General features: G+C 41.9%; 5 protein-coding genes across 6 annotated transcripts; 3 read left to right on the top strand and 2 right to left on the bottom strand.

The window, feature by feature from the left end:
* The first annotated feature begins 11695 nt into the window (after window positions 1-11695).
* On the top strand, window positions 11696-25027 carry kpna6 (karyopherin alpha 6 (importin alpha 7)). Its single transcript, XM_062409456.1, has 14 exons — window positions 11696-11829; window positions 14233-14366; window positions 14478-14570; window positions 14732-14831; window positions 15253-15347; window positions 16142-16273; window positions 16357-16445; window positions 16546-16645; window positions 17798-17961; window positions 18052-18130; window positions 18254-18379; window positions 18794-18921; window positions 19355-19539; window positions 20103-25027. Exons 1-14 carry the CDS (start codon window positions 11826-11828, stop codon window positions 20288-20290), a joined length of 1617 nt encoding a protein of 538 aa, XP_062265440.1. The 5' UTR covers window positions 11696-11825; the 3' UTR covers window positions 20291-25027.
* Window positions 25028-25984: 957 nt separating this feature from the next.
* On the top strand, window positions 25985-31709 carry txlna (taxilin alpha). 2 transcript variants are annotated; one of them, XM_062410074.1, is made up of 11 exons: window positions 25985-26051; window positions 27040-27243; window positions 27569-27817; window positions 27923-28014; window positions 28535-28705; window positions 29401-29595; window positions 29735-29854; window positions 29963-30037; window positions 30141-30233; window positions 30324-30419; window positions 30852-31709. In XM_062410074.1, the coding sequence occupies exons 2-11, from the start codon at window positions 27042-27044 to the stop codon at window positions 31179-31181; spliced, it is 1623 nt and encodes a 540-aa protein (XP_062266058.1). In that variant the 5' UTR covers window positions 25985-26051; window positions 27040-27041; the 3' UTR covers window positions 31182-31709. The 2 variants fall into 2 exon arrangements, with proteins under 2 accessions (XP_062266058.1, XP_062266057.1); XM_062410073.1 differs by having other exon boundaries at window positions 26002-26101.
* Window positions 31710-34002: 2293 nt separating this feature from the next.
* On the top strand, window positions 34003-39125 carry eif3i (eukaryotic translation initiation factor 3, subunit I). The gene is made up of 11 exons (XM_062410023.1): window positions 34003-34147; window positions 34532-34624; window positions 35207-35294; window positions 35447-35512; window positions 35645-35794; window positions 36385-36512; window positions 36772-36882; window positions 37264-37353; window positions 37458-37531; window positions 38509-38601; window positions 38696-39125. Exons 1-11 carry the CDS (start codon window positions 34145-34147, stop codon window positions 38775-38777), a joined length of 978 nt encoding a protein of 325 aa, XP_062266007.1. The 5' UTR covers window positions 34003-34144; the 3' UTR covers window positions 38778-39125.
* Window positions 39126-40328: 1203 nt separating this feature from the next.
* Window positions 40329-45590, bottom strand: hdac1 (histone deacetylase 1). The gene is made up of 12 exons (XM_062410555.1): window positions 45463-45590; window positions 44526-44638; window positions 43700-43817; window positions 43439-43513; window positions 43212-43350; window positions 42753-42894; window positions 42565-42657; window positions 42236-42344; window positions 41771-42151; window positions 41523-41678; window positions 41391-41436; window positions 40329-41245 (listed from the first exon to the last, which is right to left on the bottom strand). The coding sequence occupies exons 1-12, from the start codon at window positions 45509-45511 to the stop codon at window positions 41218-41220; spliced, it is 1449 nt and encodes a 482-aa protein (XP_062266539.1). The 5' UTR covers window positions 45512-45590; the 3' UTR covers window positions 40329-41217.
* Window positions 45591-50461: 4871 nt separating this feature from the next.
* On the bottom strand, window positions 50462-53186 carry marcksl1b (MARCKS-like 1b). The gene is made up of 2 exons (XM_062410401.1): window positions 52874-53186; window positions 50462-51892 (listed from the first exon to the last, which is right to left on the bottom strand). The coding sequence occupies exons 1-2, from the start codon at window positions 52961-52963 to the stop codon at window positions 51335-51337; spliced, it is 648 nt and encodes a 215-aa protein (XP_062266385.1). The 5' UTR covers window positions 52964-53186; the 3' UTR covers window positions 50462-51334.
* Window positions 53187-71024: the final 17838 nt, after the last annotated feature.

Here is a 71024-nt window from a genome sequence, read left to right as displayed (position 1 = left end):
GTGCATCTTTATTTTAATCTCATCTCCGTAACTCTTCGTTAAAAATATACAATATGAAGATGACATCTGTGGAGAGAGTTGTTTTCAGTGTTCTGACAGTGCCAGGTAAAGATGGGGGAGTCCATTGCAAAGAAATGTTTGAAAATGGAAAATGTTATCGATCTTTGCCATTTTTTTCAAGTTGTTTTTTATTAATTTCCTCTCCCTCTCAAGAATGACTTTCTTATGTCTCTTATTTGCAGTTTTAAGTCATTTATTGGTGAACTTTCCAACTGGGGATAAATATGGTATGAAACACGAGCCCGTGTGATGAAAAGCAGGAAAAGCTTATGATTGGGCTTGTTGATGTCATTGCTAACATGCAACAGATGCATACCTGGAAAAAACAAATAATGGAAAGACAACAAGATTTGAGAGCTCAGACAACAGGCTCCCATGCTCATTAGATGTTACAATATGTAACAGCTCAGTGCAATTAGAAATAGGCTGGTTAAGACCACTCAAGCTTTGAATTGATTCATTTATCCTAATTGCTGAATTGAAATAAAAAATGCAATTTGCGACTTGAATCAATTCTTGTCTGGATCAGTTTTTGATGATTCAGTAACTCTGCCGTCATGGTTTTAACATGTAACGGATAATCGCTGTCTTAATTTGCCGCTGCTCTGATTTGCGACTCACATTGCAATTTTTTCCTCATAGCAACAGCAACTGAGGCTCATTGGTACTGAAGCAATTTAAGCTGTCATCCATTCCAAACTGCAGAAGTAGAATCCCTGAAGGCTCTATGGCGCCACACTACATAGGGTCAAAAAAATGGAAATGAGAAATATTGTCAGGAAGAAAACAAAGCAATGTTCTTTTTCTTCACACACACACAGACACACACACACACACAGGAATGTGACGTCAAACTAGTCTGTGTCTGCAGATAACCTTAGTGGCCCATTAGGTGGTCTGTGGTTAGTCCCAGTGTTGCAGGTTTGTGACCACTATGTCAATGCTTTACCAGTTCTTCAGACCTCGATGCAAAATTCTTGCTGCCACTGCTTCAGGATCACTGCAGATGCACTTCATGAATCCTGCGTCATTATACCGTGCTGTATTACCCTGCTGCATGTCCTCCCTCTTCACTCCCCCGCTGAACTGCACTCACTTTACACATAAGCAATAAACCCCATCACTAATCAGAAGTTAATAGGACCTGAACAGTACTGAATTTTGCACGCATGCAGTTCACACACAACACCAAATGCATAACGATACCTAAATGTGATTGTTTTTTTGTTTGTGTGAAGATCGATAGTGACGGCCTACACACACACACACAATCACACTCCAGTGTTTTTATAAAGACGAGTTCTACATGTGAGTTAGCAGAAAGGAGCAGAGGAGCACAGCCTCTGGTTGACTGGCACAGAGTACTGTGCTCTGGTGCAGTGGTGCTGTCAGCAGGGCTACAATGGAGAGGCCATAATTCGAACAATATCACTATTGATATAATTTATTTTATTTCATTTTCATTGGGGGGGGGGGGGCACTGCTCTGTAACAGCTTTTTACAATCTGTGTGGCCTAATCCTACTTCACTCCTCATCTCAAAGGTCACATCAGCGTCGGCCTATTCCGTCTGATAACTTCAACCTGAATTCATTTTGCTAATACTATATAAAACCACCTTGGAATAACAGCTCATTTCCTGCTCTCGGTTGAATCTGTATCAAGGGAAGTATATGCCATTTGAATTACTTTAGCATTATTTGACCTTGCAGACATAGTCGGAACACATGCATATATACACACTCACACACCGTTTTGGGTCCATGCTTCGGCGTACCATATGGCTGTAAATGATCAAAGATCCTAAACTTGACTTTGAGATTTCTCTAGAGGGAAACAGCTCCCGCGTTGGGGAGGAATTCACATTAAAAAAAAGTCTCCAGCTGAATCTAATTGCTCCCCAGCTCCTCTCATTTCTTTAAGATGGAGCTCCTGCCATGCTGCGTGTGTGTGTGTGTGTGTGTGTGTGTGAGAAAGTGAAAAAAGGAAAAGTGGGAGTGGGGGGCTGAGGAATATTGGGCCTATGGTATGGTGGATATTACATCCCTTAATAAAAGGTGGATGCCACAGGCACACATGGGGCTTGGCAGAAAAAAAATGGAAAGAGAGGAAAGTATTCTTCACTTTTAAGATGACTTTGTCTGCTGTCTGGAAGACGGACCTGCCTGGAAAAACAATTAAATAAAAGATGGTGACAACATCAGACACCGGACTGAAACCTTTGATGGCAGAAATGATTGAATTAATTGATTGTGGAACAAACCAGTGCAAAGATAAGACAGTCGGTTTTAAATGCTGTTATTTATCCCACCAAGGGGCAAATAAAAGAGGATTTTTATCTTTAGAATCTATAACAGCGACTGACAAGTCTAGATAATGAATTCAATAATCTTGCAGATGAAATAGTGCTGCGGCCCTGACTCACTGCCGACTTTGGACTGAATGTGGTGATGTCCTCTTTTCCATTGACACAGCCATTATTGTAAACCAGAGCACAAGGACTTAAGTGACAAAGTGTTTTCATTTGGGGAGACACATTTGATTTTAGTGGAACACACAGAGCCACTTCAATGCTGGTGTTTGATACGTTTTTTCAAATCAAATGACAACAACGTAACAACTGAAGAAAGGCCTGCGTTGTTGTTCTTTGCAGAGAGCCAGGCAAGATGTAAAGTTACAGGAAATGTTTAAAGGAACTTTAGGTATTAACTTAAGGAAGGTTGTATTTCTGCAAAAAGCCAGAATGGAACAGAGCATCTTTGATCATTAGCACGTGTGGTTATAATTGTCTCTGTGAAGACTAAAAAATAAAAAAAACATCAGACAGTCACTCCACATAGATGAATATTCCATACGACAATTCACATGTTTATCATTTCTGGTTGATTCGGGTTAAAGGCTGCTCTAGTCATTTGACAGAAAAATGCACAGGGAGCCTTTATGTTCGGATTCCATGTGTCGCGTATGTAAACACCAGACCGTGTTAAATCACATGTGCATGTAACTGCACAAATTAGCTGCTATCAGATCAAATTTTCATGTTAGCCTGAGATGCACTTTGAATTGAAAGCTAATTAGCGAATATTAGCATATTACACACACACACACGCACACACACACTCAGATGTTGATTATGGTTACCGTGCCTTGTAAACATCAGCTTGCTACAATTGGCTGCAAATCTGCAGTTCTGATTTGGCTGGCAACACTGCTCACAGAGCACAGAATCAGAAGGAGCTCAGAGGCCTTCAAAGTCTTAAAATGTTGCAGCACATATGATTAAGGCTCTCATTTTATCTTGAGTCTTGATAAATTCATCATCACAGTGACCATCACCTCACAGAGGAATATGTGCTTGTCATTGGTCAACACATTGCTGCTGCACTTTATAATGACTCAGTCTGAGCCTCGCCGCAGTCTTGTTTTATGTGTTTATTCCCAAAAGGTGAAGCCAAAGTATCTTGAGAACCACCTATTGGCTGCCTGTTGTATAGGTCATCATTCCTGGCTATCCAAGTTAATATATTGCACATGGACCGAAATAAAAAGTAAAGAAAATGTTGCCCTGTTATGTAGTCCACACGCATCTAGGTATAAGTATACATTTTTTGGTTTGAATCATTTTTTATTTTATTTTTATGAGTTGAAATATCATGATTAACGGCTAAGACTGACTCACGATTGGCTGAGCATGTGCGTCGGAAAGGCTGAATTTAATATCGATATATAGCCAGACATTCTTTGCTAACTTTTATTGAAAAAAACATATTTTATACATTTGTGTAACAGTGCCAATTGTTTATATAATATATGTAACATAGTCATATATATATTTGTAATATGTCCTGTTCTGTGTATATAGATATATCCTGACATGTCAAGTCTCCAGATAAATATTTGGAATGGCTGAGACTTTGGAATTCACGGAAAATGAACACAGGGGTAGAAAAAACATTGTATATGTATGGAGGCCAAGGCATGTCAGATCTTTACACAGATACAACATATCAAGAATGTATATTTAGAGCCCGAGCACCTACGGTGGGAGGCCATATTGTATTTCGAAGGGTTTGAATTTCCCTTTTGATCTTTTTAAGGTCCTAGACATGCTGAAATTCTTACCAAAGTATGCAAGAAATTCAAAACCTCAAAAAGTAATTGTATTCTGGAGTAATTTAAAATGGGCGTGGCAAAATGGCTTAACAGCGCCATCTAAGGAAAAGCTTCTCAGTTAGCTTTCACCGATCTTCACAAAGATCGTAGCCGAGGTGTATCATGACTAGTCAAAAGGTTTAGTGGCTATTTTGGCCGTTTTCTAAACTTTTCTTGGACGTACTTGTCCCAGGGTATTCATCAGATCAACTTCATATGGACATGAGTGTCATCACAACAAGATGGAGACATAAACTACCCCGAAATTTCGAGTTTTTATCACACGGTGTGATCGTGGCATGGCGTAAAAGTTGATCACACGCCATCAAAACAAGATGTTCTGTATCTTAGACATATTTGGTGCAATCGACTCCAAACTAGACATGTAAGTCAAGATTCCCTTGCCTGATGACATCTACACAGAAATTATGAATTAAAATCACAGCGTCCCCTGGTGGCAACAGGAAATGTCTTGTTTTTGGGATATCCTACACTTGGAAGTATTCCTGATCATCAGTGACTGCAACTGTATCAAACTGTGTCAAAAGTGTGTCAAAAGTGTGTCAAGACATTGATAATGGCATAAGATTATGTTCATAAATTTGCTGTTAAACACGAAAATGCTGTAACTTCAGTGTTCATGCTTCAGTCTCCCTCAAAATACATTTGTGTAAATACAGCACCCCCATGAAGATATTCACATGCTTTTAAGGAATGTGCGTGACAAAATAACTGACTAGCGCCCCCTAAAGTGAAGCCCAGGCACTAACATTGGCCGACATGTACAGAAATCGATAGGGACATTTGTCTTTTCATGACAAACAAATGAGGCTTTCATTAGATCAACGTCAACTTCTGTGAATGTCATCTCAACAAGATGGAGATATAAACCACCTCGGTATATATGATTTCATCACACGGTGTGACCGTGGCGTGGCGTGACATTTTGATGATTCGCCAAAAAGAGGGATTTATTATAACTCCTCTGTGCATTGCTCCCCTTTTCATGATAGCATAATTCACACAATACTAAACTCCATTGTTATATTTGCAGTGTTTACAAATCCTGACAAACAGCATGTGTGAAGAGATATTTACTGACCTTTAACTCATCTGCGTTTCCTGATAACTGATATGTAAAGTCTGGGCCTGGGTTTCAAATCTACTAAAAACTGCTCCCACTCACCAATTCTGCCGACACTGTGTAATCATTACCTAATTAGGTTTTGATAAACAATTGCAAATATCTGAAATACGCTACATGAACGTTGTGCTTGCTGCATTTAAAACCCATTGTCGAGAATGTAATGAGGCAGAACCGCATTTTACAAATGCTCGCCTGAGACACACAAACAGACGCATGCTGCAGATAAAAGGAAAAGAAAACACACACCAGTGAGGATCCTGTGTGTCGAGCCTGCCAAGAGCTCGCCCATAATTAGGCGGTGATGTAGTGGCTTTTGTTCTCTCTGATTAATTATCAGTAGCTTTTAAGACTGTATAGAAACAGCCAATTAACTTCATCCAGGTTTCTCATTCAATTACTCGGGTGTTACATGCGAAAGGTCAGCAGGTTGGGCTCGGTTCTGTAGGAGTCAAGAGTACAGAAAAGGAGAGGCACTTTTCAGGCCTGTGAAAGGACGCAGAGACAATTTGTTAATCCACTTAACACGCTGTGATGTTGCCCCCCCATTTTCCACTCACTCTGCCCGGACATCACTAATAGAGCGTTTGAAAAACAAGCCAGGGCAACGTGGTGATGTGCGGCGCGCAGGAATTTATTCGGTTAAGTGACACGCCGTCAAAGAAAATTCCGCCCTTTTTATTTTGAAGGTAACTTAAAAGCCATTTGTCCGCCTTGAACTAAATTGTCGTCCGCAGCCATCAATTCCACATGTCCGGCTCTTCTGAAAAGATCCTTTAAAGCTGCAGTGAAAAACAGAAGGAGCAAGCGAACAGACTTTTAATTTGATTCAGTTAATTTTGTGTCCTGTCAGAAACTATTACGCCGCAAAATCCTCAGACCGGGTGGACGCGAGACTCTTTGCTTTCAGCTGCGGAGTTAATTAGATGAGATTTACAGGAGGAAGGTGATTGTGGCAGACCAAGATGATCAGACCGCTGTCAGGGTCAGCCAGGGTGTTATTTACGGAGAAAAGTGCGTGCATTCAGACGCCTGGGAGTGTGTGTGTGTCTGTGTGTGTGTGTGGCCGCATCGCGCTCCAGGCCCTTCATTACCTCCTCTTCCCAATCACAGGGTGGATTTATGGTCCCCGCAGAGATGCTGTGAAAGCCCCATAGTGAGGTAGTTAGGTGCTCCAGCACACCCACAGCCAGACACATCACCTTTATGGTCAGTGCTGTCCTATTCTCACACCCGAGCCAGCCAGAGTGGGACTGGAAATGCTCGAGATCCAGCAGCTTTAATTAAAGTCTCCCAGCCGGAGTTGGAGATGAATAATTTGAGGGCTATTTATATTTCTGAGTTACATTTTCTGCGGAGGAAGCATGACATGGAGTCCTGCTGCGAGAGCTGGTTCTTCAAGGATTTCACACGGCACTGGAGTCTAATGTTAATCTGAAGGAGCTGAATGTGCTGTATTGCAAATAGAAAAGAAATAGACACGGTGCCTCCCTTGGTAGTCAAGGACTTTAAAGCACTCTGCTGCTGCTGCTGCTGCTGCTGCTGTGTGTTATTTTTAGAGGGTCCCAAAATAAAGATACAGACGGCCTGCAGTGTGGCGACCAGTATATCCGCTATATAAAGGCACTTTGAGTTAATTGGCCTTATTGAGCCACATCGATTGGGTTGAAATTGGCTTGTAAGGTCTACAGAGTCGCGAGGAAGTCCTCCCAAACCACGTGTTCATCAATTACAGTGTGTGTACAATAATTGTACCTTATTGATCTCTGCTTCATCTACTCTGTTGGCATCCCTAAGTGTTTTCTGATGCAAGACTTTCTCTTACTCCCCCCCCCTCCCTCTGCTTCTACCTCTCTCTCAAATGCTGGTCGCTGCCACCTCAGCCCACACTGTGCCATCGCTGTGACGTTTGGCTGGTGAGACATCCAGCCACTAAATATGGAGGTTAGAGGTGCATGGGAAGATTCACACAAAAGAAGGATTCAGCTCAAGCAACAAAATCAATGCCATCAAAACAAAAATCGGCAACATCAGTAGTTACCGCGTCAAATAACTACTTCCAAAAACACTTACATCGGAAAATCGAATCAAACTATAATATATAAACATTCATTAAACGATTGGATTGTCACTGCTATAAATGGTTGTACTTATGTTTGGTTATGTATAACAATTATATTGGGAGATGATTTCACTTGAAAAATCGTGGTCTGTAAAATAACTAGTTATTGTAAAGGTCTAATTTGAATACTATTTATCTACTTTTTAGAATACGGGAATACTCAAGTATTCATATCAGCTAGTGCTCTGTTATTGCTGACCTGTTTTCTCCTCCACTATATTGTTGTTCCATTTAACCTGCATATTATGAAACTGAACTGTATTTTCTACACAGAACTGTGTAGAAAATACTTGAAATGTAAAGATGTACTGATTTAAATTCTGCCTGTGACGACATTGTAATTTACATAAAACATTCCATTACATTAAATCAAAGGTCGTGAAGCAGGCTAATGCGGAGAATAATGCAAGAAAACTATTTCAGACAATGTAAGTAGATTACTTTTACTTTTAGTCATTTAAATTGTTTATGTGCAGTAATGCATTCGGTACGTTTGAGACAAACTGGTTTGTACAAAGTGTTTGTAAAAATGACAAGAGAATAGTTTTATAGAATTTTCCAGATGGCAACAACAATCAGAGTTGGGGCAAGACGGCTCGTGACAAAATGGGGACATAAAGGCATTTTTACTATTTCACTGGGAACGAAAGGTAGTGGAAGCAGATGGGGAGAAAATGAAAATGAGAATTTCATTCAGAAGAGAGCCAAGGCCTAACAGTCCCCTTATGAAACCGCATTTAAATTCACCATATCCCGATTTTTTATTTGGATCGACACTAAATTGCACACACTCATAAATATCATTCCCCTAAACATGTCGGATTGTTTTTGAGTTATACTCTGAGTTAAAAAGATCCCCTGTGTCACAATGTTAATGAGAGAAAAACTTCCTGGATCCGCTCCCTGACCAGAAACTGAACTTGAAATGTAATAGGTTCTTTCCTGACATGTCCTTCCACTAAATTTCTTGGTAATCTGTGCAGTTGTTTTTGTGTGATGCCGCTTAGAAACAAACTAATAGACAGAGAGACAAGCGAGCAGTCAGAAATGAAAACCCCACCTCCATGCCAGAGGTAAAAATACAGCTTGTTTTGTCTAGTCCATACGTTTCGTCAGAGGTTTCTTTGAAATGGCCTTGCTTGTCAAATTGCCATTTTCAGAAATTAGCAGACACAGCCATTTCTCAAGATTACGAAGTCAGAGAGGTACTTTTCACCATGATTGAAGCCTTGTAACCACCAGGTAATACCCTGAGTGGTCTGTAGAGCAAGGGGGATTATCAAACCGGGATATAGAGTTAGGTTTAAAGTGAGATTCCACTCATCTCAAATGAAAATTGGCTGCCATCTATGCTCCTTGACAACGTCACTTTTTGTCTCTTGCTTCCACAATCCACAGACTCCTCTTTTATCCCGTGAGGTGAAAATAACACATTAGTATTCAAATGGTTCCCACAAATCTCCCTTACACACCGAGGGATGATCGAATGATCCTCGACGAATATTCTAAAATCACCTACTCAGCATCTCACATATCGGCCCTGCCACCTGGTAGATGTCAGGAAGGGAAAAGGGAGACAGTGAGACGGAGAGAGAAAAGAAGGAGGTGGGGGGGAGTCATCAGATAAAAAAAGTAGGGATGGACAGTGCTGAATGGATTTTTAACACTATATTATGAAGACATATCTCCTCTTTTCCATTCACGCCCCACATGCACTGACACACATGCTCTCTCCGCACACTATCCTCCCCACAGCGTTATCTGCCTCACTCTTTATAACTCGCACACAAAGCGTTCAGTGCGGAGCCGTGCAGATGTTCTCTCTCCCACAGGCGGCCCAAACCCATCCTCACATTTCAACAAACTGCCGCTATTAACATACTTTGCTGTAATTGAATTAAGGAGCAGTTTAAACTGGGTATATAATCAAATCCAAACTGCATTTGACACTTCATCACTGAGTTTTTACTCTGCAAACGCGCTCAGTGGTTATGCATCTTTGTCTTCATGTGCAAAAGTCGACTACTGCGTTTTCTACCTGCAGAGAGCTGAGCACCACTCAATGTTTAATCAGAAATACACAGGATAGTCAGGGGCATGATACAAACGGGGCAGGCACTTGCCAATGCCAAGCTGGATAAAATATTTTCTTCCTACGAATGATATGATCAACAGTCACGAAAAGCACCCAGCCTAGAAATGTGTAGATCCTCAGACAGAGATCTTTTAATTGCTTTGATATGCAGTCCCCACACACAGCCTCTGTGGACGAAAACACAATCAACAAACGCTGTATCTTCTTTTCAGACTCAACTAAACAACTAATTTTGATGAAATTGCACTTAATCAACATCTAGTTTTTTTGCTCTCGCCGTGCTGCAGGAGCATCGTTAATTTGCCTGTTGAAAACAAAGTGTGGTCGCTCTGTATTGCTGGCTCAGCACAGACAGGCACCGGCCACTAATGAGGTCATCATGAGGGGTCTTCCTGTTTGTTAATTTGGATCCCCTTTCTCTTTGCATTACAGCAGCTTGGATTTAGTTGAAAAAAAGGAGGACATGCAGTGCAGGGAAGCTGATGGCGCGTGTCAATTACTCGAACATTTTATATGTGCGAAAGTACAAATAAATAGCATAAAATGTAAAGTATAAGTACCACATTAACTTTCATCTTGAGAACAAGTAAATAAGTGGCTGCTTTTAAACCTTCGAAGCTTCGCCTGCGGTTCACTTCCGAGCTGTGGGAGCAAGGTGGCAGCTGAATCATTTGCTTCCTGTAACTGCTGCTGCAGGAGATGGGGTCTAATGTTACCCGTCCACTCTGATTGAATCAATTAATCAATTCCTGTGTAATTATTCATTACTTTTACAAAAATAAATCTGTTACAATTTGCATTGGGGAGTAGAAAGTACAGATATTAGCTGATATGTGTAGCGGAGTAAATGGGAAAAGTACCACAATAAATCTACTTAAGTTAAGTACAGATGCAAGTAAAATGGAATTAAGTCCAGTTATGAAGTAAATGCACTTTGTTTCTTCCCACCACTCGAGACCACAGCAGAAGAAGTGACCATTCCCGGTGCACTGTTTAAAACCCCCCTTTCGGTTATGAGCCCTGCTCTGCTCTAAGATTCCATAGTAGAGGCCGCCTTTACTCTGTGGCATTGACTAATGGATAGCCTCTGCTGCTCTGCAAAGTGGAGGCTGCGTGCATGATGTGCCTCAGCAGGCCTGGAAATGAGAAAGGTGAAGGACTCACAATGGAGGCCGTGTGAAACCAGACACGACGAGTCCCAGCTACAGCCCCGCGGACTGGATCTGAGAGCACTGGAATGCTCGTGTTGACTGTCGCACAGAATCTTCTCCCTGTGTTTGTGTTACTTGATACCTTTTAGGGAGGCAGCATCTTCTGATCCCTCAGTGCACCAGCACACCTGCCACTGCATGTTGCCCGAGTGAAGCTCGACCCAGAGCCTCTGGGTGCGCGGTGAGGGCACGACGGAAACATGGACGACATTTATTCTTGTCTGCAGAGAAATTATAATCATGGCGAAGTATCTCAGTCGTGTCACGGTTGACTTGACCTCCGCTCTGTCTAATAAGGCAAAGAGCTGCCCTGACAGCAGCCGATGCCCCATCACTCCCTCTTTGTTTGTACAACATTGCCCCCTATAGTTAGTTTCTGGTATATCTCCCCAGGTCCCTCTTGATAGGTGCTTTGAAGGGGAGTCCAAGTCAGAGGACCATGCTGCATCGCAATATATATATATATATATATATATATATATATAGTAGTACATATATACATATATATATATATATATGTACTACGGTGGCCCTGAGAGCTCAACGAACAGCAACTTAAGAAAACACATGCAAGTTGACTCCACTTTATGCTCCACTTAAGCATATTGACCACAGATGCACCTCACCTGTATAACCCATGGTACCCTGATCCATTCGAGGTAAACCACTGGGGTATCCTCAGACACGTGTCCTCCTGCACTCCTGTGGTACCTGTCATTGTATTCTTTCGGTGAATGACCTTCAATCAATGTATCTATGTGAGGACTAAATAGATCCAGGCCTAACCTGATCATTCGTGGACATACAGTTGCTCATGTGAGGGAGATCGTAGGCTTCACTGAAGATTGGTGCGCGTGGGGATAATGTTTCGTGGGGCTGCTGCGCCCTCTTTCGGTATGAAGTGGTCGTTATATTCGGGGTTTCCGTCTCCGGCAGACATATTGCTTACTGGAGCAAATTCTGGAAAAGCTTGAAGAGTGGAAAGGATTTAAAATTGATTCAAATTTCGACGACTCGACCTAAGCGAACTACATAGGATACGATGGGTAAGAAGTTCCGACGCCTCGAGGATACAGACACACGCTGTTGTGAGAAAGGAGCCGTGTCGTCGGGAGGAGAGATTATGAAATCCTCCTCTCACTGTTGTTTAGCTAGGTAGCTAACGCGTTAGCTGGGCAGGTCGTTGCTACGTAGTAGTAGCATCAGGGGTCTCTGGTTCACGTTCGTGTCCTTTTTGTATAACTGTCACCATGGCAGTGTTTGTATCAGGTGAAATTTGAGGTATATTGTCATAATTCAAACCCGAGAGAACCAGGGCTATTTGTTAGCTAACTTGAGGGAAACTTGGCTAGCAGCTAGCGTCAGCACGACGCTACATCACACTATATTCACTGTGAGACATACGGGGAGACACCCGATAGCTTAGGTTTAAAGTTGTTTTCTTCTATGTCATCACATTAGTTTGCTTAACACCAGCCGTATATTCAGCTGCCACTTCAAACGTCTTGAAGTGGCAACTTCTCAACATAGGTGTGGACGGTGGTACCGTTAGCTTGCTAGTTAGCTAGTGCTAATGCTCCGCCAGTTATTTCCAACGTTGCGAGGCTGTTGGCCCTTCAATGACCTACACGATAAAAAAATATACATTTAAACCAACACTTATAAGATTATATTGTTATAATTGTATGGACTGGACACAGATTTAAGTGCGCATCGCGGCTAGTGCTAACGTTAGGTTAGCTGTCGTAGCTCTGTCATTTAGCCACCTCCACACCCGTAGAAGTACAGCTCAAAGTTAACAAAAGCAAGCCTATATTCTTTATTATTTTTTTAACCGTCAAGTGGAAATAACCCGAGCCAGTGAATTCCTCACCAAAGGATGAGTTAAAACTTCGCTCGCTTTTATGCGTGTGCAATAGCAGAAGCATCTGACAGCCCTATAGAAGCCTGCGTGTAGATGTGACACCAGGGGTGCCGGTGTTTTCCAGACCATTCCCTCACATGATTAAGCTCGTAATTGTTTTCTTAAGTGTCAAAATCCCTCCTGCTTGAATGCACATGTCAAATGGCTATATGTCATATTATAAATTAGAGGTGAACCACAAACCTCTGATCATTCTGACTTATTTTTGTATCAGGAGTCATGTTCCTCCTCCTTCAGCCTCCTCCAGTTCCTTTTTAATACCGGTGAAGTGTGTTAGAGTTGAACGACTGTTTGTGCTCATCTTGTCATCAGATCACTAAATCAAAGCTTTAGGTTGGTTCAACAGACTCAAAGACATTTGCGTTCCGATTTAATTCGCACATGCAGGCATAGCTTTTGTGTTTTCTGCCGCCACTCTACAGCAAGGGGCTTTTATGCCATTCATGATGTTGAAGCCAACATCCGTTAAACGTCCCTGTGAGTAGATACTGTTGCTCCCTTAAACAGACAGGACTCCGTCTATTGTTGGCAACTATTATTATCCCTGGTGCTGTGTTTCATTTTAGCCGTCCTTTACACCCAGCAGCCAGACTCAACACATCCGTGCAACATCAACACTGCAACATCTCTGCTGTAAAGGAGCAAACATTATTAAGTTCAAATATCCCCTGGTCAGTGCCGTAAGGGTCTCGTCGGAAGTGCCAGTGTAGACACGTGCCTTCAGCAGGGCTATTTCTATGCCCAAAGAGCAAAGAGTCAGTGCAGCAGCTAGTCTAGCTAACACTTTACAGTAACAGGAGTATCCAACTGCAACCTGTGCTCCCGTGCCATCCACGCCTTGTGGCTTTACCATCTGGACACATTACACACATGCACAAGCTTTATTATAAGGTTGATTTAGCTAAGGCCCTCAAGCCGTAACATGCCCTCAATTTGTGCCACTTGTTCTGATATTTAACCTCGGAAACCAACGCTGATGCAATTGTGGGCTCTTGGCACAGATGGTTGGCATCGTTCTGTGCTGGTGGCAGTTTTTTTAAATGATGCTCCGACCTCCCTTTCTCTCTCTCGTAGCCCCCGGGTGACTCAGGGATCTGCCCAGTGCCCTGTTCTGGTGGCATGACTGCACAAATACTGAGAATGGGCATTTTGTCCTGTGTGGGCACCACTTTATGCTAACTCTGCAATTTAACTCCACTGAATAAATACATTTGTTCTCTCTGCCAGCTGACTGGTTGATGAATAGCTTAGCAGTGTGTGTTTGTGCGCATGTGTGTATTTTTAGGCTGTGTTGTGTGGTTTCTGTGAGCTTGCTTATACAAGGCCATTTTATATATAGACCTGTGTACCTGCTGTATCATCATCATGACTTATTATTAGAGATGTCAGAGAAAACTAATGACAAGTTCACCAGCTCTTCCTAACTTCTGGTTTTTCTTAACTTCAGCCTGAAGGACATTCTTAACAACTTAGTTTACTTCTTGTGTCTTAATTATGATGTTTTACCTGTGTCTGTGCCCATCAGAGCCGTCAGCTAGTCCGGCCAAGGATACCTACAGGATGAACCGCTACAAGAACAAAGCACTGAACCCAGAGGAGATGAGGCGCCGGAGAGAGGAAGAGGGCATCCAACTCAGAAAACAGAAACGAGAACAACAGGTAGAACATAAAAACCTGTACATACCATTTATCTCTGTTTGAATTTATCAGAATGAAATTTATATACATATAAATAGTCTGGGCTGACCGTGTCTTTGTCGGTTCTAACAGATTTTCAAGAGGAGGAACGTGGACCTTCTCAATGAAGAGGAGGCCATGTTTGAGAGTCCACTGGTGGACTCCTACCCCGGCTCTCCAGTAACAGTGAGTGTCTATTGTCCTAATACCACTCTCATTGACTCACGACCTAAACAAAGAGAGGCCCATGCAGGACCAGTCAATGGTTTATTTTACATTGGATTTCAGCTTTGCCAATGAGTCTGCAGTGAGTGGGTTCAAGTGCTGAGTGTGTGTGTGTGTTCCAGGAAGGAGTAATTTCCAGAGAAATGGTTGAGATGCTTTTCTCAGAGGACCAGGAGCTTCAGCTCGCCACAACACAGAAGTTCAGAAAACTACTTTCCAAAGGTAAATACTTTCCAATCACTTAAGCTCTATACCACTGGTGATCAGAGCTTGGCCAGCACTGCATGTTTGAGGCTGAGGACTAAATTGATTCAAGGATTCGATGATTCAGATATCGATATCTCTGATACTTTTCATAAATGTGTTGAAATGGTTTACTTTTCAGCAATGAATTTCACAAACTAGTTAACAACTTGCAGTCAAGACTCTGCTCTGATGTGAACTCTGCTAATTGAGTGTCGTAAACAGTGTTGTAAAAGCATTTTTTCCCCCACATTATGTTCTGTATATTTTTTCCTACTAACACTTACTGGACAACATATGTGCCAGTATCGATGCATCTGTGATAGGTCATTATTAAGTGTATTTAACCAGCACCACAGATCAAAATGTTTACATCTAGTTTTATTTTTGTTCATTTCAGAACCAAATCCACCAATTGATGAAGTTATAAACACACCTGGAGTAGTTGCGAAGTTTGTGGAGTTCCTAAAGACGAGTATCAACTGCACATTACAGGTCAGTTTGTACAAATACTCACTGAAACAGTGTGAACACCTGTGTATAGGATTTGTTCAAACAAAATTAAATAGAGGTGAAGTAAAAATATTTTATTTATTAAAATCCCAACATTAAATAGTTTAATGTCCAATACTAACGTATACACTACCTTTTATTGTTTTCTTTTTGTAAAAGCTACAACTCTCTCTTTTTCCATCTTGTTTATACCCAGGCCATAAGTTGTATGTTGATTTAGAAAAAATACTGGGAAAACTCCAATAGAACGTTATAACCAGATTAAGATGTATACATGTCGACATAATGCCATAACGATCAAAATACTCCACGTCTAGTGTCAATTTTTGATTATTCCGAGATTCACCCTATTTAGTTAAAAGTAATCAATAATTCTGTTTACTTGGCAATGTCTTATTCAAGTGGATTATTTTTGCAATATTGATGTAAACTAAGTAACTGGAAGTGTAACCTGCTACATGAGGTGCTTTCCTTCACAAGCATTCATTATATTCATATTCAATATCCTATTCACTCCACTTGGTGATACTGAGCTAAGATTTTGCTACTGCAGGCCAACACATCTGTAAGCCAGTCAAAGCAATGCACTGGCTCTGCATTAAATAGGTTCCTCATTGACTTGGCTTTTTTGTCACGCTGCACAAAAGGAGGAAACTCTTATAGTCCAGTCCCTTCATGACTCATTAATGTAAAATTATTCACATGTGAAGGGTTATTTTTGTCTAAAACACATGATAAGCCTCCGTTCTTCTTAATAATATTTTGTGCCACTGCAGTTTGAAGCGGCCTGGGCACTTACCAACATCGCATCAGGCACATCCTTACAGACGAAGACGGTGATTGAGGCCGGAGCAGTGCCAATCTTCATAGAACTACTCAACTCGGATTTTGAGGACGTCCAAGAACAGGTAAGAAACGGACTGACTGGAATGATGAGTTGTGTTGTGTGCCTGTTTTGTCCAGCATTGTTCCAATGTTTAATTTTCTGCAGGCTGTGTGGGCCTTGGGTAATATTGCCGGTGACAGTGCAGTTTGCAGGGACTATGTGCTGAACTGCAATATCCTTCCACCACTGTTAATGTGAGTTAAGGCTTCTCCTGCCTTCTTTCTTCTTTTCTACCAATAATACATTTCTGATATGATTACTTATACTGTGATTTGCTTTTCTTTGTCCTTTCAGGCTTCTGACCAAATCCACAAGATTGACAATGACTAGGAATGCGGTCTGGGCTCTTTCTAATCTCTGCAGAGGAAAAAACCCTCCCCCTGCTTTTGAAAAGGTACCATTACACCCCATGACGTAACCATGCAGTTTGATAGTTAACATTGTTGAACCATTTAAAGTTTAAATCAGTTTTCGACTCAATTCAGCTGAGTCTCTGGCAATATTTACATTGGAGCCTGACATTGATGACACATTTAGTGCAGGAAAAGTATTGTGACTTCATAATATTTATTTTCCAAATGTTTCTTTTTAGCTGAAACGTAATTTAAACACCATCAATCTGTTAACCCATTAAGACCTATGGCATCTAAGGAATTATTCTAAAACCTCAACATAGATTGAAAACAACCAGCTACCTGACATGACACTCAATAAAACCTTTATTTCTCCCTCTGAAGCAGGGAGTTTAAGCTCTTAAATGATTTACAGTTCATGTTTCTAGCTGGTTCAGTGGTTGACAAAATGAAGTCTTACTTGCCCCTGTTACAGTGTTGCATCATCCAGCCAGTCAAACTTTTGCTCTAACACTGGCTTTACATGTCAGAATCCTATTCCCATATTGCATTTCCTCTTCCTGCTGTAAACTTCAGCGACTCGGTCAAGTCAAATATCAAATACAATGAATCTACGTACATCCTGTCTGGCTTGTAAGTGAGAAGCACACAGACGTTGCACTCGGTCTTTAAGGGAGAGACAGTCGTGTTGTTAATGTCTTAAAATAGGCTGGGTAACTCTGGTTGACAGATACAGAAGTGACTGCTATATACTCCTAATGTCGCACAGAGAGTCACTTTAACTGTTTTTATACATTAAACCACTGCAATGTGAATTGCAGGGCACTTTTTTTTAATAACTAAACACGTTTACAGAAAATAATGAACATGTTGACATTTTGCTGGGATTTTCTTGTCTGAACGTCTGCTTGAAACTTAAGTTGAATATTTATGTTTATATAATCGATCAATTATGGTGACGTGTATGACAGGACTAGAATAATTGTCTGAATAAGTTAACCATTGTCAGTTGAAAACTCCTTTCTCCCAGTTCATATTTTTGTGACCTTGAAGAAATCCGATGCTGCCAAACCAAACTGCTTCTCCTTTCAACTTCCAAATTACTGAAAAGCATGTGTGATTCCTAGGTGTTGATGAATTCATGTTGCTTCTTATCACAAATAATTCAGCCTCACTATGTCTGTGCTGTATAGGTGTCTCCCTGTCTGCCAGTACTGTCCAGGCTTTTATTTAGCAGTGACCCAGACTTGCTGGCAGATGCCTGCTGGGCACTTTCCTACCTCTCAGACGGCCCCAATGATAAGATCCAGGCTGTCATCGACTCTGGTGTCTGCAGGCGTCTTGTAGAACTACTCATGTAAGTCCATCTGTGCTCTCTGGCATCTCTGTCACCAGGAATAAGGCCTGCAAATACTTTAAATTATTTAATAATCCCCTCTTTCTGCAGGCACACTGACTATAAGGTGGCCTCCCCTGCCTTGAGAGCTGTAGGAAACATTGTCACTGGAGATGATATCCAAACACAGGTGGGAGTATAGTAAACAGAGACATGGTTCACATCCTCTGAAGACAAAAACAATTCAACAAACGACCAATGCATTTTCCTAAATAGTTTGTAATGTTTTTACCCTCCTTGCTGTTGTGTGTAGGTGGTGTTGAACTGCTCAGCCCTGCCCTGTCTGCTGCACCTTCTCAGCAGTGCAAAAGAGTCTATTCGCAAAGAGGCATGCTGGACCATCTCGAACATTACCGCAGGAAACCGAGCACAGATACAGGTGATGCATTAACACAAAGCTTAGAACTGAAATGGGAACAACCTGCAAGTAAGAAATCCTGATCACGAGTCCAATCTGATGCATATTGTTCAACATCCTAAAATTGCTAGTGGTCTCAGACATTTGAACGCTATTGTTAATCGACCAGGAAACCTATGTGAATATATTTGTTAAGAAAAGACTGTTTTATTCTGTTCAATTATTAACATATCTCTTAAGACCAAGTACTACTAATAATTGGATTTGAGATTTGTTTTAGATAGATACAGTCTATTGAGACTGATGGGTCCATCTATCCATTCATCATGGCAACATCAGATCCCAATTTCCTTGTGTGACGCTCGTAAAGGGAGAAATGTTAAAGTATGCTTTCTGCTACTTCCCCCTCACTTCTTATCTTGTTCTGCCTCACAGACGGTAATTGATGCCAACATCTTCCCAGTGCTGATCGACATTCTACAGAAAGCCGAGTTCAGAACCAGGAAAGAGGCGGCATGGGCCATCACCAATGCCACCTCTGGAGGAACACCAGAGCAGATCAGGTCAGCTTTACAGTAAATACACAACTGTGCACGACAGTATCTCCTAATGACAGTGTTGATTTGGACCACACGGTTTCCAGCTCATGTCTTCGCTAAGTTAATATGTCAGCATCAGGTCTGTTGGATTACCTCCATGACCTTGTCAGGAGAAGGTGTTTCATAGTCAAGATATTGTGTTTTCATGGACAAAGTCTTTTAAAGAACGCGTATAATCAAGAACCTGATCTCACATTTGACCTGTGTTTTTTATATCTATCCCTATAGTAGCACACATCTTTCACCCACAGCTACAAAACATTTTGGCTGGTTGTTAAGCACTGGCTAGTAGAATTAAGCACCTTGTGTTTGTCTGCCTCGTCCAGGCAGTTCTTGACAGTGAAAATGTCACACCATTGTCAACACTCAAGTCGTTAATGCATCTGTTCACATTCAGGTACCTGGTGAACCTGGGCTGCATTAAGCCGCTGTGTGATCTGCTGACAGTGATGGACTCTAAGATCGTTCAGGTGGCTCTCAACGGGCTGGAGAACATCCTGAGGCTGGGAGAGCAAGAAGCCAAGCAGGAGAACAGCGGCACTGGAGTCAACCCTTACTGCAGCCTCATTGAAGAAGCCTACGGTATTGTCCATAAATCACATCAAAACACATGCACAGGGGAAATTCATGTGATGTGGATGGATTATATATACTGTTTATAGTACAACAGAGTTGGAAATAAATAAGCTGATCATAGAGATCATTTCCTGGTGTCTTGAGGGTGGTTTTTGGCTGCAAATTGAATGGCCACCTTTTAGCATTGATGATTAAGCAAGAGAGAGAGAACTAGAAAACTACAGCCCTTCACCTTCTGTTTTACTTAAACTTATTGACATGGTATAATTATAACCTACATTGGCTGCCTGGTTTTACCATACATTTCGCAGCCATTTTCACTTGTAACAACATGTAACTGCTAAAATGTTTTAAGAATTACTTATGATTAAAGATATTTTATAGTTCAGAATTGCCTTTTTTTGTCACAAACTATTTAAAATTAAACGTACTTATTCGTTCTTACTTACAATTGTGCTAAATTAGCTTTTGATTGTGGCATTTTGATATATTTGACTGTTCTCAAGCTGATATTTTTTCATGATAACTTTGTAATAATACGTTTGAATTAACATTATTCAACTCTGCAGGTCTGGACAAGATCGAGTTCCTTCAGAGTCACGACAACCAGGAGATCTACCAGAAGGCCTTCGACCTGATTGAGCACTATTTCGGGGTGGAGGACGAGGACAGCAGTCTTGCCCCTCAGGTGGACCAGGCCAACCAGCAGTTCCTTTTCCCCCAGCAGGAGGCCCCAATGGAGGGTTTTCAGCTATAAATCTCCTCTAAAATACACCTTACACCCCCTCCATGCCTCTCTGCCTCATTGAGGACCCATAGATTGAGTTTTACCTCCAAGCGTCCTTCCCTGATCTGTCCCTACCCGCCTCCACCTCCACTGTCCCCTTAAACACACACCTAAACACACACCCCTTCCCCTTGGAGGAAAACTAACACCGTCTCGCTCTCCAGCCTAGAATGTCCCCCACTCATCAAGCAGCGGACTGACTTCTTCTCGCAGGGTAGACTCACTTGTTTCCCGACCATTTGGGGAAGCACACCACTCAACCTCCATTACAATTAGATGAGGAAGCGATCACCTCATTGCCTAAAGTGTGAGTCTGCCCTGGCTTAAAGCGCACACGCAGAAATCTTCCTGCCATCTGATAGCTCTTAGATTATCTCATTGGCAGCAAGAATGGCTTCTTGATTCATATCTTTATATATAATTTAAAAAAAAAAGATTCTATGGGGCATTCTAGCAAACCGGGGGTGCATGAGGTGAAATGCGCCCAGCTAAAGATGTCAGTCTGACTTAGTGCAATTCAAAAAGTACTTGTAACATTATCCCTTTTCAGTTTAATGATTCATTATTTTTACCCCAACCCTTATTTATGTGCTCCTTATTAGTGCTTGTGATTCTTTTTCCTGAGACTGGTCTCTGCATATCTGCAAATGGGAAAAGGAATCATATCTGTAAGGGAGTGGGTGTTTTTTTTTCTTTTTAAGGGAGGTGGGGTTTGTCCACACCTAATTGAGGGCTTCTGACTGCCCTGATTCTGATGCCCAAGCTAAAACGTGTGGGGTCGGGGGGGGTTCTCACTCGTTTATCACCTTTTCTTCAAATGGGACAAATTTCTGGGGGGTTTGGTTTGAGGTGGGGGGAAAGAAATTGAAGAATTTAGAAGTATCTATCCCTAGGGAGGGCTCTGAAGAAGATATTGGAATCAGGTTATTTCTTAAGATAATATGTTTAGAAAAAGAAAATCCAGGTTTCGAGGGTGATATAGTTAGAGATCCGATGTTCGTTGTGTGGTGTGTTATTAGTAACAATACATTTGAATTATGAAGTGATTTAACTATTAATCAAGGCATAGCTGGGATGTCAGGGGGACAAGCCAGCGGCAACAACAACAACAGCAGCAGCAGCAGCAACAAACCAAACTTATTTTTATATTTAAAAAATTCAGCGGATGCAGATGTTTGAAGTAGAGTGACAGAGATGTCACAGAAATTTAAGAGGACATGTTTTAAGTCTTTACTCTCTGACTCTGTTGAAGCCCCAGCGTCAAGTGGCGGCTGCTTGTCGGCTTGGCTCCATGTTCCCCCTCCCTTCCCAGTCGTATGTGGTAGGGTTTTTGCATGGTGTTATATTACCCTGCCTACCGTCACTGAGTATCCCTGGCCAAACACAGACCGTTGGTACAGAGAGATGAAGAACAGTGAGAATGAACACTGAGACATTGCTGAACACTGCTTAGCGTTGCTCGTCGACGGCGTTTGCAACTAAAAGGTGTGAACTGGTCCACAGCTAATTGGCTTGGTGGTGTTAATAGTGATAGTGTGGTGGAGTTGCTCATAGCGGTAGAGTCGATATGTAACCTATGGCGTTCTATATCACCATATTTTTGAAGTATAGGAATGACAACTGATAAGATAATGATTTTGCATGGGTCCTTTGTGATATGTATACGATGTTGATGTAAATAGCCTGGCTAGGAAAGCCTATGCCGCTTCTTTGTCCCATCGTGGGTGTAACAACAAGCAAAGGTTGGCTGGGGATATATCTCAGATCAGTGACGAGCCTAACTGCAACAAAAAAACAATTCAAGTATATCTATATATTTGAATTTTGATGTATTTGCATTATATATATATAAATATATATTTGCGCACACTTCATGTACACTTGCATACAACACCAGCAGACACTGTACACACATCTCACACAGATGAGTGGCTAGGAGCAAGGAAAATAGTTTCCATAAGGAATTTTTTTTTTTATGTTGAATTTTCTCCAGAGTGTGAGATCAGCCATTTGGCTTTTTTGTTTCAGAGCACACAGCATTTTCTTTGTGTAAAAATACGTTTCCGTTGGTTTCCGTTTAAATTTAAATTGAGATTGTTTTCAGTCTTACTCGAGACAACGAAGAGACAGGTTTCGGAGAACACACGCTGTGAAGCCTCATGGAAACTCTTGAATTGTTTCTAGCCACACGACTAATGATGGTTTAAATCAGTCCTGTAAACTCTGACCTGAGATCAGCTCTGCCTCTGACAGAAGCATATCTCGGGTCAGAGTTTTAGGCTTTGTGGATGGAGCAGAACTGTGATTGTGTGATGTTTGACTGACAGGCACTGTGTGAGGAAGAGGTATATTAACTCTTTGACTATGTCCCCATCAGAGTCTGGGAGCCTCTGTTCTGTGGATCACAGGAGACATTTTATCATGGAGCAATCTACACACTTACTAAATGATCTCTTAAGTTCAAAGGATGGTCCACTTCCGTGGTAGAGCCTCTTTTCAGATGCACAATCTTATCTTTTCCCCTTAATTGGTTTCGGTATTACATTTTTACAATTTCCCATGTCCATGCAGAATATCTGAGTGTCATAGTGCTGCTGTTAACCACAGTGGTTCATTGACATACGATCATACATTTGAGTGTCCGTTTTTGCTTTGTGAGTGAAAATGTGGTCCACAGAACATGTGAGCTCGCAGCAGCCCGAAGAGGAATAATCGTGTAAAATTGAGCATCAAGAACATGCCTCTACATGAAGGATATGTGGAGCAGCATTGATAACGGAAGTCTTCGATTTAATGGACTGTGCTCCTCTTACGAATAACGCCAGAATCGAGATGTTTAACAAAAATCAGTGCATCAATCAGGAAAAATATTATATATTTCTGAAAAATTTAAATGCACTCCTATTCACAAAAGTGCCAACCTGACCAACAAAGACTGGAGGATCTTATGTATCTGTCTTTGACTTATAGATTTATTTTCCTTTATATCTTTTTATTTACTTGAATGTGCACACGTTTTGTGCAAAACATTGCTGCTCTATTTTTCCTTATCTTTAAAGTTACATTATTAGCCATTTTTTCTTTGGAAAGGTGGCTTTCTTTACTGTGGGCACCTAAAAAAAACAAAAAAAAGGAATAAAGGAAGTGTAAATGTCAAGCCGAGGGGGGGCAGGGACTTGAGAAACTGCATAACACTGGTCTTTCCAGCGACTTGTCCGTTGGTGTGATGGTTCCCAAGCTAAACGTCTTTAAAAGATTTTCACTGTGCTAAGCGACGCTGCAAATGTTTTTGGAATTGATTCATTAATTTCCTGTGGTGGCATCAGTGAAGAACAATGTTTAGCTTAATTTGAGGTGGCTGACTGTAGCCAGTCCCTCTTTGTGCTCAAAGTCTGCGCTGACAGAAATATTGTAGAACTTCAATGTGGCCCATGACACAAATTATGAAAAACAAAAGCGACTATCACAGCAGACGAATGCAGGTACTGCCATTATTGTCAAACATAGTTTACCAGTCTTGTCTTGTCCCCCTGAAGGCTGGTTTAAATTATTGACTCGCTGTTTTTGTTTTCAGTAGTTGATGTGATTGGCTTGTGTTGACCCAGTCAGTCTGACTGAGAGATTGCTCCAGGCCATTGAAAACGTGCTTCTTTTCATTAGAAGCCGCATGAGCTCAGTCTCACTTTTCTCGCTTTTCTTTTTCTCTCAAGTTCAAGTACTGTTTAGGGAGCCAGAAAATTCTGCAACAAATAATCCAGACGACTGCAATAATAGTCTGCGAATCCGGCGCACCAGAGGCAAAGATCCACCTACAAACTGCTCACACAGGTGACACTCCTTCCATTGGGTGGAGCTAAAAGAGGCGACTACTTGACATTTTTCTAAGATAAAATCTGGGATTCAGAAATTGTGCAGTGATTTACATTAAAAAGTATTATAAGTTAAACTATATGTATGTTCTGATACATTGACAGGGATTCAGATGCAATTCTAATCACTTCTGAGAAGTGGAGGGGAAAAAAAGTCTCATTAGAACATTTCACAGGAGAGAAAAAAATAGGAAGTGAGGATACAAGCCTTTCTGCGTTACTTGATCTTTTTCTTGATCAGGATATTCTGGGCTATATTTTTGGATAACTGTGTTTAGAGTAAAAGTTTTGTCCTTGTCGGGCTGCATGATCAGAAACCTTGTTGTCTATGGGGGAATGAACAGACATCACTAAATATCTCAAACCTGACTTGTCTTCCGTCCTAGAAGGTGTTCATGTCTACATTAAAATCTAAAGCCATGCTTGGCTTGTTCAAGTAATGTCTCCGCTACAAATGTTTACAATGCTGCATGTATGTTTAAAAGAAAAAAATACTTTTCATATGCCATCACTGACCAGTCCTGGTGTAGCCTCGACTCTGGTCCTCTCATTTCTTTTACATGTATTTATTTTCTCTTTTCTTGTTTATGATTTTTCATTTTGCTCAAAATTACCCATCTTATACTGTGACTTGACTTGACTTTACCGACGGTATGAATGAGTGACGAGAAACTAACACACTTCAGCTTAACATGACACACAAACATGAACATGGAAAAAAGAAAACATACAGGAAACGGAAACATTATAAAAAAAATGTAAAGAAAATATATTGAATTTAAAATTGTTCAGTGGAAATACTGTGCAAAACAAATAAAGTTATGTTTCAACCCTTTAATGCATGTCTCCTCTTTCATTACAGACATGGTTGTGATTTTGTGTGAACCTTGGGGTTAAAACAGCCTCACTCTGGAGCGGAAAATAATTGAATATATAAATGTAGAATTAGCCACTTAAAAAATTTGCAAGTGGCTAAATATTGACATAAATTCTTTACATGTCAAATTCTAAATCCTTTATGGAAAGAGATGAGGAAAACCTTAAGGTATATATTCAATTTAAAGGGACCTTTTAAAATTAGAAGGTTCTTGGGGGCATCAACCTGCTTGGTAAGATGGAATCAGCAGACATCCATTTTTACAATATGCTGAGAGTGACGAGGACATTGAAAGAGCCAAACCAACCAAAACTTCCTTCATGGCTACCAACAATACAATACATTTTGGACATGGAGAAATTAACATAGTTTTTTGTTATTTTTAAATTTAGAATGTATAAAAAGTTAAAACTAGCATCAATATTTAGCCTTAATATTTAATCAGACTGTTCCTGACTATCTGTATTGATTCAGTTGTGTTTATTCCATGGGGAAACAATTTTCAAATTGAAATATTGGACAATCACTGTCTATGAATTTAAAGGGCAGTCTTTCAATGCACAGGTTTCCTGGATGTTCTAATCAAGTTTTTTCAAACTTCCAACTCATAATAAATTTCAACGGCTTGTGGTTGACATACCTATTTCTTGTGGAAGTGGAGTAACTAGTGGTAGTAAATTCAAATATCAGAATACACTCATATACTTAGACACATTCAAGACAATACATTTTATTTTATTAGTATGAATATACGTACATGCTGCAATAATTGCTGCTATAAAGTTATCAATTTTTTATATAGCAAAAGAAAAGATAAAGGTAGTAATTAATGGATGCTGCAGGTGGCAGCAGAACACTGAGCTGGGATGTTAACTGCAGAAGAAGAAGTGCCCAAAGTTATTACCGGAAGTGTTTTTCTGTTTCACGCTGTTGAGGAACCCCGCAGATCACAGACACATTAGCTGCTTCCTCCTGGAGTCTGCAGGTAAACAACTCTCTCAGAATCTGTGGAGGCGGGATATCATTCATAGACAAGTACGTACACTGTCCATCCATGGTTGCAGATACTTATTTCCCGTACGTGGGAGCTTACACTGGCCAACTGCTAGTCGTGCGAGCTATTCCAGCTGCATCTGGCGGCCAGCTAGCGATAGCATGTGCTAGCTATCATGATGTTAGCAAGGGGAAAAACGAAAGCTAGAAGAGGCTGAACTGGATGTAGGTGAACTATGTGATGCAGTGTGTGAGACCACACTTATAACTTATTAATATGTTCGCAGGTGAATGATTTGTTTTTCTGCAACAAGAAGAAAAAACAATTAGCTAATAAACTAACCCAGTTCAAAGGTGGAGGGCTGTGAGAGAATGTCAGTGAAGTTGGCTCTGATAGTGGAAGTTGAGGATTTCTGTAAAATATCAAACACACACAGTTACTAGAATAATCATGGAGAATCTTCAGTTGAATCTCAGTCGGCTTGTGTTGCTCGTTACACCAAAGTTACACATGACTGTTTGCAGCTTGAGGTTCAAATGTGTTCCAATGCCAATCTGTCACTTTTCAGCTGACCTTGTAATGAGCCCAGAGACATGGTTATAAACAGGGCTGAACAATTGAATCATTTATCAATAATGATTACAATAATTTTCATCAATAGCAATATAGCAAAGGTTCAATAAATATCTCTCAATAATGACAAAAGACAGTGTCTAGTATAAATTGAGAATTTATACAAAAGTAAATAAATGGATACCAGAGATGAAGGGAGCAGTATGTGGATGGTGATAGCATCTGATGACTTTTTTTATCTTCATATAATCTTTGGCCATTTCATCCAGCCCTAGTTATGTTTCATAATTTGCAGGGATTTCAAATGCACTGAAACAGATACTTTAAGTCCCACAATGTGTGTTATTGAGAATAACTAGTAGCTTGATGTCCTTTTTTTTTTTTTTTTTTTTTTTACACAAACCAGAAATGAAAAAACAAGACAGTGATGAGTCTGCCATCCAAGGGGTTGAGGATTCTCCACCCACAGCGGGAGGGACAGAGTCACCCACGGCGGCAAAAGACAGCTCAGACAGCAACAGCCCCAAAGAGTCGGAACCACAGACGCCACAGACAGACACACCTCCACAGACAGACACGCCTCCACAAGTTGAAGAGGCTGCAAGTGAAGGTAAAGTTCTTCTTATTCTCAATATTGGTTGTTGACACAACTTTCTCAGTGTCTCAGTTATGAAGCTACCTTCCGGTCGCTGCTGTGGTCAAATCCAGAAATGGTATATTGTTGTTATTTTGTAATGGGACACCATCTGTATTGCCTTATTACACAGTGACGACGGCAAACCAATGTAAGCTGTGTATAAGTGCCAATAATAACCTTTGGTTAAGACGCTTAGACAAACTTTAAAAAGTCATAATAGTGAAGCCGGTGTGTATTGTTAATGAGGAACAAGTCAAGAATCATTTTGATTTATGTTTTTTCCCTCCATTGTGTCTAGTTGCAGAAGCAACACTGTCTCGGAGTGAAATGGCCGAGCAGCTGAGCCGGCAGCTGGAAGACATCCTCAGTACCTACTGCAGAGAGGCCAGCACTCTACCTAATGGCCAATCGCACAGTCCAGAGCTCAACGGTCTGACTGGCGAGAAGGAAGGCGACAAGGCAGAGAAGGGCAAAGTCAATGGAGGTCACAGTGGGGTGGATAAGGAGCCGAAGAAGACACAGGACAAGAAGAAAGTGAAGGGTCTTGGTAAGGAGAAGCTCTTGAGTGTTTGCATCCTTTTATGGATTTGTGATACAGCCACACTGTGTAGTTGTATATGTTGATTTTGACATGTCTGTCATGTCTGTGTAGGTAAAGAGATCACTCTCCTGATGCAGACCCTGAACACACTGAGCACACCCGAGGAAAAGCTTACAGGACTCTGTAAGAAGTATGCGGAACTGGTGAGTTCGGTCTTCAAATGGAATTAATACAAAATAATTGTACTACACTCCACTTGAGTTTCAGCTTCTTCCTTTTTTTGGACAACATTTATTGCAAGTGTGCAAATATATGATATTCATCAGCTTGTTAATCCAGTCTATGAGTGTATGATTTAAAATTACCCTTGATAAATCTGGTTTTCTTTTCATTTAAATCATTACTTAATAGGACAATTCATTTAATATTGAATAAACTTTCCAAAAGAACAGACCTTTAGGATACTGTCACCGAAATATTTAAATAGCAAAGTTGTCAATTTTATTACTTTATATTAATAAATTCCTGCCGGAAACTGAGAAGCTCTGACCACTCTGTCCTGCCAGTGTTGCATTTTGCACGATGCAAAGAGATGTTCAAAAGATATCACATTTAGAAAGACCAGTTGTTGCTTTGGACCAATGCCAGATGAGTAAATGTAAACACAAGTCTAATGTTAGTTTGACTGTGGATCAATGTATAGTGTGTGTTTTGTGTGTGAAGCTGGAAGAGCACCGCAACACCCAGAAACAGATGAGAGTGCTACAGAAGAAGCAGAACCAGGTGGTCCAGGACAAAGACAACCTGAGGACCGAACACAGCAAGGCCATCCTGGCTCGCAGCAAACTGGAGAGTCTGTGCAGGGAGCTGCAGAGACACAACCGCACACTGAAGGTACACAATACACACCTGTGTGGTGAATACAGACTCTGGCAGACTGCCGCATTGATATTGTAAATGACTTCTCTGCTGCCACAGTATCTCTGAGAGTCCGTCTTCACAATCAGTTGTTTATGTAGATTATTTGAAGAGACTTGTTGAATCACACACTATAACAAATCAGCATGCAATAAAGTTTCATCAGTGTGCATCAACCGTCTATCCATTGATCAGCACATCACTTCATGCTCTGTTCTTATTGGTAGAAATAGGTTGAGATGATCATTCTAACTTCCTGACTCTGTCGAAGTTTTTTCCCAGGTTAACTTTTTCCACAATACCTTGATAACAGTAGGGTTGAGGACTGACATTTTTCTCTTATTTATATTTGTATATTTAAGTTGGTTATAATTAAATGAAACAATTCATGTTAAATTCCACTTCTAATTTAAGGAATAAGGAAAAGCAGCTTTTATCATTGACTACCATTTTGTATGGAAAAAAATACAATTCTGGTACAGTTTAGGCCCCAAAACCATTTTATATATATCTTTTTAGCATCTGTATTAAAAGAAAACAAAAACAACACCATGTCCTCTTGCTACAACTCAGGTCAGGATACCATAGTGTCATAAGAGTGCGTCAACCATCCGTGCAACTATTTGTGCATTGCTCATCACTTCTGGCTGTATTGGTCTCTCCCTCTGCAGGAGGAAGGGGTGCAAAGAACGCGCGTGGAGGAGGAGAAAAGGAAGGAGGTGACCTCTCACTTCCAGGTGACGCTGAACGACATCCAGTCTCAGATGGAGCAGCACAACGAAAGAAATGCCAGCCTGCGACAGGAGAACACTGAGCTCGCTGAGAAACTGAAGAAGCTGTATGACCAGTACAAACTGCGGGAGGAGGTGAGTGTGCAGTTTGTGAGCTGTCTTTATTTTCAGCCTACCTGTACAATGTGTTCTGACACACTCATGTCTATTTACTCTTATCTGCCTGGATGTGAAGCAGGCATTCTAATCTCTCTCCCTGTGTCACCCTCATCAGCACATAGACAAAGTGGTGAAGCACAAAGACCTGCAGCAGCAGCTGGTGGACGCCAAACTGCACCAGGCCCAGGAGCTGCTGAAGGAGTCGGAGGAACGCCACGACAGAGAGAAAGACTTTGTAATGATCCACCTCACAGACGCACAAACCTCAACAAAACATTCTCACAAGGACCTGTCCTGATTTTATACCCAAATGTAACTGTCGTATCTGGTGCCTCATCCGCAGCTGCTGAAAGAAGCCGTTGAGTCTCAGAGGATGTGTGAGCTGATGAAGCAGCAGGAGGTTCACCTCAAACAGCAGGTTTCCCACTAGTCTTTATTTTTCTATAGCTCCACTGTGATTTACCTCACGTTGAAAGTGTGTGTTTTTTTTTTATATGAATCCAAATTGTTTTGTTTTCCAGCTGTCACTGTACACGGAGAAGTTTGAAGAGTTCCAGACAACTTTGTCCAAGAGCAACGAGGTCTTCACCACATTCAAACAGGAGATGGAGAAGGTGAGGTGTCACAGAGACGGGGAGAAAGTGAGACGGAATTGTTATTTTTTCTTTCCAGAATGTCATTGCCTTGTTTCCTTGGTGTTACAGATGACTAAAAAGATCAAGAAGCTGGAGAAGGAGACGGCCATGTATCGCTCCAGGTGGGAGAGCAGCAACAAGGCTCTTGTGGAGATGTCAGAGGAGGTAAGGCAGCTTTGCTTTGATTGCTTTTACTGCCGCTGCTACAGAGCTCTTGACGCCTGTCTATTCCAAGTTTAATGATATTCAACATTTCACAGTCAAAATCCCACTAAATTCCACACTGCACCTTCGTGGGTGTCAAGCTGATAAGATGAAAGGTTCTATAGATAATCAAACCAAAGATGGACAGAAGGGTGGAATTCAATTTCAAGATTTTTTTTGAAATAAAAATCAGCTTTGTCATCTTGCTGTTATCTGATTTTGATGTGTGTTGCAGAAAGTAAAAGAACTCCTGAAAGTCTGTGAATGTTTTATTGGCCTAATAGATGTGATTTGAATGTGACAGGTACTATTATAAATGTTTTGAAAATAGTGTCAGTGCAACTAAATATTTTCCAAAAAGCATAAAAATACATATTTTGCGTTTGTCTACAGAAATCTATGCGGGACCGGGAGTTCGATGCTCTTCAGGGTAAAGTCCAGCGGCTGGAGAAGCTGCGGCGGGCACTCAAAGTCGAACGGAACGACCTCAACAAGAAGGTCCAGAACCTGAGCAGTCAGCAAGAGGTCCCAACAGGAACCCCCACCTCTGACCCAGGGACTGACTCCCCTTCTCCGCCACCCACAGACTCTCTAGTGGATTCCAGCGCCTGTCCTGTCCCAGAAGCCGTCCCCTGCTCCCACTTATGCCATTGTGATCCAGAACCGGACACGCACCCGCTACCAGAGGAGGCGAACGCTCAGCCCGTCAGCACACAGGAATGAGGCAAAGCTGCTCCCACGTCTCCTCTCTCGCCCTCCCTGCATCAAGCCACCAGCCTGCAAGCTGATACTCCTCCGCTGAAAGAAACTGATCACATCTGGTCCGTGGACCAGTGATCGGAAACTCGCAGCTTTATGTAATTTAGGTAGAAAATCTGATCAACATTTAAAAGAAGGATTCACACGTTAGCGCCCCGTGTCCTGTTCAGGCTTTACAGAGTGATGAGAAGATTGTGCCTCATCTGTCAGCACATTTACATGCACATTATAAATCAGTTACTGTGAATAGCTCTACTATGCTTTGCACAAAGTCCATTTCCCAGGATGAGATTTCTAATGGTTCAATCATGAGTCAGTTCATTTCCTATCTCTAATCAAGTACGTGGCTTTTCAGTTTGAGAGCAGGACTAATTGATTTCATATTTAGATTTGGTCTCTCACTCGAAACCCTGTGCTCGCACTCAAACACACTCTGCTTGTGATTGGATTTCTGAGCTCCAGCTGCAGCTCTTCTCGGGGGGGGGGGGGGGGGGGGGGGCTGTGTCTATTTGTGTTTTAACATTGCTACAAACACCGTAACGGTAAACCTTAAAGAATGAAGGCAGTGTTGATTTTCTTCAAGCACAACAATGTGAGCCCTGAAGCCGTGAGCCCAGTTAAAGGAAACATCTTAGCAACCAAATGTCTCCCCAACAAATGGGACTATATAGGATACATATCAGTCATTTGGAAATTCAGCTCTATTATGCTTGTCCAATTTTGACCTTTGTCTTTTAAGACCACCCTTCACAGGATAGATTATTTGTATGTGTGTAAATGTACTGACTCCTCTGCGTTGTACTGTTTTACGACACATTCCCTTTATGACTCGCATCACACATTGAGCTGCTTCACAAGATTAATAACAGTGCTGCTTCGGATGACGCAGGCCTAACGGGTTCACAGCAAGAACAGCCATCAAGGGTGAAATTATGTGTGTGTGTGTCCCTGTGCGTGCAGGTCCCTTCAGTGTCTCATTTGCATCATGAGTGATAATTTCCTTGAAGCCTACTAAAGTAAATTAGAGTAAAAATAATGTCTGTACGGCGCTTCAAAAACTTTTGAGTTTTCATTTCTTGCTGGTAAACCATTTTAGGGAATAGTTCTTCTGTGTTTTTTCTGTTTTCGTCGCACTGCTCCATTTACGGTGTTGGATTTTTGTGGTCTGTATTTATTGTTTCAAGCTTAATAAGATATTGAAATGTATGTTATTCTTACAGAGCACCATGGTAAAAGAGAAATGGGTTTATTTTCTATTCATTTAGACAAGTTTATAAAAACTGCATTTTGTTTTCAATGTTTCATTCCAATCCTTTCCGGGTTCATTTACCCTCTATTTAGTTTGAGATGTCTTTTCACTCTTGAAGACCTTGTAAACACGACCACTTCAGACTTGTTTAACTCCCGTCTTTATGTGTTTGTGGGTGGTTGGGTCGGTTATGTGGCTCCATGGCTAAGATTGTCTCCTCGTAGCCCCGGTAATTGCAGTAGCTTGTTATCAGGTTTTAACCAGTGAATGTTCAAGGACCTCTATGCAATGATTGCCTTTTCACTTAGCTATGAATGTATATTCATGATATCCACTGTCCTGCATGGATGTACTGTATAAACAGACAACAGAATCTCAAACTATCTTTGTTTCTAATTTCAAAGCCGGGAATTGGGTGGAAAGAATTTGTGAATTCTAGATTTCACTCTCATACTTTCCAAATTTTCTCGTGTAATATTTAACATTTAGCGTTGATAACAAAGTGATCACTGATAGAATCTGTCATTTTCAATTGAAACAGAAACGACAAACCTTATTTCTTCCACCATCCCGTTGGATTATCATTGTATCTCCAGTCCTGTGTTGGAGATGAAGGCTCATTGAACACGTGAAGGAACCAAAGATGCTTCCTCTTTTTGTCTTTTGCAGTACTTTTATCTGGCTGTGTCTATTTTGGTCCTTGTTAAATAAAATATGTTAAAGTGTATAGGACTTGTTGACTCATTTAAAAAATATCTGTAAACAAAATGTTACTATCTGAAGTGACTTAACTGTGCTTTTTTAACTCATAGTCTGAAAAATGCTCTTTGCTGTTGGAGGTTTTCATTTGCTCCGACTGAGCTGTGAAAACAACTGAGCACCGGTGAAAATGGAATTTGTAGTTTATGAAAATAGTCGAGTGTGTAGGAGTAAGGTTGAAGTCACATAGGAAAATACTTTAGGAGTTTTTTTTTTTTTAACAGTAACAACATCTCAAACGCTTCATTACAGCTGCACAAATCCCATGTTACCAATTGGAAAATGAGAAACTCCACAGTGGCTGCGGCCAATATGTTGGAAAAACACATTCACACCTGCAACAAAGATCAAGAAAGCGAGGGCAAAATGTGCACATCCTTCAAAACAGTCTGCACAAAGTAGGATTAAGAGAAACAGGAAGAGGTGTGGGAGAAACAATCTGCTCAACTTTCACATCTTCCTCCCATTAAACATCATTTAAGAATCCCTCATCACCTCTTTAGGATTTTTTAAAGCACCATGACAGATATTTTACCAATGTCTTAATTCAATTGTTTTAATGACTCATCTTACTCTACTTGTACATTCCTCATGTCATTATATTACTTCAACATTTCAGTCCCATTTATTTAGTTTTTTTCTATTGAATCTATTTCGCTGTTACTGTGATGAACTGATGGTTACATGTTATTTACTGTACGAACAGTGAATACATCTTTCAGAGTGAGTTCAAAGACTCCAGCAGGTGGCAGTAAGTGCACCACGGAAGCAAGCTGCACCTCAAACAATACATAGAAGAAGAAAGCTTCTTCCTTTTCCGCCACGGCTCCGGCGCCTGTAACACGAGTGTTCATCTTTTCTTTCTGTGAGGCGACGCAGATAATAAACCGGGCAGAGTGGCAGCTCACCGGCAGTAACAATGGTGAGTGTGTCTCTTTTTTTAATGAAACCTAACGAGTTTGATTCTTCCCAGAACTGCGCTCATTGTATAACGCGCAGTGTTAGCTTCGGTTTAGCTAGCATATGTGTCCCGGCTAACTTTAGCTTAGCTTCCCAATGAGTCGACGATGAGCCGAACGTGAGCTGGTTGGTGTTAGCTGCTCGACGGGGGTGATGCAGAGGGATTCGGTGTCTGTTAATGTCGTATACAAACAAACAAGATAATGATACGTCAGTGTGAGTGAGCACAGACCACAGCATCCATGCGTCTCTTCGTGCGAGCACCTGACCGGATTCAAGCGGCCCCTGCCCCTGGTTCACAGCTGTTGTTCTCCGCATCTGTTTCAACGTCCATCCCTCCCCACAGAAACCCATCCTGCTGCAGGGCCACGAGAGGTCCATCACCCAAATCAAGTACAACAGAGAGGGAGACCTGCTGTTCTCTGTGGCTAAAGACACGGTGAGTTGACTGCTCCTTTCAGCAAAAACGTTTGCAAATTCAAGACCATAATAAACATGCATTTGAGACCGATGTCAAGAACGACAGACTGATCAGAGCCTGAGAATCACAGACACATCCCCTATAGTAACTGATGAGGTGAAGTAGACTAGGAGACAATATTTCTCAGCATGTCAAGTTATCTCTCAAACTACAGGCAGAGACTGTTGGTTTCCACAACCGAGTTTACTGAGCAGTCGTATGTAGACTCAGTTTTCACTTCCATGCTGATCTTATTTGTATTTTTTTTTTACCGCTTATAATTGTATAATAGCGAAAGTACTGTCTGTCAAAACATTTCTTTAAAAAACACACAAAATATAACATGCAAATGGGTCTTTATTTAAGAACTACCTCAATGTATTTCAGACCTAGTATATTACTTTTTAATATTTTAATTTAGATGATTACATTTTTGACTTTTCAACGTCCAGCAGAAAACCTGGTCCATTCTAATCAGGTCATGTTCTGATTCCTGTTATCACGGTGCAAGTGTATTTTGCAACTTATCCACTGCATCTTCCCCAATGTCCCCCTCCTCAGGTTACCAACGTGTGGTATTCTGTCAATGGCGAGAGGCTGGGCACCTACAATGGACACACAGGAGCTGTGTGGTGTGTCGACTGTGACTGTATCCTTTTCAACAACTTTGCTTTTACCTTTTTGTTTTATCACAATCATATACCGAATGTTATGTTTGAGCTCATATACCAGTGATGCAGTGTCTCTAGCTCTACTAGCTGATGTCGTACATGTTTGGTTCCTTAACACGACGTCTCTCAGGGGACACTAAAAACGTTTTGACAGGATCAGCCGACAACAGCTGTCGACTTTGGGACTGTCAGACCGGTAGGTAGAATCTCGCTGCAGACTTTCTCACCTGAGTTAGATTTCACTTTCTAAAGATTTCAACGTCGCAGCTGTAGTTTGAGATTCTACAGCCACTTACCCGCCGCCCCTCCGTCCCACTGTGCTGTACAGGTAAACAGCTGGCCCTGCTCCAGACCAACTCTGCTGTCAGGACGTGCGGCTTCGACTTCAGCGGCAACATCATCAGTTTCTCCACAGACAAGCAGATGGGTTACCAGTGTTTCCTGAACTTCTTCGACTTGAGGGATCCCCAGCAGATTGGTACATGTCACACACTGCACCGAAACAGTCCTCACTCAGCAGAGACTTATATTGATTTACCTTAAATATAGATCACAGCAGCTTTTATCATTTGTTTTGGGGTTACTCTATACATGGATTGTATATTCAATTTTTATTAAAAAGTCAAATTGCACTGCTATTTGATGTAGGCTAATCTATGGCTATTTATTATTTTAATTTTAAAATGTACTTTTTTGCAATTAACTGCCACAGCATAACTCACAATGCTGTTATTTTTTATAAACTGTTTGGATGAAGATAAAGCTTGAAAATAGCTAAACAATTTGTGAACCATTTCTCTGTGACCTATATTAAAAGACAAATGACCAGTTGGTCAAAAAGTTCAAAACTCACTAGCCCATATCTCACTAACTAGGATCCATGACACATGAGATTTCAGTTCTCTAAGTTTTTCATGTGACCAAACCATCATTTCATTAACATCTGTGATGGTGAGTCCTCAAAGTGTGTGACTTTGACATGGAATGACCCAGTAACACTGCTGGAGAATATATTGATCAGCAGGATCTTCTCAGTGGAATAACAAGCGTATCCCTCCGTCTCTGCAGAGGACAACCAGCCGTACCTGTCGTTACCCTGCAACGATCACAAGATCACCAGTGCAGTGTGGGGGCCTCTGGGAGAGTTCGTCATCGCTGGTCACGAGAACGGAGAGTTCAACCAGTTCAGCGCCAAGGTACTGGTCACAAATGTGAATGTAATGAAGTGACTTTTTGCTAATAAAGCTGAAACTGGATATGGACACGATAGCTATACATTATTCAGATAGAGAATAAGTACTTAATTAGCCAGAAAATATATTTTTGTATATTTCAGTGAGTAAGGATGTAAAGCATGTATACATATAAGTGTACAGGTAACGAGAAGGTCGGGAGAGGGACATTTTGAAGCAAAGTTTCCACTAGCATGTCCTGATACCTGTTATTTGTGGACAGTCCGGAGAGATCCTGAAGACGGCCAAGGAGCACACCAAACAGATCAATGACATCCAGACATCTGTGGACCTCACGATGTTCGTCAGTGCTTCAAAAGACAACAGCGCCAAGGTAAGACCTGTCAAGTGAGCGTATGTCTCCACATTTGAGCTTGCTCCGTATTCTAAGAGGCTCGTATCTGGAAGAAATGTCCCAACAAACGACATATGCAGTCCAGACTAATGGATTAACACGTGAGGCTACTGGTTCCAGTTACTTTTTGATAACTAGATCTTGTATCACCATTTTCTGGTTGAACAAGAGCAAGAAGGGGAACTTGGTGCAACACTGCTAAGCATAAGACCGTTGAACCATGTCAGTGTATCATACTGATGTATTAACTGAGCATTATTGCTAGGCCTGTTCATAGTTGGTTGTTATAAGTATTTCCCACCATCACCCTCTGATATCCCACTCTGTTACTGAGCATGTGGTGTCTCTGTTTCCTCTCAGCTCTTTGACTCCGCGACTCTCGACCACATCAAGACGTTCAAGACAGAGAGACCTGTCAACTCTGCGGCCATCTCCCCCATTATGGATCATGTAAGAGAAAACTTTGACAGTACAAAATGTATCCTACTGCCACAAATAACTGTCTAGCCCCATTGACCTGTAACACTTGTGTCCGGTGTGTGTGTTTCGATCAGGTGGTGATGGGAGGTGGGCAGGAAGCCATGGAGGTCACCACGACCTCCACCAGGATTGGCAAGTTTGAGGCCAGGTGAGGTCGAGTTTGATAACCGCTCCGCTTTAAACCTAATGTTTACCACCAGAGGCTTTCAGTTAAGTCATAATATCACAAGAAAAAAGAAACATTGTTATGGAAATAAGCAACAAGGAGAAACTGCTAGCTGGAGTTAGAGGAAGTCAAACACCAGCCAGCAGTTTCTCCTTGCCGCTTATTAGTTGGATAAAAAATATTGAACTGATGTCACTGATTCCGATGTTGGGCGGCTGAGGGGTAGAGTGGTCGTCCTCCAACCTGAAGGTCGGCAGTTCGATCCCCAGTCTGACCCATCTGCATGCAAAAGTGTCCTTGGGCAAGATGCTAAACCCTGAATGGCCCCCCCCATAGAATAAAAAAGTGCTGCGAATGTGTGTGTGAATGTAAAACTGTACTGTATAGCACTTTGAGTGGTCATCAAGACTAGAAAAGCACTATATAAATACAAAACTATTTAACCATTCCTGAGAAACTATGAAACATCACACACACGTTACCAACGCCAGCCTCACAGTCGACCACAAACATTTCTTCCTCCACAAAAGAGGCAATTTCCTCAAAGACTGTTGTTTTGTGCTGACAAGCCAAATGATTAATGATTTTATTGTTCAACTAAAGTATAACTTAAGATGCAACACATTCCTCATCCTAACACAGACTGATCGTCGCCCTCTTAAGCGGTTTAAAATTCTGACTTTGTTTTTATATTATTACGACTTTATTCCGGAAAATTTTAACTTCGCTCTCATAAAATTCGCACTTAATTCTCTCAATAATACAACTTGTTCTCATAAAATTATCACTTTATTCTTGTAATATTGAGCCTTAATTTCTCTGAAAATATCAAGAATTCCCCCTTCAAGTGGCCCTAATACTGTTTTGCAGTCTATAGATTTATACCATGCAAGAGTGTAATTCTTTGTTCACTTATCACTTAACATGACTTATTCACTTGTCTCTCCTCCTATCCCCAGGTTCTTCCACGCTGCCTATGAAGAAGAGTTTGGCAGAGTCAAAGGACATTTCGGCCCCATCAACTGTGTGGCGTTCCACCCCGACGGCAAGAGGTAGGAAAACAGATTAGCTTCTCAAAGAACACAGGTTTAAAACACAAAGAAGCCGCTGTAATAATGTGTCTGCTCCTGTGCTTGTCGTCTACAGTTACAGCAGTGGAGGAGAAGACGGATACGTAAGGATTCATTACTTTGACCCACATTACTTTGACTTTGAACTGGAGGCATAAGAAGAATCGGGCTCCTCGACTACGCAGCTCCAACCACCGCAACACTCGGCCCAGTCAGGAAGAGGGAGGTCTCAAGAGCTATTTGACTGCTTCTCAGTTCAGAGTGTGGTGTGTTTTAAAAGGCCGTTTTTTGTAATAACACTTGGAAACTGTTCAGTGATATCAGAAGCATAAGAGTAAAAACTTTTGTATCCTTGATCTGCAAAGTTTAGCGCGACTGGACTTTAAGCCACACCCCCTGATTCCGAACTTTGTTTAATCTGCTTCTACAACCGAGTAGAATTTGACTTAACACTGTTGTAAGCCATTCCACCATGTATCAACATAAAAAATACCTCTTCAAGTCAAGTCCTTTGTGTTCTGTTGATCTCTTAGTCCTTAAACTATAAGCTCCCACCAATACCAGGACTACCAAGTTCACCACCTCAAGGATATCTGTGTGAAATGGTTTGTGTAGTACGCAGATAAAAACATAACATCTCTGGCGGAGGTACTAAATAAAATATTAACAACCTGCTGGAATTGAAAAGAAAGCAGCGGTAGGATTTCTGTTTGGTTTATAGACCTGAGGCACGTTCACACACAAACGTACTGCAGTTTAAAGTGTGAAACATTGACTGAGATTTTCTTCCATGCCAAGAATGGCCTTCCCTGCTGCAATGTTTTTGTATTCCACACCATCGTCTACACTTAAATGTAAAGTTTCAATCCTTTTTTGGTTCGAGCTGAACACAGCCGACAGTGGTGGCTAATTGCAAAGTGACATCAGAATCAGAAGGTATTTATTGGCAAGTAGGTTTACACTTCCCTTACCAGGCATTTGCTCTGGTTATTGGTGCATACAATGAACATTATAACACAATAAATTACCACACGCATAAGAAAAGCAAAAAAAACAAACTATATATATTTACTCACTATTTACTTCACTTTTTCTAATATTTATACAAAGTAACATTTATTTAGACAAACCAATCTAAATAAAAATATATAAAAGATGTAAAAAGTGAAATGTAAAACAGTGAACAGTGTCAAATTGCAATATGTAATGTCATGCAGTATACTGTGTTCTTTTAACACATCCTTGAGGTGTGGGGGTGGAATAAAAGTCTGAGTCAGGGGTGGGGGGGTCCCGGGCCTTGTTGATAATGCCATCTGCAGCCGGGAAGAAGCTGGTTTTGTGGCGGCCGGTTTTGGTCCTGATGGACCGCAGCCTCCTGCCCGAGGGAAGAACCTCAGAGTTTGTTTCCCCGAGTAGGAAGGATCAGCCACAATCTTGCCTGCACGCCTCATGGTCCTCGAGGCAGACAGGTCCTGCAGAGATGGCAGATTGCAGCCGATCACCTTCTCAGCAGAACGGATGATACGCTACAGCCTTCTTTTGTAGTTTGCGGTGGCAGCAGCGAACCAGATAGACGATGTACTCGATGATACATAAACTACATATACCTATTTTTGTATTGAACCATAAATATAGGGAACTGGAATAAACCCTAGATTTTTGGACAGCAGGTGCATTGTGAATAATATCACGACATGACCATAGGTTATTCATTTTTTTATTACAAAGTCATGATAATACACATTTCACAAGGATAGAACTCCAGACAGCCACATGTCGAGCGCTGGAGCAGCTCACTCCACCTTTATAATGGTACAAAATATCTAAAACAGGTCACTCACTCCCCAACACAATGTTCGTTCACATTCGCACACAAACCATTCAGGAGGAGAAACACTGACTGTGATAAACACTGTCTTCATATGAAGACGGGATGAAGGGACAGACGTTAAAAGTAAAAAAAATAATAAAATTAACACTGAGCATAGAACAGGGCCTGACTGGGTAAGAGGGAGAGTATTATGTACACAGTAAAAGGCAACATCACTCTAAACATGCATCCTGATAAATGAACACAGCAAAGCCAGACTTTCAGTTTGGTGAATGCTGGTTATTCTAACAGTACCATAAATAGACATTTTTGCATGTGAGCACTAGACTTGTAAATCATCTACGCCTCTGCAGGTAACGTTTCATGGGCCCCACATGTGTTAAATCTAAAATGGCATGAGGAACAGTAACGCTTTAGATCTTTACATTACAGCAGACCTGGTTCACACTATGGCTGGAAAGGATTTATGGCGTTTGTTTTTCACTCCATGGAGCTCCAGGTGGGTGGGGTTAACGCTCAAGAGAAAAGGGCAACACAAAAGTCATGTTTTATCATTCATCAAATACTGTGTAAACGTTCTGGTCAACACCCACACAACTGGTGCTTCACTGAGCTTGGAAACAGATGTGGCAAAATGTAAACCAGGTCGGCCAATTGGAACACAAGATAAAAGTGGAATACAGGAAGGTCCTTCATCATAGGAGGAGAGTAGGGGAAGTGGGGCTTGAGGAAAATAGTACGGCCATCATTCTTTCCCGTGCAGGGCTTCAAGTTGTCTTCACCTCCTCTTTAGGTCTGGAACACAAACAAGGTTTCTAAGCAACAACATATCTGGCAACCAACTGTCGGCAGGGTAACTTAGATTTTACCAAAACTGCTTTGAAACTTTGTTACTTGGCCAATCTGTCGTACTACTATACTTTGAATGTGTATCTCTTACCCTGACGTGTCCATCTTCTCTTCCTCCTTCTCCTCCTCTTTCACTTCTGGGGAGCAGCAAGACAGATGAATAAAATAAAAATCATTTTTTAATATAGCTCCAAATCAGGGTAGTCTTGGGAACAAGCGTTACCTTTCTTTTCCTCTCCTTCCTTCTCTTCCTCCTTCTTGACTCGTTTCGGCTTCTTGTGGTTGGCTGCGTTCCGGCGGCCTCCTCCGTGCCCCTCCGCCTCGTCCTCAGAGTCAGAAAACTCCTCCTCACATGCTATCCTCTTGTCATGGGCCCGAACTGAAAACAGAACAACAGGCATAGTTCTTTGATATACCTTCAAAAGCAAACACAGGCTTAACCAAAGTTCTGCATCTGTGGATGTCTCTTACTAGAGACGCGCTTGTCGGGGTCCTCCTCGTCCTCGTCTCCGCTGTCTGGGTGCGGGGCGTCCTCTGGGATCGCCTGCATCTGGGTGCCGGGGGCATGTGGCAGCATGCGCAGGTTTTCAAACAGACGCTGCTTGATCTTCTCCAGGTACTCGTTGGTGTTCTGGTTGGTCATGTTGGACGGGCTGATGTGCAGCTTGAAGTCGGGCCCAAAGTACTCAAAGTAATCGTTGTAGGGCAGCTCGTTAGGGATGGAGCAGTCCAGGGCCACAGCCGTTTCATATGTCCAGCAGCGAGCCACGTTGCGAATGGTGTAGCCGCCGCCTCCCAGCATCAGCAGCGGCAGGTTGAAGCTTTTGATGTACTCAACACATTTGGCATGGCCTAAAAAAGTTGACACGTACTCATGTTTAATTCCCAGGACGTTTATAAGATATCACTTTCTGGAGCGGTTGTGTAGGTTTATACCTTTGATGGTAAGGTTGAAACAGCCCAGTCTGTCTCCAGACAGAGAATCAGCTCCACACTGGAGAACCACAGCACTTGGCTGGTACATCTCCATGACTTTAGCCATGATCTAAAACACACACACACACACACACAAAAACTCAGAAATGTCCTTTTCAGGCATGAACTCCACAGATTGTCCGTACATTCTCTGGAGTTTGCCTTTCCCATATGAACAAGATTCTCTGGTGTTCACAACAACACATATCTGGAGTGTTCACTCGAGGGGGGGTGCAGCAGGCAGAGGGAGGATTTGTATTTAAATAGTTACTTCATAAAAACAGACTTACTGGTTTAAAGATAGCTTCATAGGACTCATCGTCAATGCCGTCTCTAAGTGGGTAGTTGACTGCATAGTACTTGCCCTTCCCAGCTCCAATGTCCTGCACATATTGAAAAATATATCTCATGAGTTACTGTTCACGTCTGCACAAGTAAAAACTGGTTTCTACAGGAGAATTGAGAACAAACGACTCACTCTCAGGTCTCCGGTGCCGGGGAAGTACTCCCCATACTTGTGGAAGGAGACAGTCATGACTCGGTCTGTGGTGTAGAAGGCCTCCTCCACCCCATCACCGTGGTGAATGTCAATGTCTATGTATAACACTCTCTGATGGTACCTGCACAGTACAGACAATTCTGTTAATGACATCCTTAGAGACTCCAAGTTCTGGGACAGATAAATAACTGCATTCAAAACTTGAACCTGCCAAGACAGAAAAAAAAGTCAAAGGAAGCAATCTGGTGTTTGGCATATAAGAATGATTTGATTGTAAATCATTGTACACATAAAGCTCCATGGTAGGTGTGGATGTAATCCAGCAAAACTATAACCAGTACATGCCAGATTCTGTTTTTGCTCCAAATGAAGAAAACCTGTCAGATGGGTGTAGAAACAGGTCATGTAGAAACAGAGCAGCATCGAGGCTCAACTCACTTGAGCAGCTCGAGGATGGCCAGGACGATGTCGTTGACGTAGCAGAAACCAGAAGCCTCAGACTTCTTGGCGTGATGGAGTCCACCTGCCCAGTTAATGGCGATATCTGTCTGCTGCTTGTTCAGCTTCACTGCTCCAGCTACAAGAAGAAAGGAACAGAGTCAAAATATGGCCTTAATTAAAATGTTGTCAGTATTATTGCTGTATGCTTGGTTGGGACGACGTACCGACAGAGCCTCCTGTTGACAGCTGGCAGAACTCGAACAGACCGTCAAACACTGGACAGTCCTCTCCAACATTGACTGTGAGGAAGAGACCAGGGCAGACAGATTTAACATACGTGGACAGAGTTAAAAGTTTAAAAATCAAACTGAACCCAATACAGTTCCTTATGTGGCCCTGCATCGTCATTCTGGCAGAGTGTCGGAGAACGTGAGCCCTGCAGGAAGAATACTTGAGCATCTGTCGGAGGACAAGTGGACACTCACATCTCTGCATCTGTTTGCTGTACTCAGACATGTTGTCTGGTCGGATGGACCTCAGGAACTTGATGTAGTCATCGCTGTGGTATTTTGTCATCTCTTCACCACTGGCTTTGTGTGGCCGCTGGAAACAGAAGCAAAAAGGTAGTGAGGAGGCCTTTTCTCCACTTGTCAGTAATGCTCGGCAAGCAGGGGGTCTCGCAAAGATCTGCTGTGTCTGACAAATAGAAGAGCCTGCACACTTTGTAGCGGTCGCGTTACAAAAAGAGAAACGCCATGTGTTGTGTGCACTGCAGTCTGTGTGACTCAACACTTGCAGGGAAACTTAAATACCAAACTTTGAACGTGAAAACTATTGCATGAGGTTTTAACACAACAGAGACAGATGTTCTGATGGAATTGTAGCACCGCTGTCAGAAGCATTTTTTAAATTCAGGAATCTACTAACTGGTGACAATAATGATGGAACACTGGTCATCTACCCCAGGGGAGTTCATCTGGAGCTCTACATTCTTTTTGATAATGAACACCGGGACATGCAGCAACCATCACCTTACAGATCAGATAACTTATTGAAATGGGGATTTGGGAAACTTTGATCTACCAGTGAATATGGGAATTTTCGAATCGGTACCAACTTAAACAGACTCATTAAGGCATTTGTGATTAAAAGCATAGACAGAGAAATCTTTTGATCTCTTTGAACGTTATTCACCTCAAGTATTCACCTCCCGATCATGTTAATAGACTTTTGAGAATATGGTGTAATTTTACATGGTTAAGGCTTAAGCCAAGGTGAAACTTAAAGATTGTGTGGAGTGATCCAACTCACATAAATCTCCATTTTCCTGTACAGTCCATAGTTGAGAAGGAGGTTGTGTGTCATGCGGATCCTGTGGGGTTTCATGGGATGGCCCTGGCCATAGTAGTAGTTCCCCACGTCACCTTGGAGAGAAACGGACACAGACAAGTTAATTTAACCAATAAAACAAAAGAATTGTGTGGTACATTTTATATCCCTCATGTTAGAGTGGACTCAATACCAAACTTCGTTCAAAAATGTTCCCTGAAAACCAATTAAATGTGATGGACACGAACACGTCCTGAGTTTGACCTACATCCACATCACGGTTGATTGATTGTTCTGACATGTTCACAGTAGGATGCTGTACAAAACCCCGTGGAACTGATATTACACAGTTATAAAAGCGAGAGTACGATCGATTTGACGATGGGACTGTTGCTTATGATTATTCACACGCTTTCCGACCCAGAGGTCTTTCATCATAGAGGGCAATAGTGGGCAACTTTTCTTAAATAGTATTAAATAAAACAAAAGAGTTCAGGTGACATTGCTTCAGTGGATACGAGTCTTGTGCACGACGACTTCCCCCAAATCTTGGAAGTTGTTAGACCGACTGATGTGATCCGCGCCGGAATTAGCTCACATACACATTTCACAGTGCAACAAAATAAAAGGATGGATTCCGGCCATTGGATAACGGGGGAGTGAGGGGAGCATCGGATGAAACCCTGCGTGCAGCTTCAGGCTATCTGCTAGCGAAAATGCTCATGCAGCTGGGATGCGCTACTTAGCCTATCGAGGAAGCTAGCGTTAGCTTGCTACACCGGCTAGCTCAGCCTGGTTGTGCTGCACACTCGTTGAAAGAAAAAAGAAGGAAAAACATGTAAATTGCCCTGAGCGTTGAGGCGCCGTGGAATCTGCTACCGCCGCGAGAGAGTCTGAGGTGAACAAGCTGGATATTTACCGTCATAGTAATAGCAAACTTTTTTCTTTGTTCCTGGAGACAGCGCCATTTTACACCAATTAGCCCCCCGACTCGCACCCACCGGCTCCGCTGCTCCGATGCTGCACCCGCTGCAACGGGGAGCTCGAGCTGAGCTCTCACCGACCAATCACAGGCGCTCCCCCGCCCGACCGGGAGGCGCCGGTGAGATAGAGCGAGCCGCTCTAAAGGCTGCAGCCCCCATATATATATATATATATATATATATATATATATATGTATCATTTAGTTTGATATATATATATATATATATATATGTGGCAGCCCCAACCAGACAGTGAAGTCTAGACTGTGCACATCTGTACCTTTATATACAGGTATATGGATATATCGGTTTTTGAGGACATGATAGAGGTGTTTAAGGACATGGTACAGGATATAAGTATATGAATATAGTGGTATTTAAGGATATAATCAAGGTATTTATGAATATGATAAAGGTTATCTAAGGATATGAGAATGGGGTTTTTAACTATATGATCAAGGTATTTAAGGATGTTATGTAGGGTTATTTAACAATATGATTATGGTATTTAAGGATATGATAAAGGTTATTTAAGGGTATGATGAAGGGGTATGGACATGATCGAGGTATTTAAGGATATGAGAACGTTTATTTAAGAATATGAGACAGGGGGATTTAAGTACGTGATCAAGATATTTAAGGATGTGATGTAGGGGTATTTAAGGACATAATCATGGTTTTTAAGGATTCGATGTAGAGGTTTTAAGGACATGATTGAGGTATTAACGATATATGATATATGTATTTAAGGATATGATATAGAGGATTTTAAGAGCATGATCGAGGTATTAAGGATATGATATAGAGGTATCTAACGATATGATATAGTTATCTAAGGCTATGATTGGGGTATTGAAGGATATGATTGAGGTATTTTCAAGATTCAAGATTCAAGATTTTTATTGTCAAATTACCTCTAGCAATATTTGAGATATTTAAGGACATGGTATAGAAGTATTTAAGGACATAATCAAGGTATTTAATGTGAATGTCAACTTTATTTTTATGCACATTTAGAACAGCTTGGTAGACCAAAGTGTTTTTAAAAGGTAAAAGGTCTACTAGAAGGTTGCCGGTTCGAATCCCAAAAATAATTTCTAAGGCTTGTTGTATCCCGCCCTTGTTGTATATAAAATATAGATGTTTCATGCAAGACAGAGGATCTTGCAGGAAATCCCGCCCCCGATATGCAAATTGGGGCCGGGATACAACAAATAAATAGCTTTGACAATCGGGCTCCTTATCACAATCCTTGAAGATGGCAAAAAGGTTCTCTGCTCAGGGCCTTAGAAATGATTTTTGAAGAGAGAACATCCTTGGTAGATAATGAAGGGGAAGAGTTTTCAGAATATGAAGATCATGTTTCTGTAGATTCAGATTCTGACAGTGAGCTTGAAGAAGAGGATGAGATTGACCATCAGCCAGCTATGAAAAAAATCCATCTGCAGTCAGGCCCAAATCCAGGCAAAACGTTTTTTCCAATCATATCTTGATTGTAATTGATGTTTCTTTATTCTATTGCATTTTTTCACAAAAAACGAAAAGCCCTCTTTTTCATAAATGTGATTTAACAGGGGTAAATAACAAATATTAACCATATATATTGTTTATATTGCTTGTAATTGGGATAAAGTAAACATCTGTTAAGTATTTTTACAAAAATTGTTGTAGCTGTATTGATTGAAAGACCGAATAATGCAGTGGGTCCACCAGACCCGCGAACATTGGCTGAGTGACCAAAACATGAATACCACACAAGGGTTAAGAGTTTTAAAAGCTAACGATAACATTTTAGAATCGATACTGCAACAAACAGGAAGCCAGTGAAGGGAGCGAAACACAGGTGTCTTTCCTGACAGGAGGCGAGCAGCAGCATTCTGGACAAGCTGCAGGTTTTGAATAAAGTCACAGATCCACTCAAAGCGCTTTACAGTACAGTTTTACATTCACCCATTCACACACACATTCATACAGTGCATCTAATCGCAATACTTTGTTATTCTCTGGGGGGGCGTTCAGGGTTCAGCATCTTTCCCAGGGACACTTCGGCATGCAGATGGGTTAGACTGGGGATTAGAACCGTCGACCTTCAGGTTGGAGGACGACCACTCTACCCCTCAGCCATGGCCGCCCCATATTAGGGGCTAGAAGGTGGTCACATCCGGCAGTTCAGGGGGTCCAAACACAATGAACTCAGTCTTGTATCATTTAGTTTGATGAAGTTTAAGTTCATCCATGATTTAATGTCGCTTAGTCCCATACCCTAACCATCATAAATAAATGCCTATATCTTACCTAAACCCTAGACCTAACCCTAACACCAAGTCTCAACCCTCAAACAGTCCATTACATTTGAGAGGATCAGCCAAAATGTCCTCACAATGATGGTTTTGAACCATAGTTGTCCCTTATAGAAAGACATGCCCACACACACACACACACACACATATTAGAAATGTCAATACAGCACAAACATGGAAATGTGCATGTTACACTAATAATCCATGTTTAAAATTGTCCAGAAATGCCCTTGGTATGTGAATGGGTGACAGGGTTATTGATTTTGACGTGCATCTATCAGTGTGTGTGTGTGTGTTCGGTGTGTGTGTGTGTGTGTGTGAGCTTTTTAAGAAAAGGCTATTTGTCATTTATGGATGGTTCAGGCTCTGTGGAGTTGGCTCAGGGAGCAGCTCCAGGTGAACCAGGGAGAGGGGATTGGCCCAGATGAGACTAGTTGAGCACATCAGCTCACTCTTGAACCAGGCATCTGCATTTTTTTTATCATACTAAACGCTGTACATTATCTATTTGTTTGAAGTTTTATTTGGACAGTGAAATGCATTTTATTTTCTGTATTTTGTTAAAGTTTATTTTTATTTCATTCAAATATTTTCCTTAACAGTTGCTATACATTTCCCCGTTATTTGCTCATAATCAATTTCACACTGCAGTCTTATGGTTTTGCAACCATCACAGATTCTTAAAAAGTAGCACACGAGATCAGAGGAAATCTTTGTGGCACTGCCTGTAACAGCCTCCAGGTGTCAGCGTGAGCCTACTCGTGTTTTGAATGCATAGTCCACATCTCTGCAGACCATGTCACGGATAAATGAGAAATGCAATGTTTCCGAAGTGTCACACAACCTCATGTAAAGTGCGTAGAACAAACAATTAAGGGAATAGAGTAGATAAAATAAACACTTATGGAGCAGCAGGGACACAATCATATTTGACTGTACCTACTTTCTAATGTACACTGTCAGCTTTTAAGGCAGATTTACACAATAGAGGTTTGACTTCTGATGATTTATCCTGTTATTATAAAACATTTTAAAGGAATTAATAATACAAATGGTTAACAAATGCCTCTGCTACAAGAGACAAAGGGTCGTATCGACCGGGAGCTGTAGGCTTGTGTAAATAATTCAGAATTATTTAGAGCTTGGGTCCAAATGAGGCTCAGATCTTGGCTCATCATATCAGCATGTGAACTAGGTCAGTCCCCCCAGAACAGGGCTGCTGTGCTCAGTTAGCCATGTTCACGTTCGCTTCTGAATGGGTAGACTACTGTACACATGAAGAACAAGAAGAAAAAGTGGTAGAAAGGGAAGGTAATGGTGATAACCCCAGAGTCACAAGACTAATAGAGGGCGAGGGGTAACTGCAGCTTTCCCTGTGTGTGTGTTGGTGCGTTCAATGGCTCCAATCAGCTCAAAGTATTGTGACCGATGTGACATGTTGATGAAGTGACGTGTGCAATAATTTGATACCTAATCCCATATGAATTAAAAACAATATGCTTTTGGTTTTACAGTCGGTGGTCAAATTTTACCTGATCCAGATTTTTCTGGCTTGTAAATGATAGAAATCAGGGTGCTAATCAACCATATCACTCGCCCCACTGTAATTAAATAGTTTGTTACCATGAACAGTTTTCTAATTGTTCATGGTAACAATTAGAAAAGAAAACATTTTTTTGAAGAAACCTGTGTACTGACCTTTACTTTATTCTGAATTACAGCCATTATTGCCATGTTCAATCTTAAATCGAACACTGTATAGTTAATTTTCAATTTTCCTTGGGTTTATATTGTATGTTTACTTATTTACTTATTACTTATTTACTAGTGGCAGAAACTTGGACTATGGGCAGAGAAGGTCTCTGGTTCGACTCTACGGAGAGACAACAAAAGACAAACCTGGATTGATCTGTCCAAAAATCCAAGAGTCTCCCTACCCTGTCTAGTGCCCCTGAGCAAGGCACCTTACTCCCCAAACATCTGCTCCCCGAGCGCCGTACATGGTCGCTCACTGCTCTGTGTGTCCTGCACCAGATGGGTGAAAAGCAGAGATTAAATTTCCCTACCTGCATGAGTGTGCCTTTGCATGTCTGTGCATGTGTTTGGGATGAATAAATGGATCTTAATCTTAATCTGTGTCTATTTGTACCATCTCGTTTGCTGCTGTAACATGGCCAATGTCCTCATAGTGGGACTAATAAAGGATGATCCTTATTCTAAAATGTTGAAAATGTGTAACAGGAGCACAAGGTGAAAACTGACCGTATTAACTTTGTATTTTCTGTTTTATGAGTTCATCTGTGAAAACAAAAGTTGGTTGTGTAATTTCACCTTTCAAAATGGTAAAATGTAGCTTTTAATCAGTTTCACGGGTTGAATAAATATGGAAGGGTGCAGCTGCTCCTACTTTATATGTTCTTCCATTTGTTTAATATGAAGACACCAAAACTATTTTATAGGTAAAAATTAGAGGAATTTCATTTCCGTATCCCTCGTCCTCACCGTGCTGCTGTTGGTCTCAATATGTGGTTTTTCTTTGGCTACAAAAAATCTGAAACATTCTAAACAAGCTCCTGACCTTCTCCTAAACCTAAGGCATGATGCAAATAACTGTCAAGACACATGCGCCGGTAGGTAAGGTAACCAACATTTATTTACCATTATCAACTTTACAATAAAACCAGTAACATCTGTCAACATTAGCAAAATAAAGAACAGAAATCAATCCAATGTATTTACAGAGACAAAGCAGATTCAGGCTCACACACGACAGATAAAACAACTCTGCTTCATATCAAACCGCAACAGTGAACATAGCAAGCTTAAGTGTTCTTTTTTTCATAGTAAGGTAAAAATCAAAATCGTCTATTTTTTTTTTCTTTAAACAAACAAGACATAGCTTCTCTGAATCTTTAAGATGGTTCTCTATAATACACCACAAAATACTTCAAATTTGGGTTAAAATATAGGAATGTAAAAAGTTGGCAAGTCTCTTTCATTTTCTGATTTCATTTTTTTTTCTCTATTAACAGTCATTTCAAGTGGTGGTGGTGTCCTAGTATATCATCTAGCTTCATCCTTCAGCAGGGAGGCATCTTCTTCTGCAGATTTTGGGGTAAAAGATGCCTCCGCTCCATCCTCCTCCAGCCGTTCTTCATCCGTCTTTACTTCTTGGTGTCGACAGCTCGCATTCTAGCCACTAAAATCCATTTTCCACATCGTGACCGACCCACAGCCTAAAACTCAGTCCAGGTCCAGATGTCAAGCAGAAACCAGGGAAGTGATCTAGTGAATCTAGTCTGTCATCTTGTTATCATGATGAAAAAAGTGGCACGTCAAAGGAGTCTCTCACATACATGTGTATATATTTACATATACATATATCCATATACATATGTATACATATACACATATATATATAAATATATATATATACTCTAAATTTTCTCTCTCTCTCACTCTCTCTTGCAAAACAGTTCACCCAGTTCATTGTGAGCTCAAGGTACAATCACTCTTTCTTTTCAGAAGGAGCGGGGGTCGAGCTGCTCTCCTCTGTTGGTTTTGTGGCCTCAGGGGCTGGAGCAGCTGCCTCCTTGGCCTCCTCCTTGGGGGCCTCCTCTTTTGCCGGGGTCTCCTCCACCTTGGGGGCCTCAGCTGCAGCAGCAGCGGCAGCGGGAGCGGGAGCATCCTCCTTCACCTCCTCCTTCTTCTCCTCGGCCGGAGCAGCGGCTCCGTTCTCTGCAGGCTTCTCCTCGGAGGGGGTGGCAGCGGCAGCGACAGCCTCCTCTTTGACAGCCTCGGTTTTCTTGGTCTTCTTCAGGTTCAGCTTGAAGTTGAAAGATTTCTTCAGGGAGAACTTCTTCTTCTTCTTCTTGGGGGTCTCCTTGGCTGCAGCCTCGCCCTCTGGTTTGGCAGCGTCTCCATCTGCAGCAGGCGCTGGCACGATGGCGTCGCCTCCTGCGCCGGCTTCGGGCTCTTTGGCTGCCTCAGCTGAGCCATTGGTGGCAGCAGCATCCCCATCAGGCTTTGTGGAGACGTCGCCATTGGTTTTCACATGTCCATTCTCCTGGAAGAGGAATGAAAAATACAATAAGCCATCTGTTTCTGACACTTAACCCCCTGCACATGCATGAAACACAAAGAGGATCTGTTTCTTATGTGGATTTCTCATTTCCTTCAAGCGCATCGTCGTGCTCATCAATTAACCACCGTGTCGCCCGGCTCAGAGGCGACGCCTTGCAGTACTCTAATCAGGCGATAGGCGGCGGTAGCGCCTCACAGACGGCTTAAGGCACCAGACAGACAGCGGCTCAACAAAGAGCAGACTGGAGCTCATCGATGGAAGAATCATAATAAGTCATCTCATGCAATTTTTACCTTCAAATCGAAAAACAATCCCTGTTTATTATCACATTCAATATGATTCTCAAATGAAGTCAGGGTTTGTGTCACTAAATGAGTGTATGTGTGTGTGTGTGTGGGGGGGGGGGGGGATTTCCATTCATAACGATCCAATAATCATGTGAGATGTGAAATCAACGACTCATTGGGACTCATCTTCAAAAAAAAACCCACAAAACATCGCAGGGGGTGATTTCGTGAAGTGGCAGCTTAATAAAAAATAAAGTATCAGACGACAGGCTCGTATTCAACAAGGGAGGAGTAGTAGACTGCCTACGTGCTGCCGCTGCCTCCCCCTCCTCTCCATCCTTCCTCCCCCCTCTCCGCCTCACACTATCAAACACGTTGTGCAGTTTTGGGTTTGAGACCTCAAAAAAAAACACACACACACACACACATGCAAACTTTGAAATTGGATTCAACTCTTTAAACAAATGAATTTGCAATAGTACAAATTATTCAATTTGGGAGGATGGGGTTGGGGGGGCAGGGGGTGACCCGTGCACGAGCAGGAGACCGAGATGCTCCCACCTGACGAGCCCCGCACGCCCCCACGCTCAAGTGGAGTCCCCTGATGTGGGACGGTGCGGATGGACGCAGTGAAATGACTGATTTGAGATCTGAGAAGAGGGGCTGGAGGAGTTACCTGTCCGTTGGTCTTGACAGCCGCAGCATCAGCAGCAGCGGCGGCGGCCCCCTCAGCGACCACCTCTCCCTTGGATGCCTGGGATCCCATTGTCTTCGACTGCGCGTCTTCCAAAGCAAATTCAAAGCAAAAAAAAAGAAAAATGTAAAAAAGAGCGCGTGTGTGTGTGTCTGTGTTTTTCTTTCTGTCGAAGTTAATCCAAAACCTCCGGGCTGAGTAAAGTATCCAAGCGGGGAAGAGAGTTTGCTTGATCAGTGTTCACACGTCCCGACTTGTCACCCTGGCAGACGGAGACCCTCTAAACTCTACACTGGTTCACCGCGACGCTTCAGCATACAGCAGGTCCGAGGCCCCGCCCCCAGGAGGGACCCGGCCCGGCTCTGGCCAACCAGCGTCGAGCCCAAGGGCACGTCTGCCCCGCGCCGGCCAATCATCCCCAGACACCCTAATTGTCCCCGCCCATCCAGAAGACCCCCTGCGAGGAGATCAATTCAGCGCAACAGAATTCATATAATAGTTACTGTATATGTGTTTATTTAGTTCTACTTTAAGAAATGTTCAGATGAACATGAGGAATACAAGTTAGAATAAATATATTGATAGAATACATAGAATACATAGATAGAATAAACTTAATCCCTGCATCCATCTATCTATCTATCTATCTATCTATCTATCTATCTATCTATCTATCTATCTATCTATCTATCTATCTATCTATCTATCTATCTATCTATCTATCTATTACAGTTAATGTAAGTATGATAAAACTGTAATAAGAATACATTTTTAGCACCTGTAACTCTATTCACTATAGTAATCTGTTTACACTTACAAACACTTGTTGACCTACTTTACCTTCAGAATAGTTTTCACTATATATGTCAGCGGATGGGCTTATTTGGTAAAAATCCTAATTAGTGCTTTAAGTTTGAGTTTTTCACTAATTTACATTTGCGATATGAAGTAATGCACTTCATTGCAATAGTTTCACTTTTGAGGATTAGTTTAGCAAGCAGGGACATTCTGAGTGTTTCTCTTTTGGTTTCACTAAAGACACTTGCACCTTAAATTAATGTCTTATTCAGAATTTAGTGAGAGTTTCAGAAAAAAATATAATATGACTCGTCATTGCCAGGATTTGTGTCAGATGTCAATACAGCCATGATTCAGAGTCATGTTATGAAAAGTTAAGACAGTTACTCATACGAGCACCAAGGAACATTTTGGTTTCCATTTCATTTGGGAGATACTGAAAATTCCAACATGCCGATTTCATTTGACTTTGAGTAATACTGGACTCCCCGGAGACAGAACACCTGAGTGTTTTTTTTGATCAGCTGTAGCTAACCTGCTTTGCACGGCAATTATTCAAAATAAGTGAATTAAAATGGTTGTGAGATCACGGTCACAGTCTCCCCGAAATTAGAATGCAACAGATGACATGACACGGGGCAAACATTGTGACAAAAGGCACAGGTGAAAAGTTCACAAGGAAGATATACAAGATGTGGATTTTAAGATTCATGAGTTTCCTGCGTCTGCTTTTCCTTTTTTCTCCAGGCAATTCCTTCCTGTCTATGCAGCTGAATAGTAAAATGGACCCAATTTTGCCTTGGTGAATGGTGAATGAGGGTTTAATCTATTGTTCAATGTTGTGCTCACTGTGAATATGTGGACACTTTCTTTTTGGTGATCAGATTGGAGAACGGGATCAGCATTGGACGGTCATGCTGTCTCCCGATGGCTCCATGACTGGGTTTGTTGTTCACTTCCGCTGGTCAACAACATACCAGGAGCAAAATATGTCGGTGTGGTGATCATGCACATTCCACTTGATCGTTTTCTCCCACACACATTCTTCACATCAGCTGTTAAAGCTACAAATCTCAGCTACACAAGGAAAGGACTTCAGTGTTCAATGTCACAAATTGATCTTCACTGCAGCCAATCAGCCTAATTGATTTTGCGAGACTCGGGTACATTGGAATGCGTGTCAGCCGCCCCGTCTTGATGCTGGAGCACTCAGCTCTCACGTAGCTGCAACATTATGTAATATTTAAAATGCATCTCTAATGCAGTTAAGACAACTATGTGTGTACTTCAGGATCCCTGCAAGCACCTTTTTAATATTGAAAAAAAACTAATTACATAAAACTACAGACCTTATGTTCCCGTGATTGTGTTCATGTCATACAGCATCGGCTGACGTGTACTGTTACATGTAAATTACTGTCTTTTGATCTCAGTAGGTAGATCAGTGTAGACCAAATAAAGCTATAGCCAGCCGCTGATTAGCTTAGCTGTAAAACTAACAAATATCTTACATCATATCTTGTTTGTTAATTACAACTTATGGATTATGAGGTTTGGCATAGACTGTATATAAAGATGTAAGACATGTCTCCCCTTCCTCCATCAGAAGATGTTGTATGATTTTGTGCTTCATGCTAGGCTAAGCTATTGGTGTTCTAGCTAACACAAAAAACTCAGTCTTAAATTTGCTCAAATGTATCTGAGGCTATTCTTCTGTGGTTTGTGTTCGCTGTGCTCTTTTCATTGCAGCCACACTGACTGGACAAGCTTTTATCACACACGTATCACGCTGTATCTATATAGTATCTGGCTGGCCTTGTAAATGTCATAATAATGTGTCCACTGTGTGCTGTGGAATGCCTGGCACGCGGGCCCTCCCGACTCCTTAAGCCATCTTCTCCTGTCAATGGGCTTCTTCAGCCTGCCTGAGGTAACTCTGTGGGGAGAGGCAGCGAGAGGGAGAGACGCCATCATGCTTAACTTTTGCAGATGGAACCACATCAAGTGCTCCTTTCTTTTTCTTCCATGAAAACCCCCCCCCCGGTCCCGGTGTGACAGTGATGACGACAGCGCTGAGGGCAGTGATGAAGCGCCGGCTCATCGTCTCCTCATCACAGCACTTGACACTTTGCTCTGCGTAATGTGTGTCCGTGTGTCTTTACACATGTGCGTCTGTGTGTTTGTGCATATAAGGGAAGCATTGTCATGGGACCAGGGAGCGTCAGGGGGTGAAAGGCACAGAGGCCGCAATCATTCACACATAGACACACAACATGCACACAGGCACACACACACACACCCAGGAGGACATCAGCTGTGACAGAATTCATTTAGATGTGCCGAAGGTTGGAATTCAGTGAGGAGGAGGAAGAGGAGGGGGCTTTCTGATCTGTGTGATAGAGCAGAGGCCTTAGATGGAAAGTATGGGATGGTGGTCACCTTGTTGTTTGGATGTGACCTGGAGAGGAAAGACGTGTTGATAACATAAGGAGTGGTCAGTTGAGAGGTCATTAAAACCTGTTAACTACCCCCCCTCCCCCGCACATATACAAACCTCCATGGAGGATGCACTCTGTGACTTACAGGAGGGTGAGAAGATATTAGATGGAGTAAGGTAATGGAGGAATCAGCTCTAGAGTTTCAAGGACTTTATAATGATATAATTTGAACACAATTTGTACAAAAGGTGATGGAGCCTTTCATCAATGTCTTCTTGGCTCTAAAAACACAAAAACAAAACACATTATTTACTCATTCTAACCATATTCAGACATGAACTCCGGAAAATGTACAGAGGAACTGACATTTGAGTAAGCAATTACAAACACTATATTATCCTTTTCATAGGAAGTCCCCTAACTCTCCAGGTTTTACCTTCAGGGTGTGTCAGTATGAGGTAGGTGCTTTCCCACAAGGCAGTAACCTCAGAGGGTGATACAGAAAGTATGATGTCACATTCACAGAGTTGAATCAATATCAAGTGAGTTGTCATAACAGGCCTTTTGAAGACCCTAGCTGTAATTATTATCACAACACAGCATGATTTATTATTCATGGACAAATCACCCAAACACAAACTAGATCGAAGCCTCAAAGAGCAGAGGTAAGATTCTTTTTCACCCTAAACCAGCCCAAAATAACCATTAGGAACTTGTTACCTCATTGGAAGCCTAATTGAGCCAATCATAGCCTTTAATTCCCCCCTTAGCTCACTGTCACGTCGAGCTGAACTGCCTAGCCTTGGGGGCTACTTCGAGTGGTCCCTGCCCTTTGACCTGGCCTACTGCCGCCCTTAGATCGCATGACTGGAGGTCGACGCCTGAGGCTCATCATACAGCTTTGCACTCAACCAGAATGCTTTGCTCTCGTAGGAATGCTGACTTTATCTTTGGGTTACTGTTACCTGCCCTGTGTCTCTTATCCCCTTGCAGTCATAATTTATTTGCTTGTCTAGCTACATCTTTGAAGAAACGTCAGATCCCAAACCTCACTAACCCCACCACACACGTTTCTTATTTTCTGGTTGTAGTCAAAGAAGCTTTGTGTATGTGTTCCTGGATGTTGGGCAGCGGGTGAGCTCTGTGTCCCAAAGGCGCCATTGTTCTGTGCCTCATCACCCTATGGTTGAACATCACAAGTCCGGCTTGAGGGGAAGAGAAGAGGTAGTGCCGGGTGGATAAAGAGAGTAAAGGAAAGAGACTGAGGGATAAAGGATTATGGGTATTAAATAACCAGAAACTGAGCTGATCACCGACAGGAGTGTATTGAAGGTTTATGAACGACTCTTTCCTTTTACTATTTTCTTTCATCTTGAAAATGCCATTTTTGACGATTGAGTGATTTGTCTGATTGAGCATAGCTGTGGATTATAATCAGTCATTTTAATCAAAACCAGCCTAGCTGCAGTCAATATCTCTTAAGTGCTCGCTCAGTCGTATAAACACTGATTCCCGGACCTCACAGAGGGACAATACATAGCATATGGCTTAGTGTTTGAGCTGACAGATGTCCACGTCGGACAAATAGGGAGCAGAGAACAAAAAATAATCATGACTTTAGCTTTGAGCTGCGTCGGTGCAGCCTGGGGGTCAAGGGAGGTCAGAGTTGGGGGGTAAAGAACAATGGGGTAATGAAATGGGGAGGTGGAGAGTTGCGGTACAACAGTCCTATTAAATGTGAAAGTAGGTCACTGTGTTGTTTGCGGTGACAAAGAGACGGTTTAACTTTTACACTTACATGACATAAGGTTAATTTCACTATATTTTACTGTGTGTAATTGAGGTCCCAGCATTGAGCAGCTGGTCAAAAGGCAGTTTCGGAGAAGTGTCTGGGATTTCCCATTTACAATCCAAGTACTGCTATGACTCATTTACAGAAAGTGACAAGCACACTCCTTCTCTTTACTTTCACTTTGTGTGCACTTCTTCTTTCTCCGCCTCTCACTGATTTAAGGTCATAGAGGGGGAAATCCAAGTAAATACTCCGGTATAGAGAAACAGGCTGGCAGCATTTTTTTTATTACTATAATAGTTATTGTTAAGCAATGTGGAAATGTTCAGTATTTTTCTATGGGTCATTGTTAAAAGCCTTGATTCTGAAATAAGCATTTGTAGAGCTTGTCCTAAATGTGGAATTTTAGGCTCGCTATTACTCGCTGTTCCTCAGCCTCCCAGTCTGTCTTTGTCTACTGTACACACACACACGTACTTACACACATGCACGCACGCATGCATGCACATACGCACACACACACACACACACACACACACACGCCTGGCACATGCAGTACTGGAAATGGTGTCAGCCCAGTATAAATCCCTTTTGACATATGAACATGCCAGTGACCTTATTACCATGACAACAGTTTCTACAGGATAATCATGCTGTGGCAATGCTGACACAATATGACACAACGACACAGACACTTATTGTTCAATGTCTAGCTGAGACTCAATCGACTCACTATTTATTTTTTGCCTCCTATGCTTCCTGTTTCTTTTCCTTATTTGCCCTGAATTTTTTGTCTCTCGCTCTCGCTCTTGCTCTCTGTGTGTGTGTGTGTGTGTGTGTGTGTGTGTGTGTGTATGTTTGTTTGTGACTGTGTTGGATAATGTGCAATGCATTTGTAGAATTTCAGTATATGGGAAAGTCTTGGAGCTAAAGAGAAAAGCATCCATCAAGTAGCTTTCAAATCAAGATTGATGTAAAGGTAGGTCAGGCCTATCTCTGGGCTTGTAAGCTCTCACTTCCTCAGTGTGTGTGTGTGTGTGTGTGTGTTTCAAATCTGTGTACACCCACGCGAGATTCCTAAAATAAATCGTCTTCTTTCATACATGTGAGCACATTCAGCAGAACTGAACAGCACATCCACCCCCTCCCCTTTCCTCTTCTGCCTTCTTCTCTCTCCTTCATTTTCCTCCATCCATCCTGGTAGGAAGAGAGGGGGAGAGGGAATATCAGAGTAAATGAGGGGAATAGGAAGACCAGGAAAGAGAGAGAATCTGTGTTTGAACAGGATTTTGATGGAAAATAGCGTGTTTGGCTCAGTTCATCTTTTTGAGTTTGTGTAATGAATGCATGGAGTGCAGGCGGCTTCATGGAACCAGAGAATAAAAAGAGAGAGACGCCTGATACTTAATCATCGGACGTCTCGAAAAACAATTAGTCACAGGACCACAATGAATCCTGGATCGGCCTAAGAATCCACCTGTTGGAGCCTCAGATCACCAAATTTTTATATGAGACCCAACCCACATTGACTCAAATTACATCCCTTGAGGACATTTATCAGATCTAATATTTAAATAAATCCTAAATCAAATATTGGATGATGTTGAATGCTGTATATTCAAATCCATCAAAATAAAATCAGAGTTTTCTTCAGCTGCTCCTTGTATCTTTCTCAGGTCTCAGAGCCCATATGTCTTCATGTTTAGAGATGAATTGTAATTTGTGAATATGGGCTATACAAATAAAATTTGATTGATTGATTGATTGTTACATTATAGGTTAACAGCTCCTCTATTGGCAGGGATTTCGAGAATCTCCAATTTAAACAAATCTTCTGTCGAGCATTGCCACCACCCACACATTTTGATACATGTCCTTGTATATACACTTATTTCCGTGCATATGCACTTAATTGGCCAACTTCACTCATCTCTTGTGGCTTCTTTACTTCACTAACAACTTGAAAATATTCTGCATGTGGACACTTAAATGAGCAGAAGAGGGAGTGAGAGGTAGGAAGTGGGGGATGGATGGGTGGGTGGTGAGTCAGAGGGGAGATGGAGGCAGAGTGAGGAGAGGGAGAAGTGCTGATGAATGGGTTGATGGCACACTGACCCACTAATCTTGCAGCTGCATTGCCAGTGGCTCCCCCTGGCTGGGTGAAGCATGCGCGCATACACACACACACACACACACACACACACACACACAGACTGATACATGCATGTCAAAATCAATAAGCCCCTTACATCACACCAAGGGCATTTCTGAACGAACATTTAAAAAAAGCCGTACTTTGTGTAACATGTGTATTTCCATTGCTGTGCAGCCTGGAAACTACACATTGGCACTTCTGCTAATATCACCGCCTGTCAGCTGCAAAAGGTCATGAAATGGAGGAAGCAGCGCAGCACAGGAAATAAACGTCAGGCTTCACTACTTCTGTCCCCACTCGATTTCTAAATCTCTTTTCCAAATCCACACAGACTGTTTACCTGCTGGCAACCAAGCCTACTCAAACGTGATTGGTCAAACTAGAAATAGAAACCAACAGACTTGGCCCCAAAATCCTTTCCCTTGCCTATAGATGGTATATATGTATATTCACACACTGAAGCTGTAGAGGTTACATTTTTACTGTGCTGCCTGCTGGGTGCGGTAAAAAGTTAAATTTAAGTTTGCAAATTCAACTGCAGAAAATGGAAAGGTCATTCTCTCCTTCTGCAAACTTTCTCTCTTCTCTCTTCTTCTTCATCCTCTTCCTCTCAGACTCACTGTTTGTTTCTATTTGGAATAACTCAGGCTCACAGTTGTTTTGTGTACGACAACTGTGCTTGTTTTTTCGTTCTTTAATAAAATGGTAACAAAGCACAGAATCCAGCACTTGATGCTTTGAATTGCATCTAACCTGAGTGATTCCGCAGCTCATCCCACCACATCCGGTGCTCCAGTGCTCAGTATCAGTGTAGTGAGCATTAGCTGCAGTGAGGCAGAAAGCAAAGGGGGTGGAGAGGTCAGGGTGGTGGATGGGCGTGGAGCTTGTCAGACTGTCAACGCTGAAGAGACCAGAGTTCACATCCACAGACCTGCAATTAACTGCTACTTCTTTATTAATCGTGACCATGATCCTTCCCTTACTTTGCCTCACAGGGCTTTCGAACCAGAAGAAGTTCAACACTGTGCAAACCAAAGCCATTATTTCCGAGAGGGAGATAAATTACATTCCCCGGCAGCTCTGTGAGCGATAAACACAGATTTTTCACAAGCCTGTTTAAGTTCAACTGAGCTGATACACTACAAACGGACCCACTAGGAGAGAAGATGCCTGAATTCCTGAAATCTCTGTACTGTAGTTTTATCATGACTGGTTAAAGAAGGAAAAAGCAGATGCTGGTGATAGTCATTGTCAAATATGCATAAGCAGATATCACCCGGTACATCACAGAAACTACCTGGACCTTGAGTTATGGTCAGACACAGACAAAGCCATTCCTATTTGCCATTATCATGTCGGCACTAAACTAAACTAAATTTTGTCAAGAAAGCTAATAATCGAGCTAATAATTCCAGAAATGTCTGTCTGTGTGTATGTGGCTCGCATATCTCAGAAACTGTTCATCTTATTCGGCTTCACACTTGCCATGTGTATTTTCTAGGTTCCAAGGAAGTGCAGTGTTGAACTGAGTGCACTTTGGACATGCTATATGTTTAATATTTAGAAAATTTGAGCGAACAATGGGGCAGATTCTGGCTTCAGTCTGAGTCCAGTCACTCTTTACTAATCGTTGCAGGTCACCTTTACAGTTCCAGAAGGAAAACTGCAACCAGCATACCACAGGCCAATCAGCTCATTCCAAACAGGCAGGTTTAAAACAGACACTGCAGTAGTAACAATCCAAATGCCCAAACTCCCAGGACTCGAGGTAAAGCCGTTTCCTCACACGAACCCTTGACTGGAGAATCAGGTCGCTTGCTGTGAATTCTCCGGACAACCTGTTCTTTTCACACGTCGTCTCGATCAGACATTAAACCAACTTTGTTCCCGGGAACTGTCCGATTCATGTCCACATCCACTGACTCTGACATTTGCATTCACACGCACCTCTGGATTCAGGGTTGGCAGTAGACGTGTGAAAGCAGCTCATTAGTGTTGAAATGCCCCTGGAACCATATTTAGATCATCGTGAGCCAATAAAATGTTATGTCCTTCTCTATTATATCCACAATTATTGCTATTATTACTATAAAAGAATGAAACAACCCATCATTCTTACCAGTGAGTGTGCTGAGCAGATTTCTGTATAGCTTATTAAGTCAGTCTGAGAGGCTGTGTGCTTAAACAGATATAGATCTAAATAAACGCTCAGCACCATCCTAGGACATCAGTGCTACAGTGATGGATGTGTCTCTGGAGTTATGTTTTATACACTAAAAGCCACTGTGACAGATATCCTCTGCAAGAGCATTCTAACACACACACAAACACACACACACAAACACACACACACACACAGAGTGCAGAGTGTCTGTGAGATGAGGTTCAGGGTGGCATGACATTGTGTATTTAATATCACCATCAGAGACCCTCCACAACAAAAACACACACCAGTGGGATGCCATATCCGTCACAGGCCAATCAGGCTACATCCATACTACAGCGTTTTCAAACGCAAACTTGCCGGTGTACACAGGAATTATTTATTAAGGGTTAGGGCAGCGTCAGCAACATTTGTATTTGATAACGCAGTTTGCGTTCTAAACTGGTAATTGAGGCAGTTGTTTTCGTCCAGAAGGGGGTCACATGATAGAAGCACGATGAGTCAGCGAAGGCAAAAATTACCAAAAACACCAAAACAGCAAGCTGTTGTGAGTGTCCAGGTCTTTGTTTCCAAAGCTCTACGTTTCTGCCTGTCTACTCTGGAGTTTTCAAACTAAAACATGGTCAGCCAAGTTTCTCAACTTCTCCCTTTGACTTGCTGTAAAACTAGTAGTGAGGACGCAAGGCATAGCAGAGTTGATGCGTTTTCAAACCGTGTGGGTCTGAGCCTACAGGGCTGCTTACGTAAGATAAGGCAGTCAGCTGGTTAAGAGGGAATAAAAGTCCACTATGTAAACCCAAGACATTAAACCACAGCATCCCCAGACCAACCCAACCCAGGGCTGCGCAGGCCGTCAGCAGGTTATATCATTTCCAAAGAATTTGGAGAATCTGTATCATTCACAGAATGAAGTGAGTTTGTTTAGCATGTGGTCTGTGTGACGGTGAGGTCAAGTATGGGTGTTGGAGGTAGGATAGGGATTGGAGGGAAAATGTACACTTAAAGGGCAGAAGCACTGACATATTGGCAGCTTGAAAAGCTACAGTAGCGAGGCTGCCCTTGGCAACGACACGCACACACTCACACACTCACACAGACACTGGCTTTGCCCTCGCAGCACACCCTCCAGCCTGGCACATGGAGCGGTGGGGGGAGGGAGGCTGCATGCCCAAGGATGAGAGTGAAAAGAGAGAGCGATCCGGGGATGGCAAGATGGCTGCTCGGTCTGCCTCTCGCACTTCCCATTAAATTAAAGACTGTGAGCGAGCGGCAGACTGCTCAACTAGATGCACCACGTGGAATAATTCATCTGCTGAGATCAGAACATCTGCAGCTTCGCCATCAGCAATCACGGAGCGTTTGAAAACTCCATATCAAAGAAACGCTCAGGCATCGCGTACTGGGCAAATACCAAAATGATTTTTCTGCTGGAAACGCTTGCAAGTCTCAACGCAGATTGTGCACCTTTGAAATTGCGCCTAAAGGGCATTTCGGGATTCATCTGTAGATTACAGAACAAGCATACAGAGTATAACATTTTTTTTGGGGGGGTGGGGGTGTTTTCTGTGCAGGGGGGCTGATTATATAAATTACAGTAAAGAAGATTGATAACCACTGAGTTAGTCAAGGCAATTGAGTTGGGAATCAGCAAAGACGGGGAATGAGGAAGGAGGGGTGTTATGAAGAGAGGTGTTGACCTAATTCTGTGCAAATGGCAGCTCATGTGATAGACAGAGCTGTTGTTTCTGTATATTGTAATGCCCGAGACTGGGGATGAGCCAGGCTTGTGTCTTTAGGTTGTGCACACATGTGCAATGTATGCATGTGTTCAGCGTGGTCTTTTTTTCCATGCTGCTTTAAATGTGTGCATCTGGATGTTGGATGATAAGAGGCTGTGCTGTATAAAAAAAAAAAAAAGGAGAGCAACTGGAAAACAAATTCATGTGTTGAGTCGAACAAATTGAGCATTTAGGATTTTTAAATTTCTGGAACATTGTGGATTTCTGAGAAATCTGGACCAGAGGGGAGGGGCCGGGGATTTTTTTAGATACTGTAAATAAATCAGGATGACGTAAAAAACAATACACAGAGACTCATTTTAGGATTTTGCTACACAACTGTGGTGGCAGCCAATTTTACATGAGCAAACCCGAGGGGAATCAATTTTTTGGGTCACGGTGGGAGGAAAACACAAACACACACACACAATCAATTTATTCTTTGAAACCACCAAAGGAACTCTCTAAATAAATACCTGTCTGTCTTCCCTCTTCCCTGCCTTTGTTTTTCTCTGTCTCTTGTTACCTGCCGTCCGAGTTGATAGAATCATACGTGGCAGCAATTACCTCGGTCTCCGCCTGTCAACTGGAGGAGAGCAAAGCCAGGAGAGGTTGATATGACAGCAGAGCTCAGATCTCTTCACCCTCCACTGTGGGGATGGCGGCTCGCTCGGAAGCGAGGGTACACGCCTCTGATGAGTATCTGACCGTCCGCGACACTAAAATGTCTCAACAACTACTGGATGCATTGGCATGAGATTTTGTACAGACACTGATTTACCCAGACAATAACTCCCTCAGACTTTGGTGATCTTTCGACTTTTCCTTTAGCGCTGCAAGGATGAGGATGACATTTGTGGTTCAACTGTTGAACGAGTTGCGATCTGGCCCAGTCATGAGACAAAGGGGGAACTGCAAGAACTTGTGATCCCTTTGAATTTTTACCTAGGGCTATAATACGTTAGAATTTTAATTTACTAATAAAGAGCCCAAGGGAAACCAAGACTTCCTAGAATGACCTCTTTATTCAATATTTCAGTTTCTAGCAAACACTGCTTCCAAGAATTCTTGGACTATCACAAATTCCACTGGAGTACTTGCAGCTTGTTCAGACATTTCACAGATAGGACAGAGTGGTGTAGCTTGCACATAGATTACAGCAAATAATGGATGACACAAAGTAATAACTAATGTCATATCATTTGAGTTAAACTGTAATTACACGATGTAAGATTGTCTCTATATGCCGGCCCTGTGATACACTGGCAAACTCCCCAGGGTGCAAAATGTCCGCTGGAATTTGGATTCAGCCCTGTGACCCTCAAGGGATAAGCGGTATAGATAAGGGATAGATGGATGGATGGAATTACATGAAGCAAAGTAGGAAAAAACATTAATGTCAGCCTCCAAATTTATTACTGATGTGCCCGGAAAACTTGTGACTACTCTCACTACTTCGGGGTTACTGTCATGGACCAGGACAATCACCCCCCGGCACAACCCATTCTCCAAGCAGAGGAGTTTGTTTAGTGGGAGGCGGCTGTCGCTGTCCTGCTCAACGGACGGACTGAAGACCTTTGTCTCCCAGGACATACATATTTTCAACTCGTCTCAGAGATGGAGGGATGAATTGACCTCTTGGCTATGAGGCTGCCTCTGTGCTTACAACGTACCAACTCATATTCAAAGTATTTGATGACCATAAATATACTTGCTATGTTATCCCCCACCGCACAATATGTGCGGTTTTGGTTTTAGCTTTCAAACTCCTCAATTAAGTTTATCATTTGTAGTGGGTTAGTCGTAGTAAATATTTGTTACTTTTAATATTACTGTGCTAATAGTCCTTTTGAACTCTGTCCACCACAAAACGTCAATCTATCTATCTATCTATCTATCTCTCTATATCTATCTATCTATCTATCTATCTAATGTTGGCATGATAACTCATTTAGCTGTGCACTAAGAGGGCTAATATGGTAACTATGACATATGTCAAACAATATAAAAAAGGCTAAACATGCTAGCAATGTTAATTTGACTTTTTCAAGTCTGCGTAAACAAGTTTTATAAGATATTAGTTTAGATCTGTTTGTACTTAGTTTTGTTTGTGTTTAGTTTTGTCACAATTTGGATGTGTTAGCATTTATCTCGAGTTAAATATCTGCTGTCTAATAGAAAATGAGAATAACTTTGAGCGTTTATCATTCACAGATTATTTATGGGCTGGTCATAGCCTGAAATGAGCACAGTGCAGCATTTTAATTGGATTCAACACAAGTATCCATAAATGTGTTTTATTTTTGCTGTTATGCTGGACCTCAGAGCAGTGATATCTGAACGCTGCTGCAGAGGCTCTACCGCCTTGCCAAGAACAAACCTGATAAGTCGCCTACATTAGACGACACTGAATATCAGCACAACACATTTATTGGCAGCTTCCTCCAAACCGCATTGGTCATAAAAGCCATTATCAGCCCAACAACACAGCGTTTTCTCACACTTGTCTGCTATTTGCTTGAGCCTATAAGGTCTGTGCTTGATTGTCTTTGTGTTCATAAAACAACAAAGTGAAACCAAACAAGTGCTTTTGCTTTGCAAATGAATCTTTTTCTACTGTGCTCAACCTGGAGTGAAGGAGGCTGCTTTGTTCAACAGATGGCTGATTACCATTTCCCAATCTGTGGTCAAACTCTGGACTGATTGGTGGGGATGATTGGAATTCAGCTGGTAGACTTTTTCTGTTCACCCACTATCGAGCGGTCTCTCTCCCTCTCGGTTCTTTGCCTTTCCTCCTTTTGATTAGCAAGTAAAACATTATTCCGATGGCTCATTGATCGCTTGGGGGTTCTTCACAGATAGCAGTATTTATGGCTGTGTGCCCGTGGAAAAAGATACTCAAGAGCAGCACAATTTACTTGTCCTTTCACACTGCTTCCTCCTCATCTATAATACACACTCACACAGACACACACACTGCTGCCACTTTACTCTCTCTCTCTCTTTCTTTCTTTCTTTCTGTACCCTCTTCCATATCACTTTCCAATCAGCCAAATTCCCCTGGCACAGCTGAATAATGTGTCATCATTTAGCAAGCGCCTGTGTACACAAACACACCCGCTGATACAAAAACACCCGCACTGGTCCTGTCCTATAATGTCATCATGACACCAACTGAGTCAAATTACACTGAATCAATAGGTCTTGTTTATCTGTTGAGGGCCTTCCTCCTCTCAATATGCAAGGGGAACATCTAGGGGGGGGGGGGGGGGGGGGCATGTGTGTCCTGGCACGTATTACAGACTGCTCGTGTGTGTGATATCTCTTTTAAGCTGGCCCCCGTTGTTATCAGTGGCTGGCGTGCCTGTACGTGACTCCATGTAAAGGAGCTGCTGTGAGTACATTTGGACGGTCTCTTTGCCCAGCCCCGCATAGACATTTACAACAACATAAAGACAGATATCGCCAATAGTCAGATAAGCTAATTGACTCCCTGACTGTCTCAATGAAAAAGCCCATTGAAATGCAGTCGGGCGTCTGAGAAGCGGCACACAACAATGAGGAGAATGTTAATGACTTGCTTTGTTAACTGCAAGGTAAACAACGCAGCAGTCGAATGCCTCGTAGCATTCATTCTGCCACATTATCACCCGGCACACAAGCCAGCTGTTATAGGATTCGGAGATAAACATTCACAGGCACTTTTTGCAGAACATGGTTAATGCCGTGCTGGATGATGCCAGCTGCACAGGAGGGTCTAACAATAACGGAGGGATGTAGGTGAAACTCCACTGTCATCTAACCTCCCTCGTTGTTTGATTCCAACGTGAGAGATATTGACCTAATTATAGAAAGTTCAACGACTGGGAGCATGGTGGAACAACAACCTTATATAGCGGATACAAACATGGCCATTTTGCTAATTTGGAGCCAGAGTCTGCTCTGGCTAGCGAGGTCCTAGTGAAACAATCACAACACTTTATCCTGTTTTCAAACAACAAATTCAAGCACTTGAATATACATCATTGTGGTAAGAACTACCTAAAATTATAAAAACCATGTTTATTTATTTAGTGATTTGATTTGACTTTTTAGTTTGGTACATGTTCCATCCACTAACATGTAGAGGCAGGGTTTATGACCAATACTGCAGCCAGGCATCAGGTGGCTATCAAAATACTTTTGTGAAGCAGTCATGTTGATCTTTAGTTACAGTCAGTCTCATCTAACTTAACAAACCCCAATTTACGTTATTTGTCCATTCCTGCCATTTGATTGGCTAGAGATAACTTCCTCTGTGTTGGGACAGCGTAATGAATGGATGGTCCAGCAACTGAACGCATGACCACTACATGTGTTAACATTGCTCAGCCCTGAGGCCAGGGTTTTAAAAATGTAACCTCCTAAAGAATGTCTCATTGTCTGGAGTTGATGATGGAAATCTGTATTGAATTCTTCTTTATCCTCCTGACACCCGATTGGTGTCCAATGTAAACAGTTTGTATTGCCAAAGGTATTGCTGTCCCTCCCCTGGGGCATTGTGGGTGGGCTGCAGTGACTGACAGTCAAGGCGGTAAACCGATCCCATGGGGGTTGGAAGACCCTTGTATGGACATTAACAGAGACAAGCAATTAGCATGGTGAATACAAACCAGACAGCTAATTAGCACACTGCTGTTTAGCCCTCCTGTATGTAAATCAGGCCAGGCAGAAGAGTTCTCAAGATTTGCAGGAGCACAGTCCTCAGACTTGAAAAAAACAAAAACGGATGCAGATGCAATAAGGAAGTTGCAGAGAGCGGAAAAAGATGACGATTATTTGTGTGTTCAAGAGAGAGAGGAATCCAAATTACAAGAGTGGGAAGAAAGACGAGCGATAAATTGAGGGGTGGGCGATTAAGAAAAGAAGTTAGGTGAAGGAGGGGGCGGAAACAGAGCAGAGGAAGAACGAGCGAGAGAGAGAGAGAGAGAGAGAGAGAGAGAGAGAGAGAGAGAGAGAGAGAGAGAGAGAGAGAGAGAGAGAGAGAGAGAGAGAGCGAGAGAGAAAGAGAGACTTGGATGAGAGCAAATGCAGGCCAGCATGAATGTTTTACAAACAGGCTTCTAGTCGTCCTATATACTAATGTAACCTCGCTGTGTATTAATAGGGCTTCACGGTGTGTTTTGATGTAGGACTGTGAACAGGTGCAGACATTTGGCTTCTTTTGATCATATAGTGTGTGTTTCTTTGTGTGTGTCTGTGTGTGTGTGTGTGTGGTGAGTGGGAGGATAAGTTCAGCTGCACAGACTTGATGAAAATCCTGCCATGTGGTGAATTTTGAATAAGATCACGCTGCTGCACTTGATCACTTGAAAGATGCGTCATGACACAGCATATGGGACACCAGGAACACCTTGAAGATGTAAACAAACACACACACACGCGCGCACACAACACACACAGGCAACTGCCACCATCTTCCATCTTTTGGGTTTAATTACGCTTCATTCGATCGCACACACTAAGCATCTCCAGACCCATATTTTATTTTTAAGGAGGTTGTGTTTATTATCCTAGAGTCTTGTGAGATTGTTTTGATCCCTGGTTGGCCGGCGACGCCTGTCATGTCATTAGTTCATGCGTTTAGCCCCTCATCACTTCGACTCATGTTCAGTAATCTCAGCATGTCACACGCCGCTGCTTGATTGGAGCCGTGGTTTAGCAGAGACTGAGTATATGTGTGATAATGGGATTGAGCTCATCATGGTAAATCCAGTCCCATCAGCAGCTTTGGACCATTTTTAATTTTCTATCAGTGCTGCTAAGTCCGTTTGATTGACAGGCAAAAATGTCATTCGGTGATGTGGTCTACCATTGGAAGATAGAAAACTCCATATGTGTTCCCACTCATCATTCATTTTATTAGTATAATTACATACTTCAGACCAAGTATCATGAATTATATAACACTTTTAACTGTCAGATATATCAGTTGTGCTCTTAGCTAGATGAGAAAATTGATACCACTTTCATAATTTCCTACAGAATTCAATCTATGGCTGTGACGGAGGTGCACATGCATGAAGGTCACTATCACGTGCAACAGATTCCCATTGACAGGTAACAAGATTTAAAAGTGACAGAGAAGTTTTAAAATGAGAGAAAGAATTGCATTGCAAACTGCGGTTGAAAGAGGTCTGACTGCAAGGACTGAATTATCATCTCATCTTGTTTTTATGAGAAGGCAAAACACGTTTTGGTTCATATGGATCTGTGGCCATTCTTAATTCATGGGCTCTGACTTAGAAGTAGGAAACAAAGGACTTTGTCAAAGTGTAACAAAAATCCACCTTCAAGAATTTCTTACATTAACTGCATCTTTTAGTTTAATCCATTTAAAACCCGGACAGTAGGCCTTAAAAAAGACAAGTTGTTATGGTTGATCAATGATCCATGGCCACTTCACTGCTCCTGGCTAAGAAACGGTTTGGTATGTAACCGCCCATAAAACCACAACTTGTCTTTTTTGCCTCATTCTAGTTAACTACATTCTGCAAGGTGAATTTTTGTTACAGTTCAAAAGGGAGAATATCTCTTTCCCTCTGCCACTCGTATGTATGTAGTAAGTTAAAGTAAAACAGACAACTTGGAGTTAAATGTTCAGATTGCAACCTGCCTACCCTGGTCCCAGAAACAGTTTGACATGTAACCCCTTGTAAAATTAGAACCTTTTTTTTACATTTAGCTTGGATTACGTAGTCTGTCGTGTTAATTGGCTACTTTTTGAGACACAAGTGCGATACATTTAGTTAACAAGAGCCATGCCATCCATTTCGCTGTGTTTCCACGCTCTTTCTACACTCAGATCCCCATGTCCAGCTGGATATTAAATGGACAGAGTTGACATTTTCTCATCCAGCTCTTGTTAAAAAAACTAAGGCATATTTAGCCAAATGTCAAACTCCTGCTTTAATATTAATGCTAGATTAATGCTAATGCTAAAAACTTGTTCTCAACAACATTTCTGTT

This window comes from Platichthys flesus, chromosome 17, assembly GCF_949316205.1.
Source record: "Platichthys flesus chromosome 17, fPlaFle2.1, whole genome shotgun sequence".
In the NCBI taxonomy this organism is placed as follows: domain Eukaryota; kingdom Metazoa; phylum Chordata; class Actinopteri; order Pleuronectiformes; family Pleuronectidae; genus Platichthys; species Platichthys flesus.
Note: the sequence above shows the minus strand (reverse complement) of the source record. Positions and strands in the feature narration are given on the sequence as shown.

Coding starts and splice junctions, on each gene's coding strand:
- kpna6 (XM_062409456.1), top strand. Junction 14,367..14,477: donor AACAGAAACGAGAACAACAG/GTAGAACATAAA, acceptor CGGTTCTAACAG/ATTTTCAAGAGGAGGAACGT. Junction 16,274..16,356: donor TTGAGGACGTCCAAGAACAG/GTAAGAAACGGA, acceptor AATTTTCTGCAG/GCTGTGTGGGCCTTGGGTAA.
- txlna (XM_062410074.1), top strand. CDS start 27,042: ATGAAAAAACAAGACAGTGATGAGTCTGCCATCCAAGGGGTTGAGGAT. Junction 27,244..27,568: donor TGAAGAGGCTGCAAGTGAAG/GTAAAGTTCTTC, acceptor CATTGTGTCTAG/TTGCAGAAGCAACACTGTCT. Junction 30,038..30,140: donor AGGTTCACCTCAAACAGCAG/GTTTCCCACTAG, acceptor TTTGTTTTCCAG/CTGTCACTGTACACGGAGAA.
- eif3i (XM_062410023.1), top strand. Junction 35,513..35,644: donor ACTTTGGGACTGTCAGACCG/GTAGGTAGAATC, acceptor TGTGCTGTACAG/GTAAACAGCTGGCCCTGCTC. Junction 36,513..36,771: donor TCAACCAGTTCAGCGCCAAG/GTACTGGTCACA, acceptor ATTTGTGGACAG/TCCGGAGAGATCCTGAAGAC.
- hdac1 (XM_062410555.1), bottom strand. CDS start 45,511: ATGGCGCTGTCTCCAGGAACAAAGAAAAAAGTTTGCTATTACTATGAC. Junction 44,639..45,462: donor AGTTTGCTATTACTATGACG/GTAAATATCCAG, acceptor TTTCTCTCCAAG/GTGACGTGGGGAACTACTAC. Junction 42,658..42,752: donor CCGGCACCGGAGACCTGAGA/GTGAGTCGTTTG, acceptor CAATATGTGCAG/GACATTGGAGCTGGGAAGGG.
- marcksl1b (XM_062410401.1), bottom strand. CDS start 52,963: ATGGGATCCCAGGCATCCAAGGGAGAGGTGGTCGCTGAGGGGGCCGCC. Junction 51,893..52,873: donor CTGTCAAGACCAACGGACAG/GTAACTCCTCCA, acceptor TTCCTCTTCCAG/GAGAATGGACATGTGAAAAC.